Here is a 72,089-nt window from a genome sequence, read left to right as displayed (position 1 = left end):
ATATTTGATCATTGCCCTGAGTTCTCAGATGCACCGATGCTGCCAAGCCACATGTCGTCTATACCAGCCCCAGCTAGCACAATCTAGCTTTAACCGTCTGAGGTTCAGGCATAACTGTAGAGATTATGCCAGCAAGGCCTTATTTAAATTAAAGTAGATGCAGAAATCGCTTTAAATTATGTCATTGCATCGCTTATAGTACAGAATCAAATTTTGTCTGGGCTTCTGGGGTGGTTTGACGGAAGAAATAGAAAAAGAAGCAAACTAGGTATTTTTCTCTAGAGAAATTATGTAGAAATAATGGAAAAGCCCTTACCTACAGTAGACTCATTAGGGCATTTTACATTAACCTTTTATACATATATATGAAGAAATAGGAAGACTTTGGAATTTGAACTGTTACTGCTTTTCTGTGTTTCCATTGCAGAGGCTCCGAAACCAAGAGAAAATATGATGGCACAAAATAACATTTAGAGTTTGCCAGTTTTAGTAGCTCCTTTTATTATGCAGTACATCCAAAAGAGGTTGAAATTTGCCATGAATAATAGCAGCCTAGTTACAGGAATAAAATAAAATTAGTTGAGTGAGCAATATCTCTCTCTCTCTCTCTCCTAAGAATATTCATGAACAAAAATAATTTATCTGTACCATCCTGTTCTGAGCAGGTGGAAATCAGACAAAGAAGCAACATATTATTGTGTAATCATAAAGTACTTCACTTACCACAGATTGTGATAAGCAAATTGCTGGTAATTACACATGCTCTGATCCCACCTGTTGCAGAGAAAGGAGCTTTCCAGACCAGTTACACAGCTTGCTAAAACAGTCTCTTACTGCAAAAGGTAGGGCTGACCTGCTGGCAACACCTTGCTGCCACCAGCATTATCCCTTTCCCATCTGGCATTCTCTTTTCGGGTGGAGAACGAGTAGCAACATTTCTTATACCCTTCTGGTGCAAAGCCATTATGTATGTCCTTTAAAGATGGGAGAAGTTTTTGCCTGTGGAGCGTGGACATGAAAGATTTTTTGAGGTACTCTTAATATGAATATATGTCTTTATAATGCCAGTCCAGGTGGGGTTTTTTTGTGAATATATAACTCAATTAAAATACAGAAGCTATACATGGCAAACGTGAAAGTAAAATTTCAGTGAGATGAAACTCCAATTGAATTATTTGCCTCAAATATTTTGGATTTAAAATAACTCCCCATTTTCAGTAAACAATGTTGAAAATGCTGCAGAAGTGCCCAGACCATACCAGACTATACCTATACTTAAGACATCTTAAGCTACAGTTACTCTACAACAGGTGAGAGTTGGATCAAAATGACAATGAGAAGGTCGTACCTCTGAAAATGTCCTTAGCTTTGCCAGGAACCACTTAGTGAAGGTCAAATATAGATGTTCTTAGATATATTTCAATCAGAAAAAGCATGGAAATAAATTTAGTATTTTTAGTTTCCCTCTTTAAATTTCACAATTAATCTTTCACTTTTTTCTTTTTTGCCTTAGTTCATCCCTGAAAAACTATCAAAATAGGGTATAGTAAAATTTGTAAACCATTTTACAAGAATTAAATTGATAATATTTTTGTGCTTTTTCTCTGTAAATTGCTGACTAAAAATCTTAGTGGCAAAAAGAAATATCACCTGTGACAATGGAATTTTATATTCAGTCATTTCCATTCCTATCAGAAATACCTCAGTCCACAGGTACCTGAAGAAGGAAAACAATGAAATTAAAAAGATACATAACACTGGGCAGTAATTCTCTTTCCTACAGAACTTAACAAGCTGTTTCTCATGTTTTACAAAATATGGAAGTAGACAGTGAGCTGGCAGGGGCTCTTGGTGAAGACTTCAACTCTCTGTTTGAGGGTATGGACAGTCCCCAGAAACTATTCAGGGCGGGGAAAAGAATACATGTTCCCTGAAGTTCACTAAGGCTGAGGCCTTAGATCTCTTGTGCACCACTTTTCAGGGAAAGGAGAACTCTCTTCTATAGGAGAGGTTGTAACTTCAATTAACTGGGAATGTAAGTGCTTGTTAGTCAGATTAATGATGCATTTGAAGGCAAAACTTTGGTAAAAGCTATGTTTGCTTTGCTTCACAGGGATGAAAGGCAAAGCGATGCAAATTTATATTTTACAAACCAAAACTGAGAATAAACAATGCGTGAAGTTTAATTCTAACTTAATCAAAATTAAATTTAACTAATTAAATTAATTAAATTAATTAATTCAATTAAATTAATTTAATTAAATCCTAATTCTGTTGAGAATTTCACTGGTTCTTTCAAAGGAACAACAGATGAACAGATGACCAGCATATTTTTTGTCCTGTTTCATGACAAGACTTCTGTTCTAAATTTTCATATTGGACACATCATACAACTCTTCCAAAATATATGATATTTGCAAATTCTAGTAAAAGTGTGTTACTTGAGTTGCTGTGGGCTTTTTTTGATTTTTTTTTTTGCCTGGTGGTTTTTTTTTTTGGGTTTTTTTTTTTTTTTTTGGTTATAACTTTTGTTTTTGTCTATTACTTTTGAAGGATAGGACATATTTGAGTTACTACTGTACTACTCACAAGAACATTGAAAGAACAAATAGAAGAAGGGAAAATTAATCTAGAGTGGCTGGAAATGTTGCAAGCTTGTTATTCTACATATGTCTCTAGAATGGGAATAAGTGGTGATTAAAATGCCCCCCCTAGACAGTAACTAAGAATGAGAATTATAGTGAGTAAAGGAAGGATGGAGGTGGCACAATTAAAAGAATGCATTTAATAATTATGAATTATGGTGACCAATTATGGTCTCCATCCCAAAAGTGTTGCATTTTCCTTCAGAAGGCTACATTATAATCATGTGATCTAACATTATATTACAATATACACGTAAAAGGGAGCTTCTGAAATTGCTACTAGGTTTTCTCTCTTCTGTTCAGCCTCAATGAAGGTTCTGCTTCCCTCAGTCAAGTTGTTTTGTTCGGACCAAACTATATCTATTACCTGACATGCTTTAGATGTCATCTCTTCACAGAATATGGATGTCCCCATTGGAAGTCGGCAGTGTGAAGGGACTTTTGCTTTTTATTCCTTTATTTAAAAACAAAACAAAACAAAACAAAAAACAAACAAAAAAACCCAAACAAACAACAACAAAAAAAACCCAAACCACATTATCACATTTAAAGTGTATTTCCAATAACATTTCAGAAGTCTTTTTTTGGATGAGATGAACCATGCCCCAGATGTGACTATTGTTTTCTTCTCTAAGGGATTGAAAAGCAAAATGGAAACACTAAAAATGCAGCTAGATTAGATAAACCTCTCTTGAAAATTGTTAACAGACTATTTGAGCATGACAGCACATGTATCATAGATATTTCATGGAGGGGACACAAAAAACATGGATTAAAAGGGAATTACGTCTTTATCATGTAGATATAATGTGCAAATTTTTTTCTATTTTTTTAATCCATTTAGATTTATTTTCCTTGATATGTGTATTTTCTACCCCAATGCTAATGCACTGTCACAATGGTGTTCATCCTGAGGCTAGACTCTAAATAACAGATTGTGGGGTTTTGCAAAAAAGCTGACAGAAGAAAGGAACAATAACCTGGGTATCTATATATAATTCAAATTCTATAATGAAAAGATAACCATTCCAAAGTAAGCTTGGAAAGTGACCTACTGCTGTATATTTTAAGTTCTTAGGAAACTATAGTTGCCATAATACTCTATTGTGTAATCCTTGATGTGAACACTGCTGAATTTTCAGTTAAAATTGACAGAGATTGCTGTGGTCAGACAGACCCCATTGAGTACTGAGATAACAAAAGTATATACAGTCTTCAAATGGAAATTTCAATAGAATATGTCAGGGTTAGGAATCTGAGAAAAGGGAGGAAACAATATTTTTCTATTACAAATAGAGGAATGAAAAATGCATTAAATACACTGCGTATCTAATGTCTTATTGAAAATTACATTGACATCATAGCTTTTTTGGACAAAAGAGAGCAATCAAGTACATTTTGCAGGATAACAGACTGACTAGGATAATTTTATGCTTTCACTACAGGCCTACTTCAGTGCACATCTCAACAGTACATCCTTTACTGATTGAGACCATGTGACATCTACTTTCCACAGACTATAAAAACATTTGACTTCTGTCTGATGTGCTAATAGCTGAAGATCAGCTGAGGAAAAAAAAAATTGGACCTGACTACAGCATATCAGTATGTAATAACTAGAAGTTTTAGCTGGGATGCAGGATACATTTTTCATAGTGCAATGGAAAGATACAAACTTTTATAGAAACATCACATCTTTTAAAAATACTAGTCTTTGAGAAAATGTTTCTCAGAGGCTTCTAGTGGCAAGCATTGTGGAACAGTTTGATTTACCAAAGTGTGCAGGCAGGTAGTGCTGTGTAGAGAGAAACTTTGTGGCACCACAGTGAGAAATAACCACATGTGGATCCATAAGTATTGGGAGATGTGCTCCTCCAGTGTGTAACATTAACAAACTCCTACCTCTGACAATATTTTCTTTCCCTTCCAGTGGTTACATGATTTTTAAAGACAAATCAGATGGGATGCTTAACTTCTGCCATCTACCCTTTGGTTGTAAAGTGTGTTCTTACAGTGCTTATAACAATAAGGGTGGTTGAATGGGTTAGACTTATCTATGAAAACATCTCACAGTAACTTTACTATCAACATTCATGTTGTAATTTTCACAAAAACAAGCATTAACCACATTTTCAGCCTGGAAAACCTGATTTATGCTAGGATTAAAAAAAAAAAAAAAAAAAAAAAGCAGAACTGTTAAGAATAAGTTCATGCTGAGTGGCTTTTCCACTTCGGAAAGTATTACAGTGCCCACCAAATTTAAATTTCAACTGTTTGAATGCAGAAGCCACCCCAGAGCCTTGGCAAATAAAATTACACAAAACCTACACATCATATAATTTCATGTGGTTCTAGGGATTGCTAGCTAGTTGCAGGATAAACTAATGCCTTTAAGTGGAAGCATCTATAAATGACGAGATCCTTATCAGTTTTTGTGGCTACGCTAGACAACATCAGTTTCAATTGTTCTTTTAAAATGCTCCTTGATTGTTAGTGAGTATTAGCAGTACCATGATACATGCTTACAGCTTTTCAAAGTAGAACTTCATGATTAAACATCAAAGAAATCTTGATATGTGTGTAGCACATTAAATTGAATTACCACATTATTTTTTTTAAGTCACCCTAAACATCTCAAAAGTCTGTATAGCCTAACGCCATAATGAGAATAATTTCTCTTCATCCATTAGATGTCAGCTGTTCCTATATATTCACTCAGGCCTGATAACTGTCACTCACCACTATCAGACTTGCTATAGGGAAAACCAAATGACAAATATGCCAAATTATTCAGCAGTTTTTACTAGAGAAAGATTGCACTCTTTTTTGTTTGGTTGTTTGTTTGTTTGGTTGGTTGGTTGGTTGGTTTGGTTTGGTTTTTTGGTTTTGGTGTTTTTTTGTTTTTTTTTGTTTTTTTTTGTTTTTTTGTTTTTTGTTTTTTTTTGTTAGGTACTAATGAATAGTGTTTATACACTCAGTATAAACTCTCTCTATTTGCCATGTACAATAGCCCAGCATGTACATAGCAATAGGAAAACAGCATGTAGTCATGAAAATTGTGATAAAGTGTTTCATGCTGTCTTTGGATGATTGTGGTTAATGAATCTTGCAGTTGAACACAGAAACTGGGGCCGTATCATTCAACCAAATTATCTTCAAGAAAGATGAAAGATGTCTGTGTTTCAGTCCCGCTACATGTAAACACTTGAGAACTTCCTAGGAACACTGCTGGCTGAACATTATCTCTGACATAGCAGTGCACATTGAGACCAAAAATGGATATGCCACTACAGAAGAACACAGTCTTCACTCTCTAGAGATCAGATACTTCCTGCATGCATGCTCAATTTTAACTATATTTAGTGGATGAGTTAACTAATGATCATATGAAACTTTGGCTCATACCACTTTTCTTTTAAAAAACCCAACCCTTTCATATCATCCTGTCATCTATCAAGGATCTGGTTGAACTCTGTATCTTAAAGAATGATAATTTTCAGAAGCCCCATGCTTTCTAGTTGAAAATAAATTTATACAAAGAGGAGAGTCATTGTGCGCTCACTGACACAGAGTGAAGCACACAAGGGTTTGTGAACTAAAATTAATACTGGGTCGATATTTATTAACTGAACTATAGGCAGAACTAATTATGAAAGTTACACTTTACTGAAATGTAACACAGCACTAACACTGAGAGCTTGGAATTTTTAGCTCAAATCTCAAAACTATTACCTCCCTAGAAACTCTGTTGGTCAGAGTTCACTGGGAAATTATATGTTCCCAAAATATGCCACCCAGTATGTCTCACCAAACACTGAGGCTGCAAGGAAAGAGCCACAAGAGGTGTATGTTTGTATAAACATGCTATATGTAAGCAGTTAGGACATTCCTATGAGTTGGCTTGTTTTAGAGCCTTCTACGTCTGCTGGATCTGGAAACTGATCATTTTACTCCCTGCAGCTCATACATGTCACGAAAGAGCATACATGTAGGAACCTCCCTTCCTGTACACTCAGCTGAGAAAATTAAATGAGGGTGAAGCAAATGAACCTTTGGCTGACATGGTGGGGAAAAGGGACCATTGGTGGGTATAGATGGAAAAGATGGTCCTAGAAGTGAGCAAAATTTATGGACACAGTTGACTTTGAGGAGTATTAAATTTTAAAATCTTAAATGCAGCATTTGACTAGTCTTTAATCTAACAGAACAATCCAACCTGTCTGCAATAATTCTGCCTTACCCACAAGGTCAGCATTGAGTGTGTACCTAAAGTGAATTCAACCCTTTGACTTTCTACAAATAAAATAGCTGTTATTAAATAAATCATGAAAACAATTGCTGGTAAGCTTATATATTAGGAAAAATATTATATATGTATTTCTGTTAAGTGTTCTGTAGACTAAACATTTTCACAGTTCAGTCAAGTAATTCAAATAAAAATTCTATATAAGTTTATCAGCATCTGACTAAACTATTGTATTATTTGTTTTTGTTTTTTTTTTTCCTCAGGAGAGTTAAGAGTAACCACTGGAAGAACCAGGGAGGCGAGGTCCCACTAAAAGCTGAGTTTGGTACTTCCCCAAAATTATAACTCGGATGCAACAAGTAATGCAAGGTTTGGGCTTAGAATGTTTTGTACAGAGACAATTTGACATTGACATGGTTCTCCAATCTGTGTATCTAGAAAATACATTATATTCAGGAATTAGGTCAATCTATAATTCACAAAATCACTCAGTTTACAAATATCTCTCCATATACACTTAAGCTTCACTCCTCTTTCTAGGATTCTACTATTAAATAACTTCAATCATAAAAAGTCAAGAATAAAAATTCATGTATGTTTAATGATTAGAACAAAAATTGTGGTTTTCAGTAAATACAGAAAGAATGGTTTTTTCACTGAAAGTCCAAAGGTCTTTTAAGTTACTCATATTTGTATGAGAGTCTCCTCCAAAAATTACAATCAAAATTTGACATTCTATATCAGTATCTGACTAAAACTTCTTCAGTGACTTCTACATGGCATAAAGAATTTATAAAACTTAAAAATGGGGTATAAAAGTTAAAGGATTTGTCAGTTTTTTTATATAAAGGCATGTCTCCTGTAACTTAGAACTCCTGGTTGCGGGTGTCTACAACCCAATAATGCAGTGTAATTAAAAAAAAAATAATAATCTTTCCATGCATCTCTGACTGCAGTTCTGAGTGGATCCTTCATATAATTTTGCTCTTTAGGACTTAATGCAAGATTTTGTCTCTCTTCAGCATTCTGAACTAATCTGGAGGAACAAGGCCTTTATACCATATTTGGCTAAAAAAAAAAAAAAAAGAGTAACAAAAAAAAAAAAAAAAAAAAAAAAAAAAAAAAAAAAAAAAAAGAAGAAGAAGAAGAACAAAAGAGTCCTTGAAATATGTAGGGTACTTATTTGCTCTTCCTTTGTCCCTTTATAAAATTTCCCTTAACTTCTTAAGTGCTGCTGTAGTCTTTCAAATGCTGGTGTAGTCATATTAGCATAATCCCAAAGGTATACAGGAATAAACTAATGCAAGGCAAATCTGTTGCTCAAGATATTTCTAACTGGTGAAAAATTTTGGTGTTAGGCTTTACTTACATCACTGGTAAGTCATTCTAGTCCTCCTTTTCAAATTCAGGAGGAATTTTACACCATTTTGTTCTCATTTATATTGGTACCACAGTGTATTTGGACCCTGTGTGCAAGGAAATAAAGCTTTTCTTTTCAAAAGGTGATTGGTCTGATTCTGATCTATTTTGAGAGATATGAAGCCACTACTATTCCAGCAAACAGTTGATACCTGAACTAGGTCTGAAAGGAAAAAAAAAAAATCAACATTTAAACTTAGTAGCATAAAATAGGTACCCTAAAGACATTAATTTAAATTAATATTTTTATATTAATAGAGTTAAACGGTTTCTTTTGTTGTTAGGCTTAAAGAACCTAGTTACACTAACAGCAAGGATAAGTGGTGCTGACTGGAGACAAAAAGCAACAACAGTCAAACTATAGTTATCCAAGCTTCAGGAAAGTTTCAGCATAGTTTAGTGAATGATGGAAATGGTAAGATAAAGATATAAGTGGCATTCAGGTAAGCCATTTCATCTTTTTGCCCTTTGAAATGCTTTTGAACCATTTTGAAGAGAATCCACTGTCAGTGTAAATTCCTTTTGACTAGGATGCTGCAAAACCAAAAGGTCAGGTTTTTGAATTATTCTCACTATAAATCAGTGCAGGATTAGTCTTTACTGTACTAAATGAGGTGAACATTCCAACATTCTTATCAGATTTGAATAATGCAGATGTTGATGGGATTGAGGGCTTAAAAACATTTAAGTGAATTACTTTTCAAGGATAGCCAGTTTATTTCATCGGTTTGCTGGACACTGACCTTGGACTCTCAATTTAAGCTGCTTATACACTTCTACAGACACATCAGCATTAGATCATTTCTGCTTTGTCTCTAAAGGTTAACAGATTAATTACAGTCTACATACTCAAGTGAGTATTAAGCTACAACTTTACCAGTCTTCTGATGAATCAGAAATAGAAGGCAAAAGGTGAAGTTCCACTGCCTGCCTGCCGACTCTAGAATGCAGCACAGCAGTCCTGCCCTTTGCAGGCTGGACTGAAAAGAACTGCAATCAGATCAGACAATGAGCTTCATGTTAGTAAAGTAGGCTATTTAACACCAAATGTGGTTTACTACTCTCTAACTTGAACTGTGCACTCCTTAGTGGAAGGATTTTATTCCTCCTGTACTACCACGGATAATACGCAGAAAGCCAACTTGGTTGTTTTCTGGATAGCTGGAATTTTCTCTGCTTGTTTTACAGCCATATGTACATTGCACAAGTACAGATGAAGGAAGCAACCTAGGCTAATAAATACTTCTGACCTTATATCACCTTATTTTAAAGGTTTCTTTATCAAAACTTCTGTATCTACAGCAAGAAAAAGGAGATCAGTTTTCTGATTAGGAAATTTGTTCATTTCATTCTTTTCAAAGTCTTCTTACCTGCTTACTTTTTCATATCTTGGCAGTGATACAGTTGACATGATGCACTACTCATATGAGAATGATATTTTGCTGGCTATATCACACTTCCTATATCCCAGAGAAGTCCTCTGGGTTCCTATTTCAGCTCACGCTTTATCAGGTCCTACAGCTGTTTGATTTATTTGCTTTATATTTGACTCCTGTACTTGAGAAGAGTAGCCCAGGAGAACTGAGTCCTTTGTTCATCCACAGAGAAATTTGTTTCAAGCTCACTTGAAGACATAATCTGAGCGATTGGAAGGTGCCCACCATTTATTTAAAGGGTAGGACTATCCAGCATAAGAGTACTGCAGGCTTTGCAGGGATTGCAAAGAAGTCACACAGAATAGCACTTTCTAAAATTCACCGTAACTTTAAGTGATAGATAGGATCCCCTTTCCTTACCTTCTGTCCTTCAGAAAGAGATGGAAAGGAGAAATGGATGTCTGCATTTGGAATCTGCTCTTGTACAAACTGACAACTGATGGGGTTTATGGAGCTTGTTATGTTTCAGCTGTCCTCCTTGACTTCTTGTCATTGTGAGAAAACAGTTTTCCTCGTTCATCAGGAGCTTGGTTCAGTTCACAGAACTTCACCCACTCCAGTCCCCAAGAAAAGAAGGACACAGAACAAAAAACATTTCCGTAAGTGTCACTGAAAATTAGCCAGCATGACAGGAATCTGCTTCATCTAACACCCCCAATGACAAATTTACTTACTTTGCTGGTCCATACTTATCTTCATAAAGCTGGTTTCCCCTTTATAACCATAGAATGGTTTGGGTTGAAAGGGACTTTGAAGATCATCTTGTTCCAACCCCCCTGCCAGGAGTAGGGACACCTTTCACTAGACCAGGTTTCTCAAATACCCATTCAGCCTGGCCTTGAACACTTCATAGAATCATAGAATCAGGAAAGGTGGAAAAGACATCCAAGATCATCAAGTCCAATTTTTTAACTAATACCACTGTGCCCACTAAACTATAATGTGAAATGCCACACCGTGTTTTTGGAACTCTTCCAGGGATGGAGAAGAGAGACCTGAGAAGAGTTGCAAACTCATCACAATTGCTCTGTTCTGACTATAATACTTCAGGCTATACACAATCAATTTAATCTCTCCTGAAATGACAGTCTTCCTGAAAAGTAAAATGTCTGGTTCCCTGCAAAGCTGTTTCAAAATAATTACTCATCTTTAATAATTTATAAGGCAAATTATATATATGTCACGTTTCACCACTGATTTTTAAACCTGCTTGGATTTTCACAGTTAAAATTAGACAGTTCCCCATTTTACACCTTACCTCATAGCCCATAGTTTTATTATGTTGCAGCTGTTTCTGTGTACAATATATTACCAACTTTTTGAATAATATGTTTTGTCTAGAGAAAGCATTCCATGCATTAAGGCTTCAACTCCTTGCTCCAAAGATTGACTAAATCTCAGTATTTTCAATGCCTTCAATATAGCACCGTGATTTTTTCTCCAGTTCTTAAGCACTGAGCATAATTATCAACCCCAGGAATTTAATATCCTCAGTACCACAGACCAAGGTTAGAACTCAGGGAAAAAAAAATTGAATATAGTAAAAAAAAATCTGTACAACATCATAATCAGTTTATTTTTCCAAATAGAAATAGCTTCATAGCTTAACCACAGCTTTGGAAAAGTTACCCAGAAAATTGCATGTCAAGATGATAAATCTGTCAATTTTTAAAGCTGCTTATTGTTGTGGGCATGACACCAAGAGGAAAATAAGGAAAACTTCATCCTTTATACAAGAAACATATCCCACCTGACCTTCAATTACTTTTTTGTGTGGCTGGCTGTGTGCATTCATTTTATTCTTCTGACCATAAAGAAAGAGAAAGGAAAATAATACATGCGCAGTTTCCTGCATGAAAAGTTGTTTGTCTATATAATAGGCAAGACAACACAACCTGAAGAGCCAGCACTCAGTATATAAATACTATTCTAACTGTAAAGCCCTTGTTGCCTGTGTAAAAGCATAGAAGACTTGAAATCCCAGTCATTATTGTGTTTGGGGCAACAGATTTCATTGCTACTGAAAAAGAGTTGCTGTCTTTAAAAATACTGTTAGCTGCACACTAGACTGACAATAGATCAAAGGAAAGGAGATTGGGTCCTGGTGTGTTGTTTCAAGTTCCACTTCCAGGTGGCCTATTCCAGAGCTGCAGACATCAAACTGCAGGTTTAGATGGAGTTTGACAGTCGTATTTTTCTTTTATTTATACCTGACAAGAAAAGTCCAGTTAGAAAGAGTGAATTTTAATGTGCCTGGAGCCAATTTCTTCTACATTATTTACTGGCTCAAAGAGATTAAAAAGTAATTCCATCTCAGAGAGGAAATCTCTTTATTTGCATTAGTAACAACGTTTGGAACTTCTTTCAGTTGGTGGAAACTCCCCTAATTATTACACCTGTTCTTTTCAAAACATTACAAATCCTCTTCCATACCTATTCTAAACACATTTTCCCTTTTTGATTCATCCCTATTTCAAACATTATATTTGCACCTTCCCCCACCCATTTTTAGCCTATTTGCTGCTAAATAGAGATCACCCCAAAGTCATTGAACATTTAAAAAACTGAAGACCAAGTCATGTAAACATGATGCATAAGTAATTCTTCTACAGAGAACAATTTCAAACATATGATGTGTTCAGTGAACATAAATCCTAAACTTTAAAAATATTAATCTTACACTAAAACAGCCATAACTTGTGAAGGACAGACAGATTATTGTCCCTTCAAAATTTAGAACATCCTTGTCAGTCCTCTTTTGCATTTGCATTGGAACCATCCTACCAGATTTTATGCATATGGTTAACTTGAGCTACTTTAATGAATGTTTCCACTGAATTACATAGAATTTGAAACCACTGATGTAATTAGTAAAAAAACCCAAAAACGAAACCAAACCCAACCAACCAACCAACCAAACAAAAAACACACAAAAACCCCCCACAACAACCCTAAGAGAAAATGATTAGAAGAGATAAAATGTCAGGGAAAAAACCACACAACCATTAAAAAAAAAAAGTTTTGAAAAATGCGAAATCACTCTGAACTTGAAGAAATTGAATAACATACCAACTGAAAAATTTATAATATTCCCAGACTTTCTCAGGGAACTGCGATCTGGACAGTACTTGAGTTGTGTAATTCACCAGTCTCACCTACCCCTGCCTTCAATGAATTCACAATGTTTAGATGCTTTTATGTTCTATTATAACTGGTCAAGTTTTTCTAAGCCAGTGGAATCAGTCTCAATGTAACTTTCATTTTTCATAAAGTCAAAGAATAGTTGTGTTGAATGAGAGATTTAAAGATCACGTAGTTCAACCCCTCTCCAATGCACAGGGACATCTTCAGCAGGATCATGTTGTTCAGAGCCTCAAGGTCCAGCCTGACCTTGAATGTTTCCGGAGGTGGGATTTCTACTGCCTCTGTGGACAACCTCTGACAGCGTTTCACCTCCCTCATTGTAAGAAGTTTTTCAGTGGCCACTCAAATTTTAATTTCCAAGGAATTAAAGGAAAAACTTAAGGCATAAAATAGGAGCTTTTAGAAAGTTTAGGAATTATTTTATTATCTGCTAGATACCAGTTATACATAAAGCACATTTGCAATTCTTTCTTTCTCAAATTCCTAACATCCATGTGGCAAAATCAGAGAATATTGATGTGGAAAGGAGATTGAAAAAACATTTTATGGCATCTTTAGCTATGAGTTATTTTCCAGATAGAAAGATGCAAGTGAATCCAGAATAAACTGAAGAGTTAAGATCAAGCAAAATATTTTTTGCATGAAATAAATAGGATTTTCAGATCAGCATTAATTATAAGTCTTAATCAGGACTTCATTTTAGATTTCATGAAGTTAATGAGTGTACCTCTCTTGCTACTAATTATATATTCTGATTATCCGCTTTCATTCTGTTTGTGGGTGTCAGGGAAGTGTGCCTAGCTTCTCTCCCTTGAAATTTTATTTAATATTATTTTACTGATTGACATACGTTAAAACTGTTTTAATTATATTTTTTATACTTAATCCTTCTTGAAGCATGATTCAGACTTTTTTAATTATGAAGTGAAAATTTTTTCTTTTCAGCATACTATCTCAATTTTGGCTCTGGCTCAGATGTCCACACAATTCAAGGAACTATATCGATCCTTTGATTCATTTGAACAGCCATAGAAACTCTATATTAATGCGTACCTAACTTCAGAATCCTGAATATTTACAAATACTGATTAAAAAATAGTCACTAAGTTAGTACTTTGTAGTGGTGCAAGAACTGTGTTATTGAGTTATTAAGTTATTTTTGTAAGATTTATGCTATTTTTGTAATGGTTCAGTCCACTGTACCCCCCTGTGTTCTGTAATAGTATTCCCCCTTATGAGTTAGTTATATAAACAGACATTTTATGCCAATCATACCTTCCCTGCATCTGTCCCTGTCAATTCCCCCTATCTCCTCTTGGTCGCCCTGTCTGTCACTTCGAGACCCTTTCCTGGATTCTGGAAAGATCCAGGAGAGGCGCTGAGTGGTAGGCTGGTGCCCGGGGAATCCCCTCCTCCCCTCTTGTGATTTGTTAATGGTTCAGAAGTTGACACCCCATGTTACACCCCTGTGTTCCCTGGTTGGCTGACCCGCTGTCACCACCCCTGGATCCTCCCCCGTTTATAAGTGGCTGTCAAGCTTTGATCTCTGCTCTCTCCGGGCAGCAGTGGTCTGAGGCGGAGCTCCTCCCCTTAATAGACTACCTTCTACCCTGCCTAAAGAGAGTCGACCCTTTTTCTGTCACCGCAGTTGTAACGCCAACAGGTCCACTCGCCAGTGTGGAGAACCAAGAACCCACCGGGAGGAGGTTACTCGCCCTGCCTGTAACCCCGACCGATCCTTGTAGTGGCAGTGCAGAACTGAGCTAGCCTGTGGTCAACGCCTGCTAGGTGTGAGGGACACTGCGACAGTACTTGTGGTGAAAACATCACAGAAACAATGTATTTTGAATCATGCTGTATTTTGAGTGAAATCATGTGTTTAGGAATCATAGCTTAAAAATTTGGATCAAGTAATGGAGATTCATGCCAATTTCTCATGGTTGTTGTAGTGGCACAGCAAGCTTTTCAGATGGGATATAGTCCCAGAAGCCCCACTAAATCCACTAGAAATGTTGCAGATGAGATGCACTGAGCCTGTTACTTTAGTTAGGAAAAGGGTATTTTAGATGATTTACAAAGATGCATACAAACTTCCGAAGCAGTTTGTGTCAATAGGAACCCAGTAGGGAAATTCTTCATGTTGGGTCATTAATTTCATCTCCCCATAAATGCAGACATATTTTCAATGTTTTGTCTAGTGTTATTTTAGTGAATCATTTGATGCAATATGCATCAATTACTCTGGTAAGATTTTACATTCTGCTACTGACATTAAGACATCTTTTTCTCCCATTGCATATAGTTCATCCTCATCATTATCTTTGGTTCAACACCAATAGAACATTAGCAGATGCTTTTTGTTCAGAATGTAGATCTTTTACAATTTGTAGATACTGGTTTAGAAGCACTATGTTTCCTGACAGATCAAGGTGCCTGCTCCTTACTTCCTCCTTCAGCCTCTTGTGATCCATGATTATTCTCATGGCTGTTGTGACATTCTGAGTTCAGGTGACTCATCGGCTGCCCGGATACAAAAATAACACTTCTTCAGAGGTAGCAGAACAGGTACACTGTAATGAAATCCTCTGCCACAGGCACCAACTCAAATGCCTGTTGTTCTGGGAGCCTGTCTTTCCTTCAGAGATGTCTTTATCTCCAGGTGCAACTCAGACCTTCCAGAGGCTTTCTCAGAGCTCTCCACTCCAATCTGAACAGACGTGGTGGTGTGACAGGTTATCCTTCTGACTTCTCAAGCTATATGAGTAATCTCTACTTATCTCAAGAGAAGGCCTTGACATGGCAACCCACACCTCCTTGCACAGGAGTCTGTGCAGACACAGAAATACACTTGCTCCTGAACTCTTAAGCAACCTTACCTTTTCCATGCCCTCCATCCTAGTCCCATGTGCCACTCTGAACTTTCTGGAGAGTCTTTTCTTCAACATCTTTCCCAGAGCTTCATTTTCTTTCCCAATACAGTCCTACAGTTCAGAGTTGGGTGAAACTTTTCCTTTCAGGATTTCTCAGAACTGTAACTCTGATTCTGAGAGTCCTCCCTGAATTCCCACAATGAAGGGGAAGCCATATACTGGAAAAGCTTAGAAGGGACAAATAGCCCTGCTAGAGTCTTCAAACACATTTCTTTACAGCTTCATTTGGACAAGTTAAAAGTCTTTTTGTATGCTTTATTTGATTCCTTCTGATGTGTAATCACCTACAACTGCTCTTTCCTAAATTTCTTCTCTGCTAATGTTTCTCAGAATTTCCAAAACAGAAAAGAACATTCCAGATGCAGTCTAAGCACCTGTTTCATGGTGATTGCATTTTAAGTAGCATCCAAGAGACATCCCCATTTCATAATGTGTTTTAGAAATCCTTGTATTGCCATCTGAATATGGCAGAGGAGGGAGTGAGCAAAGGCAATCAAATCTACCAGTGAATATCAACTGCGCAAAGATGGGATAGAATATTTTTAAGTACTTGCTGAAATGAAGCATAGAAATACAGAGCTGGCTTTGAGAAATGTCTGACTAGTCCAATCTGTAGAAACCTTTTCCTGTTTTATTGCTGTCAAGTGCAAGAATTTGAGGTCAACAGCATCAGCTACATACAGCTGCATACAACTTCATCTGAAAGGTGCAAGTGGGCTCAAGTGGAATCTATAGAATCATAGAATAGATTGGGTTGGAAAGTCACCTGATCCGTCCCCTCTGCGATGAGCAGGGTGTAATCTCAGTGTGTACTCAAGTGAACACATTCACAGTTCCTGCTTTTGGCAGACTTAAGCGCATATTCTGAAGAGCTGGTAAAGAACTGGTCTTCAGAAATTACAGTGTGGAAAAGTCTTTTCCATTTGGCAAAAGTCATAACAGGCTGGCTCCCAAAACCCTCCTGTTTGCCCAGATAAGCCACCCAAACACACTAGGTTTTTTTTGTATTCTTTAACTGCATCCTTACTTATTTAACCACTTTTTAAACACACTTTCTAAAACAAGCTCAAAGCAGTACTTGAGTTATGCCATTTTCAGAGGTTCATATACTTACTTCATGGAATTCAGTATTTTTTGAGTGAATTATTTGTCCAAGGGAAAATTGTCCTTTTCATTCTTGCGTTACACCACAGGTAACAGGCTTACTAGCAAAAAATATCTCAAGTCTATGCTATGACCTTTATTAGACAAACTACTCTTTATAATAAAAATTCAAACCACTGGAAAAATCAAAATTAAAGCATGAAACAGGACTTAAATAAATGCCATGGAGAAATTTACCACAGAGAAGAATAATTTTGATTATATTGATTTTTCAAATTGCATAAAATTCTTGACTTTCTCCCCTGGGAATCTGCTCTACAAGAAAACAATTACACAGGGAGGGGGCATACAAAGTTTTTGACAATGTTTGGAACTAGTAGAGGTAAACAGGTAATTTACTGTTGTGCATTTAAAGGGGTCATCAAAATCCAGACAGTTGTTCTAATCTGAAATTGCTTACTTGACTTAGGGTACTTCTGTCTGTGGCCAGCACACCTCTGAATGCCGCAGCCAGAGAACATAACAGAGGAGGGTATCAGTGCTCTGAAGTGACAGATACCACATCAGGGGGAAGTTTCAGTGATTCATCACATCACATCTTTGAAAGATACAGGGACCATCAATGCTTACATTGAAGCCAGCAGTTTGCATTCCACCTCTTGTTTAATTTTCCAGAGTTAACAGAAGAGCAGAAACATTTTTCTTACTTCCAGAATACTGAATCCATTCCTTCTCGGTGGTGACTTAGAACATGATTGGGATGCTCACCCAGCAGACTCTGGGTATCATCTCTGGGGCCTACATGCATCAGCTTCTCATTTTAATTATTTTTAAGAGAGGTGAAGAGAAGCAAAGAGGTAACAAAGTGCACTGTGATCCTTTATTTAAGAGAAAATGTGTACGCTTATTACCTTATTAAGTAATTATTACTACTTTACATTACTCTTATCTAGACTCCACAAAATATTTTTTTAATCTGAAAACTCCTTTTCAATTAGTGTTTGAGCAGTTAGTAGCTTTTTCTTAAGCTGTTTTAGCACCTGGGAGGCTAGTGGGAGACAAACCTCTTTGTAAGGAAGCCTTCTTTTCTTCTGATGATTTCTTATTTACTGCAGCTTGATTTGAAATCTGCAAACCAACCCCCAGGTGAGTAATTTCAAAGGAGAAACTTCTATTTCACTGTAATTGGTTTGGCAATAAAATACCAGTCATGACATGAATGGTTTAGGCTTCTGTGACAAAATAGGACTTCTGTTTCTTCATCTGAACAGGCTACATTATTTATGCTGAGGGCAACAGATGGTACAGGATTGCTATAAATTCTTCTCTTTTCATCCATGTTATCAAATGATGGCAGTGAACAGAAAGATGTAAAGTCAGTCATGCTTTATCTGTACACAATATATGTCAGCCACTGTGTCTGCGTCATATGCTGAGAACACATGCAGTGCGAGTTTTAGACAGTAAAGAAATCAATCTTTTGTCTGGGCCAAAAATATATGCATACTGTAGATCCATTGTGGGTGGAATCACTGATAAATCCAGTTACAAGGGTCATTTGGATGACATTGAAACATTGAGACTGTTTAGTTATAACTTAGATCAAACTCAGGTATGGTCTGGTGCATCAGATTTGTACAGTGAGAATATCTTTTCAACCATGTAGCCATACATAGCACAAAGGCCCATTTGCTGGTATCTCTGAGCATAGTATGCCCACCCTTCCCAATTGAAAAAAAAAAAAAAAAAAAAAAAAAAAAAAAATTGGTTGTGGCAACTCAGTAGGAAAGGGGTAAAGGGCCTCAGAAACTCAGAAATGAAGCAGGAATTACTAATGGTTAACCTTGCGGTTATGGCACTCTGAAATTAGGATTAGCAATGGTGCCGTAGAAACAGTCCAAATTAAGAGACATTGTGACAGTCTCTCTCTCGGAGTCCCAGCTCCATTTTTGCCTCGGCTAGCTTGAGAGACAAACCACAGTTGGAAGGATTTTTCCTCAGGGCCCTGAAGATCCCAGAGCAGCTGTGAACCTTTTCCTTTAGAGAGAGCACGTACCCATCGATGGCAAAGGAAGGTCTGCACTTGAACTGGGGGGAAATCAGGGCTTTATTCAGTCTTTCTTCGGTGGTCCTGCCCATGCCTGGGTCAGGAGCCCCTTCCCTGTCCCCCAGCCAAGAGGCAGCTCCACGTGGTTTCCTGGCTTTTATCCAGGAGGAAGGGGCTAAAGGTGGGGACAAGCCACTGCCCAATCAGGGATAAGGTGGGAGTGGAACAGAGTTGGATTACATTTCAGTGTGGGAGGATGGGCAGGGAAAAGGAGAAGGGACAAACCTCGGGATGATACATTTTCCAGGGGAACAGGGGATACAGAAGTGTTGGAGTCCAGGGCTTTCCTTTGGCTGCCCTGGAGGGTCAGAGACCTGGAGAGGGGGGTCTGGGACCCTGGCCCAGAGCTCAGAGGGACATTGGCTTTGATCTCAGTCCGTGGGAAAGGCTTCCTGCACTGTGGGAAGGATTGCAAGCCACAAGAGTGTGAAAGATAGTAGTTTAGCTTATCACAGGGTGAGGAAACAGTAAATTTGGGTTTTTAGCATTGAAGTGAATGGGGGCAAGATGGAGGATTTGGGGTGTTGTCTCCTGCTTCTTCTTTCTTCTTCCCTCACTCCATTTTCAGCAGTGATGGTGGCACAAAGTAGTTTAAAGAGATTGGGTCAAAGTAGGGATGACCTGTTTAGTATAAGTGATAGGTATTGGCAAGTAATGATAAATAAAGAATACGTAGCAATTAGTATAAAAGATAATGACAGCCCCGTTCGGGAGGAGTTGAGGAGTCACCAGATGCCCGAGCAGCTGCACAGACCTTTGTGGGGCACTGAGAAAATTTGTAAGATAAGAAACAATAAACGAAGCGCACAACCTTGAAAAATCAGGACCTGAAGACTCTGTCTCTTTCTTGTGTTTGGCTCAGAGCTTTGCAGAGGGCGAAAAGACTCTAAAACCACCTGAATCTCGGAGAAAAAAAAAAACGAGACAGAAGAAACCATTACAAAACCCAGTATAAAAATGAAATACAATATAAACCCAAATAATACATAACAAGAAGACATCTATTATAAAAATCATTCTCTTGAAAAACTGAGATTTATCCTGTAGAGCAGAAGATATGCAAAGGAAATTATTGTGACTATACTTCTTCACCATGATTGATTTCTGCAGGCAAAGCACAGTGGAAGGTACAGGAATGATTTTTTTAAAGTGAAGAACACTGGTGGTTCAAGCATGGGAAAGTAACTGAAGGTGATGAAGGCTCTAGAACACATAAAAAGTCCTGAAGCAATATAGCTGAGAGCAAAAAGAAATCTACTGGATCATAAACAACCATCAGTACTCAAAGGCACATGGTAAATTAATGCCTTTTATTCTGAGTGTTTGGAAGGAAATTCCTCCAGCCTCACTTGTTTGAAAGAGAATTACTTATTCATTTCTAGACCATGCAAAGATGAATTAGTCTGGAAATGGTGACTTCAGTATCTTTATGAGGAGCCACTGGAATCAGAGAGGCCTTGAGGACAAAAATATCTTGAGGACTCCATATAATACAATAAAAATTTCTTTATGGGCTCTGGAAAGAGGCTGGGTTTATACTGAAGGTAATTAGTGGCACAGCCTGGACCATGACAATGAGAAATTGCTGCAGGTCCCACCAGCTTCACAGAAAACTCATCACTTCTGGAGAGGTGCATCTTGAGAAGAAAACTCTGCTGGCACAAATGTGAAGAGGCATTATTGTACATCGGAAAGCTCCTGAACATTAAACAGAAACATCTGTAAAGATCATAACTGAGTATCTGAAGAAGGGAACATACCGTGTGTTTTGAAGTTCTCTCAGATGTAGCAGGACTCCAAGAAAGAATGCTTTTACAGAAAAAGCACATCTGTCACTGCACCTGTCTTCTGGGAGGTGTGCAATCTATTCACCTAATGCTCTGCACTTAGAACAGTCTGACATGGAGAGTCAAGTGTTGGAAAACACCTGTGTGTCCCCCTTGCCAGCTTCAAGTATCCTGCAAAGGCTACTTTTATAATATATACTTTTATAATAATAGATATAGTTAAAGCAGAGTCCCAAGAAAGGAATAAGCTGGCATTTATGTCAAGTTCCCTTTTTATTTTATAAGAAAAAATGCTCAATTAAACAAACCAAAACAAAACAAAACCAAAACTATGATGGTTTTACTATTGTCTTCAGATCCTTACTCTCCTCAGATCTTTTTTCATTTGCTTTAAAATGCGGTTTCTTTTTCAGTAGCATCTGAATAAATGTTCCTAAGGAAAGGATTCCTCCCTAAGCGTATTGGGAAAATTACATACATGCAAAATGTAATCCATGGAGATTTTATAGGTTTTTCATATATTAATCAAATCACATTATATATAGTCAAAACTGCTGTAAACAGTATTTTCTGAGAAGGACATGCACCACCAACCAAAAAAAAACCCTCAAACAAGATAAGTCAGATGCATCATCTGTGCAACAGTACATGAAGAAATATTCACAAATATTGCTGCCTTTGTTCGCAAAACTTAGCCAGGAATTTGACTGGAACAAAAGTATTTTATATGCAAACAAGCAAGATTAAAAAAGAATGTAAATGACCTTTGTCACATTCACCAATGAATTTCAGAGAACTCATAACCAGCTACATCAAGTAATCCTTAGATACAGGACTGAAGATGTATTTTAGATGCATTGGGTGCAATGTTTAAAGAAAGTAGTATAGTGTTTTTGCTATTGCAGTATATTACACAGACAGGTGGTTTTTATATCCTGCTTGAAATTACCATTTCACTACCTTTGATCCTGAGGTAAACCAATGGGAAGTAAGCAGTGTCACTGACCTGTTTGATTTAATTCTATTCTTCTTTGGTCTCTAAGGTTAATACTAGTTTTATTAACTTTTTACCAAATAACTTTGTCACAGTGTCCCTCACGCCTGGCAGGCGTTGACCACAGGCTAGCTCAGTTCTGCACTGCCACTACGAGGATCGGTCGGGGTTACAGGCAGGGCGAGTAACCTCCTCCCGGTGGGTTCTTGGTTCCCCACACTGGCGGGTGGACCTGTTGGCGTCACGACTGAGGCGACGGAACAAGGGTCAGCTCTCTTGAGCAGGGTAAAAGGTAGTTTATTAAGGGGAGTCCGGCAAGGAGCTCCGCCTCAGACAACTGCTGCCCAGAGAGAGCCCAGATCAAAGCCAAACGGAGACTTATAACCGGGGGAGGATCCAGGGGTGGTGACAACAGGTCAGCCAATAAAGGGAACATGGGGGTGGTAACAGGGGGTGTCAACTTCTGAACAAGGAATGAATCACAAGAGGGGAGGAGGGGATTCCCCAGGCACCAGCCTATCACTCGACGCCTCTCCTGGATCTTTCCAGAAACCAGGAAAGGGTCTCGAAGTGACAGACAGGGCGACCAAGAGGAGAGAAAGGGGATTGACAGGGACAGGTGCAGGGGAGGAATGATTGACACAAAACGTCTGGTTATATAACCAACTCATAGGGGGGAAACCATTACAGAACACAGGGGGGTACAGTGGAATGAACCATTACAAAAATAACTTCTTATAAATCTTACAAAAATAACTTAATAACTTAATAAAACAATTCTTGCACCACCATATAACTTTATTTAATATCATGGTACAGCACTAAAAGCCATTGAAAGAAGCAACACTGGAAATAGTCTTTATGGAGACAGACCAGAGGATTTGCAGAAACCTGCCTACATTTCTTCAAACCAAATCTGGAACATCCTATCACCCAAGGCAGGGAGTTTTATCAGATTTAAACAGAATGAGCTAGGAGTATCTACTCAGGAGTTACTAACATAAAAACATACCCTACTGTTTAATATGTTGTAGTCCTTATACGTGTATTTATTTCTAATGCAGATTGATAAAAATTCTTCCCTGGCACATTAAAATGTAGTAAACTTCAATATTGGCAGAGTTCAAAGCAGAACACTGGTATGATTCTGCCAGCACTTGGTTTTGATACACTGAGCTTTCCAAGAAATTGCAGAAATAATTCACAGTCAGTGCCCTCCCAAAGTAATTTTGCAGCCAAAAGACCTAAAATGCCTATCTACCATTAAAGCATGACATTAGTCATAAACCATATGCAAGCAACTTTTAAAAATTAGGGTTTTTTTTTTAAAATAAATACATGTGATCATAGGGTTTTGCCAAAAAACAGGGCACACAAACCTGGAAGAATGCACAGTGGGTTGCAAACATAAAGGATCACAATCCAATTATACGTGTTAATGTAACAGTCTCAAGGGTTGCTGGAAACTAAAGCAAGTATGGCAAATGGATATCTAAGGATCGTAGAAGATAGAAGAAGTAGCAGATTAAGGAACAGTATCAGAAGAAGGCTCTGTTGTATCAATATTTTTCTAATTTGCCCTGTGAAATGTATTTCTTCAGTCTAATAAAGTTGCACAGGAGTAAAGAGTAGTAATGGTTGCCAAGAACATATGGTATTTGCCAAGTATGCCGTTTTAATCCCTGTAATATGAGCCCGAAGAAGAGAGAAAGCAAGGAAAATCACCAAATAACAGTTAAGTCCTTCCTAGACAGGAGTATAAAGTAGAATTCCTTTTAGCCCAACCAAGCACACAAAGAGCCATTAACTTGCTTTTTCAGTTCTTCACTGTCAAAAGTACTGGGTGACAACTCAGTGGACAGGCAGCTCCATTCAGGTTGACAGCAGCTCATCATGCTTTGCTAAATTATGTTTTTTTTCCTAAAAGCAGTGGAATTTGCCAGTAGCCTGCACAGCTGACGTACCTAGCATGGTATGATCACCATTCTAAGAGTGGAAAGAGCCTGAAAGTGTATTAAGAATGCTCAAGAGTAGTGCCTGAACACCTGCTCCTTATACTGACTTTTATATTTTTACAGTTCTTCACCTACTAAGAAGAGCAGGTAGTTATGATGCTTTATTATGGATTCAGAAGTCTGAGCTTCTCTTTCAGTGATTTTTTTTCCTACTCACTGTGTATATTATAATTACTTTAAAGTGACAACATATTCCAGATAGATTACAATATATTATAGATGCATCCACATATGTATTGACACATATATACAACACTTTAGCATTCTGCCTTCCTGTACATGATCCTGAGGTGCCATTTAAATTGGTTCTGGGCCTTCAGTTTGAGACTGTTTTGGAGTTTTAGCTGTGTTTTTGTTTGTTCTCCCTCCATAATATCCCACTTTGTGGATGCTCTTACCTTTAAGGTAATAGTTTTTTTTTTGTTTGTTGTTTTTTTTTTTTTTTTTTTTTTTAATTGAACCTTTTGAAATTAGTTGAGAGGGGAGGAAGTATGTTACTGCAAAATGGAGGAAAATATACAGTTGTTCTCTGCCTGTGAAGCTCAGTTATATTTGAATCTGCTGTTATGTGCCTGAGTCAAAATAGGTATTTTTCACTGCTTGACTTTAATAATACGATTTTGGGGTCTAGTCTGCCTTCCCCCTGAGAAAGAAATGAACAGGTTCCTGTGGACAGATGTAACAGGTACTTGTGTGATCTTCAAAAGGTAGTTGTTCTCTAGCATCCCTTAGTCACACCACTCTGCCACTGCAATTCTAAAGTGATGCTGATGGGGTGAGGAGGACTGTTCTCCACTAGAACAGTGTCACGGACAGAAATCTTAGTTCCTTTATTAGAAAAAAATATGTTTGGAACTGAAATATGTCAATGGAGATAAACCCTTTCCTCTTTTGTCTTTGAATTTAATGGGTCAAATATTGGACTAAAGTGTCCATGATGAAAGAGGATAAAGTTGTGAGAAGAATCAGAAAATACTGTGCAGTCAGTGACTGGGAATTTCTGGTGTTATCTCACACAGGTACTATGAGTGTGATTTGGGATTCGGATGAAGGCTAATTTGCTGCACCAACTATTCCCAGAAATGTGTGGGTACACCTGTGTTTGGTTGTCCCAATCTCAGCTGAATCAGTAGCTCCCATGCTTTTGTCAGCAACAGTAAAGACCCTGCTTGGACAATCCTCTTCTGATTAAAAGATCATCCTGACCATAAAGTCATGGAACCACATTAACTTGCCAGTTTACCTAGATGATCAGCCCAGGTCCAAAGACAATCAGAACTGTTCTGTGCTTTTAAGCGGTGGTAGCATAATAGTGTGGTTTGTATTTTACTTCCTATTTTGGAAAATGGGTGCATTTTGTCCTACTGTAATTATTAATGACTTTTAGAAAAGTTGATCCTGCAGCTTGTGGTATTGATACAGGCAGCTAAGGGAGCTGCTGGCAGCCACCAGTTTGCCAGCTGTCCTCCTCACTAAACAAACCTGGCAGCCTGGGTAGATCAGGTCTAGAATAAATAAGTTTGTATCCTCCTCATTTGGCTTAGTTTTTAACTTGGCTCAAGCCTCCTGCTCTCTGCTAGCCTCGTGGTCTGTAGGGTGCAAGCAGGGACTAGAGCTCATTGGACGGGAGAACACCAGTGCAGAGATGTTTCCAGACTGTCACGTAATGCCTGTATCCTTCAGGAGCTACCACGCCTCTAAATCCATTTGCATTATTGTCCCTTACTGGCTGTCACTTTCCTGGCATTTCAACCATTTTATGAGTTTCTTCGTGAGGGAAGAAAGTCCTTTGTCTACAGTGCACTTTACACCTGAAGCTCCTTACATAATGCTTCAAATGTCAAGAAGAATATTAGTTGCACTGGAGAGCTGGACCTTTAAAGTGTTTTTCAACTGTGATCTTGACAAATTTAAAGTTTATTAAAGCAAGTTTGTATATGAAAAAAAAACTTAATTTAAGCTAGGCACTGCCTAATGTTTTTCTCTAGTGATGCTTCTCAAATGCCACCTTCTTGTTTATTGCCTCTCAAAAAAAGGAGAGCTATTAACCTGGATTAGCAGTTAAAATGCTGGACTAGCATAGCTGAGAGTTCAAGTGAATAATTTTAAGTCTGCACATGGTTCCTGAGGTAAATTTTTTTCACTGCTTTGGAGGTGAACACACTTCAGGGCAGCCACTTGTGCAAGTGGAGATTGTATTTTTACCCTAATCCTGGCACAGGGAAATAAGGGAAGATCCCGGGGTGAGAGAGTCTTAGCCTTCAGGTGGGCTTCTAGTCAGGATGGCCAGGAGGCAGAGCTTTGACTCTGAATCCAACCCATACAGTGGCTTCTTGAGAATATAGGCCCAAAGTACATTGTTAAGAGGAAATGCAGCGAAAGACAAAATCAAACCCCTGACTTAGTACTTCCTTGGAGAAGTGGAAGAAATGCATTCATGTACAATATGACTCTAAACATGCTTCATAACAGTTCTCTGTGTGCAAAACAACTGAGATAAATGAAAGGTCTTGCTCATTTATTGCACTCATGTTACAGTGGCAGTAATTAACTAAATACATTTTATTTGTAGCAGAAAATGTGGGAGAGAAAGTCAGGCAGATATGTGTGTTTAATTTCATTTTAAAAATGCTTCCAAATGAAGATAAATCAATTGTACATTTTTAAAATAAACTTAAAAACTAAATATTCCCACTTTGAAGAAATAAAGATTTTGACTCAACTTTTGGAACAAGGGTATTTTAAAGAAAAATCATAAGCTGTCAAGAAGGGTATTATTCCTTATTCATAATTCTGTGGTTTTAGAGTTTGAAATAATTTATTCAAAATAATTATTCAAATACACAGTAAGATTAATTTTTGCAAGATACTGTATTGGCAGTGCTCACATTAAATATTTCATCAGATAAAATGCAGTGAAAAAGAATACCTTGTAAATATTTGGGAATACATATATTAATAAAATAATCTTTTAGAAAGAATTATTTGTAAACAGAAAAATATTACAAGTATTGCTCTGTAACTCCTGCTTCAAAGTAATTTAAGGGACACTTGTGAACTTCTCAAAAGAGCAATAGTTTTGCCAAAATGTTGTTCCTTCAGCTACACTCTTGTTTTTAGTTGAGGATGCCAACCTTTTATGTATTAATTTATAAAGCATCTTGATACCGTTGGATATGAAAAACTGTGCATAACTACAAATACTCTGCATTCACCTTTTACTTCAGTGCTATAACATCTCACAGGTTTTGTTGATGACTCTAATCAGGGTTGCTGAGTATTTTGTTAAAGCTTTCAATTTAGAAACTGTCCTGGCAGACAGAGAGGAAGCAAGCACTTCTGTGTCAGTCAGATGATCAAGGCCTCATAGTTTTTAGTACTATAAAGTAGCCAAGTATTTTCTTGCTTACATTTGAATAAGAAACATTCATTTGAACAATAGTTTGTTTGACAGAGGAATGAGGAATGCTCATTTTAATCTACACGAAGGCTATGATGTGAAAATGTATTCCTTTTCATATATTCAGCAGGAATATGTTAATACTCTGTGTGCCCAGGGGAGGAGACAAATGAAGTAGAAGTGATGTTCTGGGATGATGTAGCAGTGAGGCGTATCACAGGAGGTCAGATCTCTTCCTGGCTATGATAGTATTAGTCTGGAAGGGGTCCTGAAATCAAAACTGAGATGCAGTCTGACAGTGCACACTGTGTACTGCATACAAGTTAATGTAGGCCCTTGTCAATTTATATAGTGCTGAACCTCCCTCATTTTGTCCTGGGAAGGGCATTTTGCAATGACAGCTCACATGGTACTACCTGCTTTCCCAAACCCACAAATTAATAGCCATCATATCTATTTTTGTGCACAGTGTCAAGTAGGAGCAAGCAACTGGTTTATTAATCCTGATAGCAAAACTTGGGAAAGTGAAGAGCACTAATGGCTAGGCTGTGAACCTGGACACTGTTGTTATGGATTTTTTTTTAAATTTCATTTTTTTTATCAAACAATCATGGGGCAGATGAAAAGGGTCTCTTGCCTTTTATGTCTAGCCCCACCTTCCTTCCTTCTATATATCCCTGCAATTCTAGGAAATAGTAACTGGAACACTGGGATCCATTTGCCAGGAAACAGCCACAACTGATAGGGTGTAGAAATATCACATCAAAGGAAACGAAGAGCTGTAGCATTTTTGTGTGCTGGTGGCACTGTTCTTGTTCTCAGGACATCCAGTGCAGCAGACTGTAATGGGTAATTCCTAACAACTCCCTCATGTGGGATACAATGGCAGATTAAAATCCCTGTGACTCCACAGTGGTGTAAACCATATCCAAATTCAGCATGCTATTAACCTCTGAAAGAATCCATAACCTGGTGTCCTCCATCACCCAGTCCATTACGTAAATCATGGCAAAATATTCTGAAGACATCATTGGCTGGATCCCAGGCATGGTCTGAAAGACACATTTTGTGTTTCCCATGAGGAGCCAGGTATAATAGTAAGCACATGGATGAAACTGCCTTGGTTTTACAATCAACCCTCCACCTCTCCCTGGAGCTTTGCTACAAGTTTGCTGCAGTGCTGCAACCTTATTTCCTATATAAAAATAACGCCCTGGGGTTTTTTTCAGATACTTAGGTGTGGAAATGAGAAAATGAGGGTAAAATCCGACATGTAGAGAGAAAAAAAAACCAACAAACCCACCTGTTTTCCAATTTCATTATTGTGTTTTAACAATAAACTTTAAATAAAGTGGAAATATCTGAGCCTCTGCATTCATGAGAGTTTGGAGACTGAATTTTCTTCCTTGTTCCAGTGGGTGAAGGAAGTGAATCTCAAGAGTGGGTAATCCAATTTTTTCTATAACTTACTAATGCTAGGATTTGAGACAGCATTTCCCAGTGAGTTGACAGAAGGAAGCTAATATGTACAGGACTGACTGAAGGCACCTTGCTGCTCCTTGTGCTGCTCTGAATACCATGTGAAGGTGTTGAACACTCTATGCAGCACAGAAAGGCTTAACAGAGTTTTCTGGTCTCCATTTTTGGTGCATCTGCCTTAAAATCCGGTACTGGATTTCCAGGTTCTTTTGTCTGGCTGGAGTACTCTTGAGCAGCCTATTCATTGTACTTTTGGGTGAAAACCTTCCAGAGGTGTATCTGTCTGGGCAGTGGCCAAGCCATTTAATCAAATTTGTACATTGCAGCCATCCTCAATGTTAAATAAATCACACTGATTTCAGATGATAGTTCATCTGTAACTATTTGGGGGGAGTTCTCTGAAACAGCTTCTGTGTGTTGGGGTTTCAACAGAAATGAGTTATGACCTACTAGAGATATCAGTCCTGCTAAAATGAATCAACACATTAATAAATGGCAAGGACCTGAGAAAATAGTGTCCTAGAAAAACCCAGTGAAGGATAAAACTTTAGAGATTTTCTCCTTGAATAATGAAAAGAATAACCTATATGGGCTTAATTATTTCCACTCTCTGTCTTTATCAGTTGCCAGAAAAAATTAATTAAATCAGAATAAGGCTTCTTCCTGATATGACAACTACATAGCAGCTTACAATGTTATTTTTAATGGCTTGAATATAGATGACATAACAGAGGCAAAGCTTATTCAGCTGTACCTAGCAGTGTTCTAATGACGCCTGCTAATGCTGGAGCAGCTAGGATCCTTTGCCTTGTAGAAAGGGCATGTATTTTTCCTGTTAAAGCAGTGGCTATGCATGCCATGGGCAAATATAGTTTAAGCAGCATTTATAAAATTTATAAAATTGGGTGATTGGGCTCAATCACTCAAAATTTGCAATGAAAGAGAGGGATAGATGCATTTGGGGTGTCATGGATTCCTGTTTTTCATGTTGCCCTGCTTGATAATACTCAAGTAGAATAAAGTAAAAACTCAAATTCACAATGTAAATTAAAGCAAACACTTCTAACATTTGGCAAATTGTACTGCTGTGAACTGATGGTATCACAAGTTTAAAAACTGGATTTGTCACAACAGTTAGAAGAAAAAGAATTACTTTTTTATTAAAAAAAAAAAATCTGTCTCCTTATTGTCTAGAAAAAACACCTGCAGTGTTTCAGATATTTGATGTGTATTTATCCATGTGACTTACTTTGTTTGCTTTAGCATTCTTTTCATTTATATTAGTGTGTTCACCTTGATATTGTCCTGCTTGTCATAACACTTGGTTGTGTAATAACCAAATTATTTTGCTGATAGCAAAACAGGTGAAAAAGACACTTCCAAGCAGTGGAACAGGATGGTAGAAGAAAACTAGTTTGACATCAGTCATCACATATTTATAATGAAGTAAAATACCTTTGATACATATCCAGATATCTATTGGGAAAAAAAACCAGCAAGCATGCAGTCCCCTAACGATCCATTCCAAACCAACAGGAAAATAAGAAAAGCACCACCTAATTGATGCATTACAAATGTTGGACTGTAATCAAGCGGATTTCAAATATGGATTATCATGTAAGAGTTCATAATCCTTTTGCTAGCTACAATCTTCATTACAAATCTGCAGGATATCTCAAGTCAAGACTGTAAGTGTTGCTTTCCTTGTACATTTTTGTTGGAAGTAATTTTACTACTCCTGTGAACTCCAGGCTACTATAAATAATGTTTTCTAAGCATGCTTTTAATTAGCTAGGAATAAGGGGAAAATATTGGGATCTAGACCATCACCTTGTCAAATACTTTCAGAACTACCTAAGAATCTTTAACACTTTATACCTAATGCCAGGGGAAAATCAATCTCTGTCTGCTGTGGAGGTTTAAGACATCCTCACAATGATTAAGTAGGTATTGCAACTGTATAGGATGCCTACATCAAAATGTATCTGATTGAGAAAATTTTTATTAGTTAAAGCAGGCAATTGGAAGAAGGCAGTGCTAGCTTAATTTTCTTACTGACTTTTCTGCTGAAGAAAATTTCCTCGTAAACCATGGAGTTTTTGCTTATTCTATGCTTGAGGTTCCAGTCATGCCACAGTTTTACTACTATGGCTTTGTTTTCTTCATGTAAACAGAGACAATTACAGATACTCTTGCATATGTGTTAGACAGTGTTTTCAGTAATTATTGTGACAAATTCAGACGTTGCAGGGCTGTGGGAAACAGAAAAACAAAACTGTCAGGAGTCAAAAGGCTAAAGAGCTTTGCTAAGTTGTGTGAAACAGCCCAGTATTCTGCAGTAAAGGAACATTTATTCCCTAAAAGCAAGTTTTTGTTTACAGCTTTGACTGTCATATAAATTGAGCAGGTGCAGCCCTGATAGAGATATTCCTTGCATTGTTTTGGGCTATGTAAAACTCAGATGTAGTTTTTTGATATTTGTTTGTTTGTTTTGCTTTGTTTGCTTGTTTTGTTTTTAACTTGGTGTCTAAGTAGCATGACTGCTTTTTCGTGCACTGTGATGGCATATTAAATACCACGTGGAGTGATTAATGTAAACTTAACTGACAGGGGAATCATTATCCTGATGGACCAACACTCCTCATTAACTGTGTCTTCCCTTTTCTGCACTTCATCTTGAATTACTGAAATTGTACTAAGTAGGCTTAATGCTCATTTGCCAAGAAAATGAAATTACGGTTGCTTGTTGCATGTATTCAACAGCTCTGTGTTTCTGAGTCACTGATACTCACTGGACCATAAGCAATGGTGTGAAACTAGCTTTCTGCAAATGATGAAATGCCTTTGAAGGTTAAGAGCATTTCTCTGAACTTGAGTAAAGCAATTCATATGCTAATTTATGCTTCTCTGGGTGGTAATTTTAAAGAATATTTGTTGGTTAAAAAATGTGGTTTTGAATGAGATGCCAAGAAACATAAAACCATGATTGTACAATATGCATATTTCCTCTGTGGAGAGAACCCCTGCAAAGTCTAAGCATTGACTCGTTCCTCATTGAAGCACTTTCAAATGAGTTTTGAAGCAGGATATGATGAGATTTATGCGAGACTCTCTTAAGTGAGACTTATTTCGGTACCTCCTCTGTACAACTCCAGGCTAAAATGGAAGCCCTAACTCCATAAATTAAAGGATAGGTCCCTGCTGAAACTGCAGGAAGACAACCATTGGGGCCAGTTGGGATTCTACGTATGCACATTCACATCTTGTCTTCTGAGACAAGGTCATTTTTCTTCTTCTGTCCCCCCACCCCACTCCCTCCCAATTAATATGTCACTGGTTTGCATATCTTGTCAGCCTGCATCAGTCACACTGCATTTCATGGGCAGTCCAGTGCTGCTGATGTGACCTGACATAACTTGTCAACTGATTTCTCAGCAGAAAACATAAAGATTTTTATTTCAAATGGATATTGTTTTCATCAATAGATTTCTCTTTTCTCTAATTTTGATAAAACACTCTGAAACAAACCCACCGGAGCTATGTTTTTCCAAAACATTAGTGAAGAAAGCACACAATGACTTTTCTATTACCTAATCTTTTGACTACTTTCCTACTTCCAGAAGACATAAATTTTCAAATCAAGTGTATTAATATTAAGAATGCATTGACTTTTTTATTACCAAGACACTGTATGTAGAAAATATATGGGCAGATCTCTTCCTGATTATAGATTATGCACATATACTTTAGTAAAAGAATTAAAAATTCCCTTTCAGTGTATCATTTTAGATTTTTAGCTATTTATTTTTTGTGGTGTGGTGGTTGTTGGGTGGTTTTTTGTTTTGTTTTGTTTTGTTTTCAAAAAATTTGTGGTGAAATTACGCACCATGGTTAAAGTTGTTTTCTCAATTTACATCTGACATGGTTTTAAATCCAGACAATTTTACTGACATCCTAAAATACAGTCACATATCTGAAGATTGCTCAAGAAGAGTGAATTTGCCACAATAACTTCTAGGTGTTATACCATTTTAATAGTTTAGGATTTTAAACTTCTCTATGAAAGACAAAAGTATTCTTCCTTGCAATAGCTTGATATTAGATCATGATCCGAACAGGCAAACAGAGACAGTATATTTAGTGCACAGGACTCTTTTACATTTTTCCTGGTGTAAAGTCATGTGATATGCTCTAGCAGAGCTCGGGTCTGAGTTTCTGGCCTTGATGACTCCGTTGGTGGTATGCCTTTCTTTCCCCACTGCTTCCCCATACCAGACTATATTCAACTATTGCTTTTGTTTCTGGCTCAGCTTACTTTTGCTTACATCAGAAAGGGGAAATAGGGGATAAATTACTGATTAAATGTGTAAATAGAAAATTAGGAAACATTAGCAAACACCCAAAAGGAAATTTGGGCAGGACAGAACTATTTAATTAGCAATATATGCCACATAAGTAAGAAGATTTGCTATCAGCTGTATTGTAGTAACATTAGGAGATTAGTGTTATGTATGAAACTTCCCATCATATGTAGAAATCATTCAAGGAAATTAATCCTCAGTCTTCTCCATGAGCATCAATATTTATTACTTCTAAGTCTACTCTTTCTGCAGCATAAGCTGCAATAAAAGAAAATATTACTGCTTTTATAGAAACTGTCAGGAACTTTTCAATGATTAAGCATACTTGGAACTTCTTATTCAAAAGTAATGCTAAGAGGGAACTAAAAATAAAATAAAACAAAGATCTAAGTAGGGAAGAATTTAAATACATCAGCTAACCCCAAAGTGTCAGGTTCGGTTTCTATTTGTGCTTGGATGGCAGGTAGAATAAATTAATAAATTAACTAACAGGATTGGCACTGTTCCTGTATCATTGCTCCAACATGCTAGGTTACAAAAATGTCCTGGGATGCATTAACAGGATACATCCTGCAGTAGAAATGGGATTGTTTCACCCCACTGTACTCTACACAATGCTTTTTTTTTTTTTTTTTTTTTTTTTTGTAATGTCTGTCTTTAATTTCACTATTACCTATTCCCATTCACAGAACCATTCCAAATCCTTCCTCATGTGGGTTTAGCAACTATTTGCTTACATTACCTACTCTACTTTTCAACTTCTTCTAAGCCCCGGTGCTGTGAATCCCAAATAAATTTATAAAAAAGTCTTTTTTTCTTTTTGCTAAGAAAGTAAAAGCATAGTAGTTGGTTATGCTAAAGATTTATGTAGTGTTTATAAACTCTTTCTTCTTACAAATTAAGGGAGACAACATTAGCAGTAAAGTAGCTTTTGGCTGGGTAAAGTAAGTTTATCATGAGAATGGGAAGTAACACTAGTAAATTACAGCTTAGATAAAAGAAAGACATGATAATCCAAATAATACAGCAGAGTGTTTGACTCAGAATAAAGGTCCAGGGAAATTAAACAAAAGCTGCCAATGTTGTGTAATTAAGGTAGCTTCAAAATCTTTATTCTTTCTCATGAACAGGGGAAAAGAAGCTTTTTTTTCAGATTCCTTCTCTCAGGATATAGTTATCAAATATATCTTCAGAGATGATTAATACCAGTAGTATTAACTCTGGGGGTCCGACTCCGTTCTGAAATCTCAGTAAGGACATCTGGGAGGAAGATTTGCAAAGGATTTTGCGTGCAGGAAATTTTTGCCATGTTAACTCTGCTTCTGATAATTTCACATGTGTATTTACAAACATAGGTGTATCAACCATTCTGGTTACCAACAGTTTGGACTGTTAGCAATGTGTTTGGCATTGAATAGGATACAATAACCAAGCCATGATTGTATTTCCCCAGCCTTTTTCATTTATCCAATGAAGTGATAGTCACAACACTCAGACTGTGATGCTGAAGTGTTAGGTTTTTTTAATAGTTGCAGGACTAGTGAGAGACATTAGAATCAGAAGGTGTGATGATATAAAGTAGTTAAATATTGTAAAACAATCAGGAATTTAGGATGAATTACAGGACAAGGACACAAGCTTAACATTTTACTTCAGTTTCCCTCCATTTTCCTTGAAAATCTTTTCACAAAAGTAGGTATGTAAATCCTTAGATTAAATATACTTCGTGCATTGTATCTCAGTAATCTGAGGCAAACTTTTGCCATTTTTTGGTGTTTGAAAATCAAAAGGTCATCCAACATTTAATTAGTTCAAATTTCTTCATAGTGACTCAGTGGATAATCTGCTCTATTTCTTAAAAAAAAAAAAAAAAAAAAAAAAAAAAAAAAAAAAAAAAAAAAAGTTTTATTTACTATGAGGAAATATCATAAATGCAATGATCCAGAACATTAATGATTTCAGAGAAATCACACTGTGCAATTTGTGTTGAAGAATCTCTTTATAAAACCAGATAAACTCAAGAGTGAGGACAATGGAGAGAAGTAGAAGTTCCCAATATAATTCCCCTTGTTTTCCTAAAAAACACGTGCTTATTGACTTCAGCATTTCAGTCCTGTGTGGTGCTAACCTTGTACTGGAGCCATACAGGCTCTGTGGACTGTTGGTGTCTCAGAAGGAAAATCTCTTCAGAATAACCATAGCACTTCTGGCTCAACTTAGCCATGCTTCACTTTGTACACATAAAAGGGATTTAATAGGTTTGTGGGGGTTGTTTTTTGTGGTTTTTTTTGTGTTTTTTTTTTTTTTTTTTTTTTTTTTTTTTATGCAAAAGTTCACAAGGCATGCATAGATTTGAATAATTTCAATGATTGCCTTGCTGCCCAGATTGTGATATTATGTTAATAAAACACTGGCTATATTCACCCACATCTGGAAATTGACACTGTCAAACTAATCTTCAGTAAGATCTTAACCTTTTCTTTATGTTAAATTATTGCTTTCACTAGATGGCACTTTGTCTCTCTTCATCACACTGCTAATATAAGAGCTCCTTAGTTCAGACAAATAACCTCTACAGATCTTAGTATTTCAGTTTACAGACATCTAATGACCTAGTACAATCTGAAAACCAAAACTTTTTCAAATGAAAATGGGCATTGTGGGAAAGCTTTGCACTGCAGCCTACATATCCCCTGTAAAGAAATGGAGGACCCCTTAAACAGAGTAACGTAGGAAAAAATAATTGTAGGATTGGATTATTTCGTGTCTCATCTAAAGACTGAGGGAAGTGAGTGTATTATCTCTAAAGGTATTTGGAGAAATGGTATTTCTAACAAGGGTGTAAGACAAGTACTGGAGTATAGCTAACACAATTTAACACTGTCACAGTTTAACCTCAGCTGGCAGCTAAGAACTACACAGCTGCTTACTCATTCCTGCTCAGTGGAATGGGGGGAGAAGGAGAAAGGTTAAAAAGAAAACTTGGGGGTTGAGAGAAAAAGAGTTTAAAATAATACTAATACTAATACTAACTAGCAATAATAATTACATAGTAATGAAAGGGAAAATAACAAAGAGAAAGTTAAAACTCAAGAAAAACAAGTGACACAAATGCAATCCATCAAGTAAGTGATGCCCAGCCTGTTCCTGAGCAGCAGCCCCCAGGCACTTTACCCCTAGTTTATAGACTAAGCATGATGTCATACAATATAAAATAACAGTCCTTTGGCTGAGTCGCCTTCCAGCTTCTTGTGTAATCCCAGCCTCCTTGCTGTCAGGGCAGCGTTAGAAGATGAAAACTCTTTGTCTCAATGTAAACACTGCTTAGTAATAACTAGAACATCAGTGTATTATAATTATCCTCGTCCATAAATCCAAAACTCGGTACTGGAAGAAAATTAGCTACCAGCTACTGGAAGAAAATTAACTATCACTTCCAAAATCAGGACAATATTCAGCAATTACTTTATACCATCTATATTGTGCCCTCATCCTATACTTTCTAAAAGATCCCAGTTAATCACCACCACCTTTTCTGTCTTTTAATTTATACCCACAGATAGCACTCCTATATTCTACAGGACATACCTCTAAAACGTCTGTTGAATTACTCCCTAACTTACAATCATATTTCCTTTCTGGGCAGCCTATTCAGCAGGTCAGAAGGCTTTGCCTCTTCACTGCCAGTTCTTCTGCAGTCATTGCTGCAGTCACCCCTCACGAGTCAGCACAGACCCAGAGCACTGCCCACTGTTCTTCAGCAGCAATGTCTAAAGGCAGCTGGAGAGCATTTGCTTCTGCAAGACAAATGCAATATATTTCAGAGAGGAAAAAAAAAAAAAAAAAAAAAAAAAAAAAAAAAAAAAAAGAAAAAAAAAAGGCAATTAAATTCAGCAAAAATAAAAATAAATTTTAAAATATTCAATCAGAGCTGTTCTTATTCTTGCTTATCCTCCAGGTATTGGCAGCTGGATAACTATTTTGTCCTTCATCATTTCAGCTTTTGTTGTGATGCTGTAAACAACTTTCACAGAGCTTGTTGTGTCAGCAGGGAGAACCTCACTAGTATTTTCAATAAAATGAAGTTACAATATCTATGTAGGAAAAAAAATCATTCATGTTTATAAACCATCCATTCCTCCATTTGAGGGCATTTTTCAAGAAACTGAATAATTTCTTACTAAATGTGGTGTATATTGCTTTCTCAAGGAAAATAATTCCTTAGGATTTCTTGTAGGTTGGCATATAACCACAAACAAACATTTCATCTTATTTTACTTATTCATATGGCAGTGCAGGCAAAAGTTTGCCTGCAGAGCATTGCAGATTATCACAGGTAAATATTTTAGCCAATCCTATTCAATTGTATTCCTTTTTATAACAACTATTTAAAATATCTGTGTTCTTTAAGAGCTTCTTTAGGAACAACAGGAAGGACCCAGAATTAGTATCTGTATTTACCATTTAGAAATTGTACCTCTTCTACTGCTCAAATAAATAATCAGTATAACATAACCACCATAAGAATATTCGTGTTCACGTGAAATAAAATATGATTTCATAATAATCTGTATTCTATCATAATTAACCATGATGGCATAAAACAAACCAACATCCCCATTATTTTTGTCACATTGATTTCCTAGTTGCTTCCATAAAAAGAACAGTAATTGTATTTCAAAATATTATGCTGTTGTATAACTGCTTTATGTTGGAATCTGTCAAGTCAATGAGTAAACTGTTTACCTTCCTGTTTTTTAGTTATTACTGTCTGTATAGATTTGCATATATTATTACATAAAATTCGTGCAGTCGTCCAAAATTTTTCTTCATGAAACACTGCCAAGTTTTACGTGCTAGGGATGAAATTTTCTATGAGAAATGTATATTTGTGTTGGAAACCCAGCAGCTTTTTATCTTAAAATTCAAAACACAATTCTGACCAAATTGGCATTTCAAGCAGCAGATGAAATTTAGTTTGGCGTCATCTCGGTGTCAGGGATGTGTCTTTTGCTATTTCATGACAGTTTACTCCAGTGTTTTTATTTTGAAAACCAGCCTTCAACAGCTGCTTCTTAGTATTTAGGAGCTGAAATGATTTCCCTGCAATTATAATTCCATATTAAATTTCCCTGAGACAGTACTGACAATAAGAATGGACACCAGGGCAGCATTTAGTTTAAGTCCCAAGTGTTTGGCTGGGAAGAGCAGGAATTTGAAGGCAGCAATACTAATGATTTATCCTGAAAACACCACATGATGACATCTGTTGTCAATACTCTGGGGTTTTTAATTGTTTTATGTTTTTCAATCCTAAAGAATTTCATATCATATCACAGTCCTTGCAACACAATTCTGTGCAAAAATGCAAGCATGTAATTAAGGCTTCATTATGATGTGTGGGACCAGTGAATGCAATGAGCACTCATTCTAGCAACTTTTAAATCATCAACATTGCAACCTTACTCTCTTTAATGTAAGGCAAGTGTTCATATGCACAATTTCAGTATAAAATGAATGAAAGCTACATATAGCACTGCAGTGGTTGTCAGGTTGACATCCACCAAGAAGCCAGTTAACATTCACGACATTCTGGAGTGAAGGAACAGCAGATGAGTCTTTCTTAAGGGCTTTAGGACCCATTAAAAGTAAGGTTCAAAGTTAGCCTGAAGAGATTGCTTTTGTGTGTTGTTTCCTGCATGAGAAACTTTTTAAAATTTATTCATGAAATTGATTTCTCAAAACAGTGAATACAGTCTTTGACAGATTTGTCACACAGAATGAACATTTCAGTGGACACTGTAATCTCCTTTGGGCAAAAACTAGGCTGAACATGTCTGAGGATGCAACTGTGGAAGAACACAACTTGCAGAACAACAAAGGAACAGTTGCTGGATCTGTGCTTCATGACTTTGGCTAGTTATGTGGGTTTTTTTAAACTTTAATTTTTTAGACATTATAACACTGTTCTACTGTGTAGCTGAGTGATGGATGACAAAAGAAACCCCTTCTCTTTTGCTTTTTTTTAAATTAAGTATCTGGTAGTTTAATGAAGTGCCTTCCAGTTTCAGTCTTAAGGGAAACTGAATAGCTATTCTCTCTTCACCTTCTCCATATTATTCATATCTCTTTTCATGCCTTTTCCAAAGTGAAGAGTCCAAATCTATGTGGTTTTCCCTAAGTCAGTATGCTTTTCTCCACTGGATATCCTTTGCTTTCTTTCTGTATTTTTTCAAGCTCAAATTAGTTCTTTTAAAATGAACTTTAGGAGCTACTAAACTTTCACAGGGTTTATAGTTACCAGTGTATAAAGGATTTAAGGAGTGACTTTTTTTGTCAGCTTTTTTCCTAGTAAGTCTCAACATCCATCTCTTTTGACTACAGATGCATATTGAGTGACATATTTAGAGAACTATCCGTGAGTCCCAAATCCCCTTCCTGAGTATCAATACTTTATTTAGAGCCATAACTCTATACATTTTGTTAGAGATTTTTTTTCCTCCACATGCAGTCAATTCACAGTTGATTTTATCTGCTGTTTTATCACTAATTCATTCAGTGGTTTGAAATCTTCCTGCTTCACCTCATGGTCAGTCACCTCTGGGTTTGACTATTTTAAACTTGAAGAGCAGAGGTCCCAATGCAGATTTCTATGGGCAGTCTAATGGCTAAATTTGTTTCTGTCCTTCATTTGTTTTTCACCAGACATTAACTGATGAGGAAAACCATCTGTTTTATGCCATAGCAGTGTAGCCTGTTTGATCTTAAATTTTAAAAAATAACTTTGGAAATCAAATACAGTGTACCAACCTATTTTTGCAAATATTTTGACAAGTTACGGAAAACAGGGTCATCTAGTTGGGCTGCTAACAAGGCTTAAGTTGTGGATTAAAGCTTTCTCTGTCACATACCAGAATCATAATCCATGAGTGCTCTCTGCATATCTCCTGCAACACAGTATCTGGGTAAGAGACTAAACCCAGCGCTTCGTGGAGACTCCCTCATACCTTTAATTTATAAAGATGTTAGTAGGAAATCCCACTGAGGCTCAGAGGCTTAGATCACAATAACATGCGCCTGCTTTCCTTTGCTCAACATGAGGAAATCTGTTCACAAGATCTTTGTGGTGCCCCAGCTTTCAGAGGCCATTCCTCTAATCCATATTCCTCACCCATGCCTATCCCTTGGGAAATGAGAGTAGAACTGAACATAATCTGAGGAAGCATGATTGCCTACAGTAGAGAATTTGTCTCTAGGAGACTTCTATGACCAGGGTGTTTTCAGAATTTCCATTTGAACAATCCAATAAGATCTTGGAAATAACTTTTCTAGTCCCTGTTAGCACAGGCCAGAAGTGGACAGTGATGGCGAGATCCAGCTCACAACCCTTAATTACAAACAGGTGTGTCAATTAGGAAAAAGGACTTCCACAGCTGCAAGAAATCAGAGAGGTCCAAGTAAAATTTCACAGCGCTATAAACTTACCTGTCACAAAGCACAGAGAAATTTGGGATAAGGGAAATAAGTAAATAAGTAAGTAAGTAAGTAAGTAAATAAATAAATAAATAAATAAATAGAAGTAGAATAAAAACCCCAATAAAATAATATTTATAAAAATAATCAAATTGTCAAATACGCCCAGGGTGATTTCTAACTTGAATGATCTCTCTGAAATTATAAACTTACTGAATAAAGGTGTTCAGCAATACTTTGGTTCTTTGACTTTGCAGAACCAGTAGTGTAAGCTGTATTTTTTGGAACATGTCATTTCAATAATATTTTTTATTCATAATGAAGATATAAAATATTATAGAAACAGAAATACAAGGAAACTAGCCAAAATATAAGGAAACCAGCAGTTCTAAAAAGGGAATAACATAATCCAATACCCGAGTAAGAAAACGAGGCACTTTATGGAGTTAATGAATTCCAGTACCGGTGCTCTTGACTGTATTGCATAATGGAAATTCTTTATCTTTGTCCTATCCTTCTCTATGGCTCTTTACCCTTTGTAAAAGGCTAATAAGGTTATTGTAACAGTGATAAGTTTGAAGCAGTTAAAAGTTGGGCAAACAGGTTCAGAGCAGAAACTGAGTCTATTACTGCTATTGTTTGCTACTTCTAACGAGATTTTCTAGCATGTCTGTATTTTTTGAATAAACTTTTGTGACACTTTGAAGCATCTTGAAACTATGACATGCTGAGTACAAAAGATAGAAAATAGAATACTGAAAAACACTGAGGTCTATCATTAAAAAGAAATCCTGGCACTACTGAAGTTGTCACAAATTTCTCAGCAAGTTAACTACAGCCAGAAAATCCCAAATTTGTTTTCAAGCTAGGTAGAATTTAATTTTTTGTTCAGCTTTGCAGGACTCAGAGTTGCCATTAAATGTATTCTTCTATTTTTTGAACAAAGCAGATTCTGATTCAGGCTCCTTTATCAAGGAAACAAAATCTAAGGTGTTCTCTTCAAGAAATATTCTGGTATTAGAGACCCTCTGAATTTCTAGGATGTATGAACAGAACAAAAGAAATTTCAGCTGTGTAGTAAGTCTGTACAAGGACATCCAGAAAGCTGCTTTGTGAGAGCAGAGCATGGGTGGTAAATGTCAGCAGACAAACACTTTTTCTGGGCTATGAAAAACACATCAGAACTGACTAGGCCCTGTGCATTTGGTTGGCATCAGATTGAAGAAAAAAAGCCAACATATTAGAGATTGTTTTGATTTACTGTCAAGAAATGCCAATTATGTGAATGACGATTCAGAGTAGAGAGAGTCATGCAGAAGCTTCCCACTATCAACACATTACCAAATAAAATGCAGCATGGAACATGATAAAATTGTTTAGTACCTCCCAGTAAAAATAAATAAATAAATAAATAATTGAACAACAACAACAACCACAACAACAAAAAACCAAAAAAACCCCACCCCACCAAAACAAAACAAAACAAAAAAGAACCCCCACAAAGAACCAACGATAAGCAACACACAAGTTTTGAAAAGCAGAGAAAAAACTGCGGTCAAGAAGATCCAAAAGAACATAGTTTTGCACTTTCCAGTCACAAGCTGAAAACAAAGAAAAATTACCCATATTGAGAAAGATGTGAAATTTCAGAAATGCTACATTATGATTTGTTCTGAATGTTAATTTAATAAGAGATACCAAAAGGAAAGCTAGAACTGAAATTGCTGTTTAAGAGTTTGATAAAGCATGACGATGCTAGGAACTCATTCAACTCATTCATCTAGGAACTCAAAGTTAGGAACTATGCGCTTAAACAGATGAAAAAGGTCTGTTAAAAATACAAAAAAGAAAAAGAGATAAGACAGTTTAGCTAATAATTGATAATTCATAAGGAAGTCTTTCTAAATGCAATTTTCCCATAGCAGGAGTTCCAACTCTAATGAGATTAATATACACAAGAGAAACAAGGTGAATAAATCCTGTTCCCATCTAATAGCTGAATAAACAATGCTCTCTCTTCAACCTTTCATTTTCAGGTCATGCTATTAAACCACCTTTCCTATCTATAGAACATGGTAGAAACTCAAGAATCAACCAAGCTCAGGTGGGGGGCATGTAGAAAAAAAGCCTAGGCAGTGGGGAACATAGGTGACACGGGAACAGATTTAACTCTTGTAATAAAATTCCAGCTTATTATTGGCACAAGAGGAATGCAAGAGCTGAATTAGACAAAAGACTTTATGCACTTAATATTCCAGAGGAAAGGCAGACTGAATACAGTAAACTGAAAATTGAGGCAGGGGCACTGAAGCATCTTGTCTTGTTAGGTAGCCTTGTACTATTTCAGAGATACCATTATTCATATCCATAAAGTGTAATTTCTTTTGTGGCTTCACAGCCTGCCAACAAGTAAAACATGTACAGTCTAATGAGTGTAATATGGTAGTGCCCAGCTTTTCATATTTCTCTGCATGTACCACCACACTCTCCTACATAGTTCAAGAAAGGAAAATCTCTAGGGAAAAAAAACAAAAACAAACAAAAAACCCACCTATTTTTGCTTAATTTGTTATGAGTTCCCAGTGCTCAGGAAGAACCATATCTAAGGCACAGAGTTTATAGACAAGCCCTGTGTTGAGCACTGCCAAATTCAGTTTACTTTTCTTAGTGCCTTATTTCCCATAAAAGGAGTCACAAGAAAACAACATGGTTTTTCTTTGGTAACAACAGTGGTAGTCTCTCTGATACCTGTTCCTTTCCACCCCTTCCTTTTATCTTTTTAATAGAGACCATCTCACACAGCCCTTTGTCTGCTTTTTTGTTACTATTTGTTTGCTGCTGTCCATTGCAGTATCACCAGGCTTGCTGGAAGAGCCCAGGTCAATGTTATTGTTCTGTAAGTAATTGCAATGTCCTCAAGGCTATGCAAAAGAGGATGAAAATTATCTTTCTGCCCCACGACTCCTAATCATAGAAGATAGTTAAGCAGTTATTTTCTCACAAGGGCTCCTGATGCCCTCGTACTGCAACTTTTCCAGTAATTGAGACCTGTTCAAGAGTAGTGTTAAAATGCTTTATTGCACAGGAGTGGTAAAATAGAGCTATTATCTTCATTCTTCAAGTAAGAAGAAAATGGAAATATAACTGAAATGGCTTAAACTCAGATTCCCAGATCTGATGCTGCTGTTATGCTATCTGGATGTGAGTTAGTTTTACCTGAATTAATTAGATCATCTGATCTCAGAGAGACTTTTTTAATACAGAGAGTTGCAATTTGGGAGAGTGCTAGTTGTTCACTCTATTTTCAAACTGAGACTAAGAGGAACTACCTTCCAAATGTCATGTTTATGTCCCTATCAAAAGATATTTTAATGTTTCAAACCAAAGGTAAGTACCCTAGGACTGAATGAAATGAGAACTCTGGATCCATACTGTGATCGTTAAGCTTAGCCTCTGGCTAATCAAAGCTGTGGATTTCTGTAAATACACAGACATACCAATTTTCATGTGCAGAAATGAATGGCCACCTGAGCTTATCAGGAACAAGAGAAATCTCAGTGTCTGGAGGGAGTTCATGGTTTTATAGCAAGCCTCACATGCATAAGTCCTTTTGACTCCTTGTGAAGTGCAGTGACGGATTTCTGCTTCATTTTAAGCATGTGAGTGTAAGCAAAGTTACTGAGCAGTACAGACCAGTTACATCTGTATTGCCAGGCAAATGCTTATTTTGGACAAACTGTGAGGCAGGCTTTCAGGGAAAGCATACTGAAAAGCGAACATATCAGGATGAATGGAGCATACGATGTCAGTAACCTTGAAACACATAAAGATCTTGCAGTGCTCTGCAGGCTAACAATTATAAATTCAAGGAAATCAGAGTCAAATGTACGTGTAAAAGAAGGGGAAAAAAGAGCTAATATGCAATGAATGTGAATACAAGTGCATATTCAGAGTAACAAAAGGTTAAACTAGAACCCAACAGGTCTTTACATCCCCCATTACATTTTCTGATTTACATTTTGCTGGTGGAAGTGATGAAACTTAGGAGCAGAATTCTAGAATGGTAACAAGTAAGCATTCTTCTGACTCAAACAACAGTCTCCCTTTTAGAAGCCATTCCCATGTTCTCCCCTAGCAGTAGCTCATTGCTTGTAATGAGAATATTCTTTTTCTCACTATAGAAAGATTTGTGTAGATACACAAAATGAATCAACTCAGGGTATAAAATAACTGAGGTGTTTGGATGGATCACATAGCAGACTGTTTCAGAGAACTGTTTATATAATTATTTTGGGAACTAAAACTGTCTTCTGAAGTTGCTCTTTGCTATATAGGTATTTTTAAATACCACCATTGCAATGTCTATGGAGGGGAAAGAAGCCAAAAGAGTGCACCAAAATGAATGACTAAGAAGGAGTGGCTACTTCTGTGTCCATACCTGTAGCTGTTTGTTTTTTTTTTTTTTTAACAGCTGTAACTGAACTTGCTTGTATTTATTGCTTGCTTTAAATGCTGTAATATTCTCATTAATAAAAATGCCTAGTTGAAACAACCAAAAAAGCATATGTAAGCTTAATCTACTGGAAACATATCTTTCCTACTATAATTGATTTTTCCCAATAAAATTTGTAATTTTTACTAGAATTTCTGAAAATAGATAACTTTATTAATTACAATATTATATTACATTCATTAAAACAAACTTCTCTGATGCCTTAAATATTTTTTTTGTGGGAGTAAAATGAGAATGGTAGGAAGGAGAAAGAAAGGAAAAATTATCTCTGAATTTTTCTTTTGGTTCACGCTAATAATGCAATGCCATGAAGTTTGTAAGATGTCATTCCATAACACATTTCTCATAGACATTAAAAGCTGTCAGTTGTGGCTGTCCCACAACAGAAGTTCTCTGGTCTGTCTGGGAAGTATGAATAATCAGTATTTCATTCACTGAGTAGCTTGCTTAAATTGTTCTCTGGATTTCAGTGACTGTGAAACAGATTTCCAGATTTGTTGCTGAATGTGATTATATGAATAGTCTTATCACATCAGTTTCCTCTTTTGAAAAAAAATCACAATGAAAGGAACTGTTAAGAAGGCGTCAATTATAAAGGTAATGATTAAGCTACTGTAATACAAATCAACAAATGAAAGGTTGGTTTCAAATTTGACTTTTAAATGCTTGCATTTTAATAAGGTTGAAGAACTTCAATCTGAAAATAAAAAAAGAGAAAATCTGGTTTTTGTGCTAGTGGTTATGTGCAGCATTTTCTTTGTAGCAATATGCAAATTAATTTCCCACTTAAGGTTTCTCTGTGGCAACATAGCATTTTATTTGATTCAGACATTACAAGGCATTACCTGGCATTTCTCCAATAGGTATGTTCCATAAGCAGTGGGGGGCCAAATTACTTTCTGACTCTCTTGTTATCATCAGTCTTTCATTTTATCTGTCAGAAAGAGAATAAGCCCAAAGTATATGCAGTTATTTCATAATAACTGGAGCTAAGAAACTTTATGATTTGCTAAGTAGCTTTATTTTTTTTTTTCCGTAAAAATGTTATAACTGAGATTCTCTTGAGCTTTTTTCAACACATATTTATTTGCATGGTGTTTTAGCTGGGGGACAGAAGAAAAGGGTGGGAAAAGAGTTTGGTTGGTTGTTTTGAGTAGGTTTTTAGTGTTAGTTCTAAAGGGTCTGCATAATTTATTTTCTTCCCCAAGTCAATGAATCCTGATCAATGTATCAGCCTTCAACAAAATTAATGTAGTTCAACAGACTGAATTTTCAGATGCTGACTGATGCCTTATTTTCCTAGAGGTGATGTGGGAAGGTTTCTTGAAAAATAAAAGTCTCTAAAACTCCCTTGGATGGAGAGAACCATAGAATTAGTAGATGTGGCTGTCTTAGTTTTACTTGTTAATGAGATTTCACAGGTATGCATGAGAGAAAACCTTTGGCCTGATGGGTTGTGTAAGGTCTAGGAAAACATCTTTTGTTCCACACTTCGGGAAGAAGGTGAGCCTGCATAATTTGAAAATAGTCAATTATAATTGCAACCAATACTTATTATTGCTACGAGAAGAAATATAAGAAGAAATATAAGTGATTGCAAAATTTAATGTCAGAAGACTGTAATTATAGTAAGAAAACTTCAGAAGGGGAAGCAAGCAATTAGGGACACAAACTGATGGCTGTCAAGAATTTCTGGGATTTGGACATCTGTTTAAAAAAAATGCAAAGATAAGTAGTTTGGGAATTTAAAAAAAGTCCTCATGTCCTCACTGCTTTCAGCCACAGGAGGAGGCTGAACAATCATGCCAGTAGATCAGATTGCTGCAAAGCAGCAAGCCACTTAAAACCCTCACTCTCCTACATTTCAGGCATCTGTTTCTCTATTAAGAAAGTTGGACGTAGTGGCTCTTGAATGACTGAGCAAGAACCTTCTCTTTTCCCCTGCCATTCTTCCATGCAGGTGGATGGAATAGCTCCAGCTCAAATGTGTTACAGACAGAACAGGCTGCCAACTGGCTAGAAAGGGGAGATACATTTGCCAGGCTAATGGAAGAAACCTCCAGGTTGTTGAGAGGCATCCAAGGAATGGGCTGCACATGCTCCACAGGGAGTGGAAGCAGTGCAAGTCAGCAACTTAACTCACCATTGGATTTGTTTAATTATTTAATTCCTGGGTAGGAGACAGACTTACATTGACTTCTCACCATCCCTTAAATTTCTTCGTATTTCATTAACACCCCGTGTGGAGGTAGAGTGGGAGGAGTTTCCCAGACAGGCATAGCAGCCCCCAGTTATTATGCTCTGGGCCCCAGCTCAAGCAAGGTCAGAAGCAGAGAAGCCAAATTATCCCAGCATAAGGATTACTTGCCTGAATGGAAGTAATGATAATGAAAATATTTTAATTTTCTGAGCTGAAGTGAAAAACCACAGATTGATAACTTATCATAATATTTCAAGCTCTGGTGTCTGGCTGCAAAAGTCATAGTCACAATGGCGGTGAAGACCAGAATCTATGGAAATGCTTCTGAAGTTTGATTTTTTGTTTTGTTTTCGTACCGTTTTTTACCTGTTTATTTTTTCCTGCAATTTTTTTTGACAGATAAACATTTGTTTTGCACACTTCTTCAAGAGAAAGTAATGATCATGTCAAGCTACTATTCTCTCCATTTGATATGGACATGGCAACTGAAGCACAGCACTACATCTTTAGACCATTGAACACAAAAATCTTCTGGGGGAAATCCGTTGGAGAATCCCCTATGTTAAAGAAAAACTGAAATCATCACAGAGATGCTCATTGTCCAGTATCGGATGCAATTACCAAGATGCTTTGTAAAACAGGATGAAGCTTCTCATCTGTTTTTGTGAGAACAGATTGCTTTTCCCAATCCTTGGTAACTCAGACTGCTGGCCTGCATCAAAATTTTTTACTGTGTGTATCCAGATAAATTGCATATGTGAAGTAGAGATAACACTGTTATCAGAGGTCAATCTGCACATTAGTGGAATGTGCTCACTCTTGCAGACATGATGAGTTTTATGTTTCACAGTTGCTTTCTGTGACCGTGTGTAGGCTTTATCTAGAATTGTGCCGGTGTTCAGTATTTAAAAATTCTCATCTGTAATGCCAGGATGGAAGAAATATGAAAGAGGCTCTGCTACAATCTATTTGCTTCTGGCACAGCATATGTTAGTGATGTCATGTGAGCATCATATATTAAAACTGCCTTTCTGCTAATCACTTGAAGGCATGTTCCTGTCAGTGAGAGCCGAATCTGGATGCTTCAAGCTGTTCTTTTTCCCCCCTTGCCTATTGACTGCAATGAGTGTCAATGCACAAGCAGGATTGCTACCACCTTCTAACTGAGTTAGAGCTGCTCATTTCAGGTAGGAAGTCCCATTTTAGAAAAGAATCACCCCTTCTTATTTATGGATCAGCACATAGGTAGTCAGAAGAGGCTGGAGAATCCTGCTTGGAAGTGAAAATTCTAAGAAATTTCAAACCCAAGACATCACTAATGGATGAAGAATTAGCTGGGTAAATGTCCTGACTGAAGTGATTTTGTAAAATCCCAGATTTAAGAGATAAAATTCAAATGCAGTAGTTAAATAGCTAACTAATATCTGACCTAACAAGTTCATGTGGAAGGTGGTCAGGCTGAACAATCTTAAACATTTAAGACCTGATTAGAGTACCACCACATTAGAGTGATGAGAGGTTAAAGGGAAAAAAATTTAGTGTAAGGTTTGAGAGCGTATTCTGTAACATGGAGTGATATACACAGAAATATGAGCAACAACAAAAGTATTACAATAAGACAATGGATTTTCTGTCCTCCCATATTTGGCAGGTGACTTTAAGAAGAAGAGGAATGCTTTCAGATGATGGACAATGCAGTTACTCAACAAAACACCATTTCTCCCAAACAGATTAATGAAAAAAATGAGTTAAGCACAAAATTGTCAATTTTCCCTTCATATTAATATTTGTGTTGAGTCAGGGCTAGATTAAAAACATAGTCCATTATTCACTTCAGTTACAAATGATACAGATGATAAATTCAGGAAGTTTGCATCACTGTATGCCAAAAGATGCCCAAACCAATTCCTGAACAAACCTGTTTTGTTGTTGTTGTTGTTCTTTTTCTTTTTTTTTTTTCCTTCCTTTTTTTTTTTTTTTTTTTAAATTTATCTTTCTTTCTTCTCTTAGCAAAATGTAAGGATATTGTGTGTCAGAGACCTGGTTTTTACACTGTAAAGTAAGTCAGAAAAGTGAAGCACAAGTAAATGTTTTGCAGCTTGCAGTCACATTGTGTTAAGAATCACCAAGCAGAAGCATTAAGTTGAAAGCTTCAAATTGGATAAACCAGTGTGACTCACCTGTGAGGACTTTCTAAGTTGTCATGGCACCTGGTTATTCTACCTAGCAACCTTCTACTTCTGTTTAAATTTGCAGAAGTAAGGAAATATTATTTCCATATTTCTCTTTTGTAAGCCTGGCATTCTTTTGCATAAATCAGGAAGGTCCACTTCTGCTTCTTTGCAAAGGTGATTAAACTACCTAAGATGAAATAATAAGTAAAAATAGGTCTCCTAGTGAATCCATAGCAACTAATTCTTCCTTTACCCTCACCTTTGCAGCTAATCCAACCCCTTCTACACTCCACAATTGGTGCACAGCACAAGTATTCACATCTGTTCCAAGGGGATTGGTTCATCTGGTAGAACAGACATTAGAACAGGCACTTTGATGAGGAAGGATAAACATGAGGATGTCTCAGCCACATAGCCAGTGTGACTGACTATAGCTGGAAGTCAATTAGCAGCATTCAAGATCAGGAAATAACCTAATAGGCTTTAAGGTTTCTGTGAAAGACAAGGTTTATGAATAAATATAGATTTAGAGCTCTGATGTACAGATCTACCAATTTGAAATTTGTACTGGATTTCCATTCATGCTTTCTTGACTATTTCTTCTGAAATCAAATTGGGATTTCATTCTTTCTAAATACAGTCTTGCTTACACTTTTGCATGCTTCTGCATAACCCTCTAATACTAACATCTGTAATATACAGGAACTCAGTTTCCTGCTCTTGTTTTTAGTTATGAATAAGATTGGCTGATTTGTTTTATGGTGGTATTTGTTGCAATCTTCCTGCTGCCTTACTGAAAGTTAGCAATTTTCCTCTTTTTGCATCATGATAAATTATGCCACTAGTATAACTAGTATAACTGTTTCGTGATAGCTGAACCTTTGTTCTGGAATCTAGCATATGGCAAACAACAAAAATATATCGGCTTCAAAAAGACATGAAAAGTAATAGTTGCTAGTCTCAATGTAAATAATAATACAGACTTTTTGAAAAGAAGCAAATTTGAAGAAAAAGCTCAAATTTGAAAGCATTTGGAAAAAGCAAACCACAAATACAATCTGCCCCAATTTTTTAAAGAAAAGTTGAATTAACTGCTATGTGCTGTTTGCAGTTGTATCACCAAATACAGAACATCATATCTTCATCCTTTGAAGCAGAATCCCAGTTGTCTAGAAGCCTGGAATTCTGTGCATCGTAGAACTTAACTTGGAATCCTTGCATCTAATCTATGCTGATAATATAATACATGAGTTATAAAAAATATTTTAGTAAAAAGCAACTAGCATTAATAGCACTCCTCACTTGCTAACTGCAGCCTCAAGCAGCTCTCACTGATTCCTTCACTGCTGATCTATCCCAAGAAAACCTCAAGTTATTCTTATCTAAACACAGAGGAATCGTCCAGAAATGATGGCTCAGTCTGAAATCTATGGTCACTGAATAAGCAAAGTGAAAAAATGAAATATGGTAATTATAATAACATTTTTGCTAGCAAACTGTAGTGGGATAGTGTCTTTATTTAGACATTTATAGGGTGATTAAAAAGATTTACTCTAAGTCATATTACAAATTAAAGAGCTAACTCTAAATAAGTGTAATTGACTTTAGAATCCCACATTTCAGGGGTATTTTCCCTCCTGATGAAAGAAGAAACAAATACCAAGAACTTTGTTATGAATTCCAGACAAAGAAATAATATGTGGGTTTTTTACAATACCCATGTGTACTGAAAACAGTAGGAATAACACGTTTAGCAGAAACAACTCTATTGTATTTTCTAATGACAACATGGAAAATATCCCATGACAATTTTTGCTAATTCCTCCTTCATTAGGTAACACAATTTCATCATTTTCAACTACCTCTACAGAGACACAGGAGTTTTGAGAAAGATAGATTTTATTTTTTAGTATATGTTTCTGAACAACATGCAAAGAGTAATTTTGCCTCACTTTGAAGTGTTCTGGCAAATTCTGGCAGGGTATATTTCCAGAAATTTACTTAAAACCTTTGTTATTCATGGGTCTATTTGTCTATGAAAAAGAAGCTTTCCTATATTCATAGGGATTTACTTCTTCATTTTATTGAAGGGAAAACAAGGGAGGAAAAGTAAAATGCAATCGAAGCACACCGAAGTGCAGTATTAACAGAAGACAGGTTACATTCACTGGCTTTGCACTTCTAAGCTCTTTGGAGGAGAATGCAGTGTTACAAAGAGAACCTAAACTCCCCAGTGTTTAAATTGCATGCCTGCTGAGAACTACAGACAGGGTGGCAGCTTCCCCTAGCCAGCTTGCTCAGCAGGGATTATACATTTAGGGACTATCTTCAGCACAGAAAGTCTTTATACATATAAGTCCTATTGAAACAGCCAGCCTAGGATAAAAGTTCTGTTTATGAAATCCTTTGGTTTAAAAAAAAGTGCTTGGACCTTCTCAGAATTCTTTAGAAAGCTGAGTTTGCACTGTGTAATGAAGCCAAGGAAAAAATGAAGCCAAAGAAAAAATGGAAGTCACTTGAGGAGACCAGGATTAGACCCTGTATATGCAGGACTTTTGCCTTGCTTAGAATCTGGCTAAGTTTATTTTTAAATTGTAAAGACTTTTAATTGTAAAGACTGTTTCTTCACCTTGCACTCCCACCTTCTGGGACTTAACCTAAGAGACCAGCTTAAAGCTGAAACCAAGGGCTAAGGAAGCCAGCTCCAGGGAAAAAGGTTTTTCTAATTTATCCTAAAAAAGATGAAGCCTTGCATATGTGTCCTAGGATTACTTTATGATGCTTGTATCCCCAATCGTCTGCTCTGTTTGTGCTGTATATTGAGTTCTGTGCCTTTAAGAGCAAGGAGAAGCGCGGAGTTTCTTTTGAGAAAACTGCCTTAATCCTCCACACTCTTCTCCGGATGGGGTGTTCCGTGGAGGCTTGGAAAGACTGCAGGACAGAGATTTTATTTTTATTATTATTATTATTATTATTATTATTATTATTATTATTATTATTATTATTACTACTATTATTATTATTATTATTATATATATTTTTAGTTAGTTTCAGCTAGCTAGGGCAGAGAAGTTCCCTGGACTGTTTTTTTTTTTCCTTTTCCTTGGAACTGTTTAAACCTGCTCTGGACAGAAAACCCAGGGGAGCACTGGGGGCTGCACCTGCGGCCCACTGGGGCCTGGACCTCGGCATTTTCCAGCAGCGCCGGAGGGACTGGGACTGAGGAGAGACTGAGAGAGAGCCGAGCTACACCCACGGCAAGAACTTTCTCAATTTGCCATCTCATTCCAGAACGAAAGGTTTTATTGTTTCATTTATACTTGTATGCACTTTATTTGTTAAGTAAAATAGTTTTTTCCACTTTTCTCCAAAGAAGTTTTTTACTGGACCGGTTGGAGGGAGGAGCCACTTGGGTTTGCTTCCCGGAGGGATCCTATTCAGGGGTTTTCTCCCAAATTTGTCCCTAAACCAGGATAATATACTAATTCTTCTTTTCTACTTTACTTTATATATTCTAAAGTCCCACATGAAAAAAACTTGTCTTGCTCTGTCTAAAAATGATTGTGCAATCTCTTGTAGGCACATGTTTGAAAGCCTTACTTAAATAAGTCTTTTGAAACCCGTGGTAAGAAATTACAGGCATATCAAAAAATAAATTATTATTACAGTAATATGGATGAACAGATGTGACTGTGTAGAACTTTCCAACAAAAGATCTATTCACTGGAACTGCACAGCTCCTTAGGATTAAAAACTCATTAATTGTCTTGATTTTGCTAGATAGCTTGTAAGCCTGCTATAGACTTTTAGACTAAACATGATTCCAAAATAGCTAGTATAGAAAATATGATCTAACATTCATCTGAGATCTTTCCTACATCTTATCAATTGATATATCTCATGCTTTAAAAAACATACTTTCTGAAACAGACATTGCAAATAACCAAGTTGTTTTGGGTGAGTTTAAAATTACAAGTATGGTTATAGATAGAAGTCAATAGGTAGGACAATAACAAACTACACCAGTCTTTCAATTTTGTTTTCTTTTAATATAATTTGAAAAAAAACCCAATAAGCCATTTGCAGTTTTAGTTTTATATTTTGGTTTCTTTGAGAAAAACAAATAATTATGTTTGAAAAGTTAAGACATGAGAAAAGTTGAGACATTTCAAAGCCAAATGATGTTTAGTATGAAAAAAATCCTTTTAAATGGCTTTTGTTTTGAACAGTATTGTACTTGAAAGTGTGGAAAGGACAATAGAAAACATGTTAACAAGACAAAGATTTCATGTCATGGGTGAGAAAGCATTTTTGAACCACTGGCATTGAAATGCGTGCAGTCGTTCTAATTAAGTTTTGTAGGTCAAGATAAAATTATTCTCATTGCATTTTTCTATTGCCAGACCTAGTTCTCTGGTGTTTATTGCTCCCTCCAAGGTTTATTCCTCCCCCCTGTCTAATACAGGCCTCAAACTATGTAATTTTTCTGACTGCTATGTAGTATGAAGATACCAAAATAGATTTAAATTACCTTTCTCTAATAGTGGTTGTATTCTAAATGGAGCAGCACTACAAGTTGATTAGAAGTATATTTTAACACATTCATTAAAAAATAGTGAAGTCTAGAAGCAATAGCACCACAAATAGTTCTAATAATTCTAACTCTGCCAGACTGTCTCAGATGGAACTGTCAAGAGCTGTCAATTCAAAGCAAACACTGACATGTGAATGCAGAAAGACTTAGGTTTACTTGGTTTAAGGTATCACCACTACTCATTTTTTTCACAGGTCTTGCTGTGAGGCCAGATACACCACAATAACACTAATAACGCCAAGTGAAATCTGTACTGCTTAGAGGTAACGTAGCAGAAGGCTGTGCTGCCATTCAGGAGGATCTGGACAAGTTGGAGAGTGGGGCAAAGAAGTTCAAGAAAGGCAAATGCCAGGTCCTACACTGTTGCACTGCCAAAAGGTGGTCTCCACGCTCGCCTGGGCTAGCTCAGACACCGCGGTGTGGAAAGGTATGGACAGCTGAGAGCGCCAGCTAATCCGATCCTGTGGGGTCTTGGCTCCTACGTGACCTCGGCGGCAAGCACAGGTGATGCAAGGCAACAATGGAGGAGATAGAAAGGCAGACTCTGCTGAGATTTTATTGGAGCCCCAGCACAGGACCTCCACACCTCCAGGTAACCACCCAGACAGAGCCCCCCAGGCTGCTTGCCAGCACCTTTTATTTGGGGGTGGAACAAGGAGAAGAGGCAGGGGGTGAGCAAATCAGGGATCACCAGGGAGGGGTCACAGAGGTGAATGATATTTTCATAAACCAAACATAAAGGATAAGGAGGGACCCCCTCTGGATCTGACCTATCAATCGATGCCCTTGGACAAACTTTCTAGCGCCAGGGGAAGGCCCCGAGATGACAGGCAGACCCCAGAGGAGGGGGGAGTGGGGGATTCACATATAACAGTTGGAGGGGAGAAAAACAGGGAAAGACCATTGGGGGGAACAAACAGGGGTACATAGAACGAACCATAAATTAACAACATGTACAATAAAACCAAAACAAATCCCACACCACTACACTGCACCTGGAGAAGAATAACCCCATGCAGCAAGACAGACTGGGGGCAGAGCTGATGGAAATTAGCTCTTCAGAGAATGGGACCCTTGTCCACCCTTATCCTGGGGTGCGTTAGGAACAGCATTTCCAGCAGTTCACGGGAGGTGATCCTGCCCCTCGGCCCTGGTGAGTGAGGAACATCTGGAGTGCTGTGTCCAGTTCCGGGCTGCTCAGGACAAGAGTGACTTGGAGCTCATGATGTAGGTTCAGTGGAGGGCTACAAGGATGATTAAGGGACTGGAGCATCTCCCCTACAAGGAACTGGGCCTGTTCAGCCTCAGGAAGAGATGACTGAGCAGGGATCTGAAGGCCAGGTGTCAAGAGGATGCTGCCAGTCTCTTTCCAGTGGTGCCCAGCTACAGAATAAGTGGCAATGGGCAAAAAAGTGCAACGCAGAATGTTTCATCTAAATATGAGGAAAAAAGTCTTTACTTTGGGGGTGGCAGAGCACTGGAACAGGCTGCCCAGGGAGACTGTGGAGTCTCTTTCTCTGGAAATATTCAATCCCACCTGGACACAATCCTGTACAACCTGTTCTAGCTGAACATGCTTTAGCAATGGGGTTGTCCTAGATGATTTCCAGAGGTACCTTCCAACAATTCTGTGGTCCTGTGCTGACTAAAACAGTAAAAGCTGCACACTTCCAAGAAGAGAAACTGATCTGACAGACCATAATCCACCAGACCACCAGACAGAATTTTTCCAGTTTCTTTGTTTCCTTCCTTTCTGTACTCTCTCCTAGAGTTGTTGGGGTGGTGGTTTGTTTTTTGTTTTTTGGTTTGGTTTTTTTTTCCAGTATGCATCTCTTTGTCCCCCAACAAATACTTTAAATTATGCTTAACTGGAGAAATAAAGGAGAGTTTAATCTAACTAGATTGCAAACAATTTACAAAAAAAGCATTTTCCCGTCTTCTTTACAGTGGAAGAGAATTGTTGCTTTAACATTTAGCACAGCATTTTTGAGTATATTAAAAGCAACTACAAACCTGTGTTCCAGCTGGGAAAATTGCAATAATTAGCATGCCCATGCACTGATATATTTTAACTGTTTCAGGTCATTTAAAGATGCTGTTATATAGATTTTTTTTTTTACTTTTAGCAAGTGCATTTAAATAAAAAAAGAAAAAGTATGTCTGAAAAAGTAAATAAAATTCATATTTTGTGATGTTTTTGTCTAACAGCAAATTAGTTACAGAGATAAATGGTAAGTGTTTTTTATTTTCCCATTTACACACTCATAAAAATAAGGATTTAGTTGAGTAGCATGCAGTTCCCTTACTGAAAACTGTATCCTAATGTATGTGAAAAAAAGACAAACTGGGGGTTATCATATTCTGATATGATTTTTCATTTTCTGATTTTAATAATTTTGATTTGTAGTCATTGATCTTTTAAGGGCATTGTTTTTATGAATAACAAGTATCTTACTCAGTTCTCTTGATTTAATACAAAGATAACACTTCCAATTAAACCCTATAACAGAAATCCCTTTTCTAGACATGCCAAATGCTGTTGTAATCCAGTCCTTAATGAGGCCTGTACTTCCTTAAGACCACCTAGATTTTTTAATTTTTCAGACTGGAAATCTAAAACCAAACATAATTTCACTTAGCTGGTTTATATCATACCAATAGAACTGAGATTTCAGCACAGGAGTTCATGGTTTCCCCTCATGAATTCAAGTGGACTAAAGGACATTTGTACATAAAGATAGTTTCTTTTTAACTAAAACAAAGCTGTTAATGTTGAAAGAGAAGTTGTCAACTAAACTATGTATTTGTCAAATGAGAACCATTTGAAAGGCAGAATGGTGTAAGAGTTCATTTCACTTATGTGTTGCACACTGTCAGTAAATTAACATTTTCTGTTTGTAGCTGCAGTTGGTGATGATCACTGTCCTACGGTGACTGTGTATCCCCCAATCGTCTATTGGGTGCAAAGGGGAGGGGAAGTGCGGTTTGTTTTTCCCCAGGAAAACTCTGCTCATCGGAGTGACCTTAAAGCGGGGGAGTTGGAACACTGCAAGACGAAAGCAGCTCTGTTTTTTCTTTTTTTTTTTTTTTTTTTTTTTCTCCAGCAGTTAGTTAGTTCGTTTAGTGCTAGCATAGTTAGACACTGTAGAATAGCTGAAGTTTTTTCCCTTTTTTCCCCTTTTTTTTCCCTTTTTTTGCCCTCTCCTCGGAACTGTTCCCATCTCTCTGGACTAAGGACCTGGGGAAGCGCCGGGGGCCTCCACAGGGGACCCACCCCACCAAGACCAGCCCTGCACATCTCCTTTTCTCCCAACGCCAGCAGAGACGGAGCAACGGAACACAGTGACGACCCTCAAGAGGAGACCTTCTCTCTTTAAGTTTGTTATCCCTCCGTAAGCCGCACGAAGCTCTTGTCATCGGGTATTGTGCTGGGAGTGCTTTGCCTGTTTAATAAACAGGTTTTTCCCACTTCTCTCTGAGGAAGTCATTTCCCGAACCGGTTGGGGGAGGGGAGGGGGGCCCCATGGGAGGGTTTCTCCCAAATCTGCCTGAAACCAGAACCATCACAAAGGCAAGGCTTTTTTACCTGATGGCTGTGTCTTGTGCTGCTGATACAGCATTTCAGTTTAACAGCTGTCCAATGCACAGATTCCCAAAGTCATTGTCAAAGTGGTGGAGAAAAAGGTACACTAATATTCTTGTTAATTAACGGTTATATATTTTATATACATTTATACATTTTATTGAGCATTTAACATTAATGTACTCTTATTTGTGGCTTATTTGGATAAGCTTCCAGGTGTTACTTCGTGACTAGTATGTTGCAGTTAAAAAATATGGGTGCAGGTATAGCAAATTATATGTGTGTATAAAATAAAATATTTGTATACATAAAAATTACTAAAATTATAATAAGAATGTCAAGGTAATGCATATATAAATAATAGCAAATGGATAAAAATAAATAAATTTATGTATAAAATAAATGTATAAATGTATAAAAATATATCTGAGTAACAAGAGGGTAAAAAGACAGTATTTAAATATTGTGTATATTATTATAAAAACTAGCTGCAATAAGCGAAAACTGCTTTAGCTTTGTACTTCCCAAAACATTATAATTCTCTTTATTTTCTGGTGGTCATGAATTAAATTAGTATTCAGTGCTCTTGCTGATCCCTTTCTAAGATAATTTATGTCAGGTGAGAAATCTGGAGATTAGATAATTCGTGAATTGTAGTGTATAGAGCATCAGTTTCTACTTTTATTATCATGAATTCTTTATAATGAAAACTTGTTGAAACTGTTTATTTGGACTGTGTTCTATATTTTAGCATAGGTCTACTCTGTGTCATTTAACATTATCAAATGCAAAACTCAGTCTTTTGCAAAGGGAGGAAAATTACCCTGGTGAGTTTAGTTAAATTAGCATAATTTATAATGGTTTCAAGTTCCTTTGAAAATTAGTCATCTATACATGATGTTAACTTTTAACTTCTTACCATTTGGTGAAATATATGAATTCTGTATTCCAGAAATATCAACCGTAATATATATAAAAATAAAATTAATATATAAGCAAATAAAGACGTGACAAGACCTCACATAACTGGGAACAGCATTAGCACATGCTGCCAAACTTTAAAAGCTCATGATTGGTTTATCTTATTTACATCAGTAGTAAACAAATTGCAAACTCACAAAAACAAGTTTGCTCTCTTCCTCTCCTGCTTTAAGCCTTAAGCACAAATGCATCCAGACCCACTACCATGCCCTAGTATACCTTGTCATTGAGTCTTGTTGGACCACATTCACATTTAACGCACTGAATTTTGTTAACACACTGATTTATATCAGTAAAATACATCGTCGCTCCTCTCTTATGAGTGAAGTGCATGACTGCATTTGCAACACACCCTCAGTCTGTAGGTAGCAAAGCATATATGATACAACAGGCCTGTCTTCTCTTTGTTATTATTTGGAGAGCTCTTATAAAACTGGATGGCTTGCTCCAGGGATATAGCCCTCAAATATAATTTTCTTATTTTCTCTTTAGGTGTATTTCTTTTCAGCTTCTCCATGCCTCAGTTACCCTCACAGCACTAACATGTCTGTTCCAGGTTGAGCTCATCTTTTTTATTACAGTAATCATAGGTGCACACAACCTACCACATAAGGTCTTGCTGATGATGTTGTACAACACTTCTGTTTTCCTATCTGCACTTTGCCTCAAGCATCTCAGAAGTATGTTGACCTTTTTTCTCAGGTATATCACATTTATAACTCACAATCATCTTCTGGAAAGTTAGTACACCTATTTCTTTCTGCCGTCTCCTTTTCAACTAAAGACACTGCAGCTTAAAACAGAACTTTTTCCATTATCCTATAACTTGATGCATTAAATCTCTCCATTTTCATTATTCCAGTATTTTTTTCCCATTCATTATTTGTGCAATGTTACAGCAGTCTTCTGTAGCTCAGGGTCATTGGTCTTAATCATTTGTCATCCTTAGAAAGACCCAAGCTAATAGTAAGAAGTTGCATGCTTACAAGTATGCTCTTGGATGAGACAGAGACAGGAAGGAGTTGATTCACTCTGAATTCTTTCTGTTCTAATGAGTTAATTTTTAATTCATTTGGAATAATTTCTCAGGAGCAACCCCAAAAATGAAGCTAAGACAAGAAGGCATCTTTAAAAATACTCTTTGGTGTAAGAACATTCTGTGCTTAAATATAATAACATCAGCCATGTTGAGTAAGTTGATTTTATATCCTGAGTACCAAATAGCTTCCCAGGTAACACAGCGCACCGAATGGATGTTTCTCAGAGGAAAATAAATAAGGAAAATAATCAATATAAGTGGATATATATTTCTGCTATAAATATGAACCTAGATTCTCTTGAAGGACTTGTTATTCATACATGCATTTCACTGCATCTGGTATAACCTGCAATGAAATACCATGAAACTCACATTAGGAAAATTCAGGCATTTTATGAGTAATATACCAGGCGGATGACAAGCCTGAAATTATTCTGTTCCACAGTGATCACAAAAATAAACCAAAACTCAACCAGTGTTGACCTCAAAAAGTTAGAGACAATATAAATATGACAATGATCCAAGGCTATTATGGTTTCCATGGTAAGAAAAACATAAGAAAGGCAGTAACAAGCAGAAAAATAGAAAGGAAGTTCAGACTCCCAGCTGTGATCAGCATTAACCTTTTAGTGAGATTCCATGCGTTTAGACTGAGGTTGAGAAAATTTTCAAGAACTACAGTTTCAAATGGTTTCAGATTCCATGCAAAATATTTAATCCAGTACATTTAATAATTACTAAGAGATATAGCTGAAAAGTTGTTTTGCTGGGTGCTCACCCCATTTCCAAAGCTGAGAAGGAATTTTTATATTTGATTTCTTTTCTCCCTCACGTATACTTTTTTTGTGTATTTACTGCATATAGCTTTACAGTTAGTTTTGCAAGCATATGTTGCAAAACGTAAAGCAGTGATGTATGCATGTTTATGGTTAGCAATTTCAACTTCTTCTGTGTTTCATAATAATGCTCTCATTTGTAGTTGGTGTATTTTTTTTTTTTTTTTCTTAACAATTTGATGGAACCAGGGCGCTAAACTGAAGGATGGTTAGGAATCCAAATGAAGCCAAAAAGCACGAATGCATCAGCTCTCCCTGCGTTATCATACGGGTGCTGTCTCCCAGTTTTTTCTGCCATCTGCATCTTTTCACTCTTGAGTCCTTGAGTCCTTGACCTCCCTTCCAAACAAAGCATCTCAGCCCATCACCCCAAGCATCTGGCCAGCTGCAACTGCATGGACACAGTACCACATCTCTTGGATTGATGCCATTTTTAGCACAGAGAATTCAATATCAAACATATTCGCTAATTCAACCCTGTTTCTCTTTTAAAAACTTTGTATATGTATGTTTCTTACAGAAAGAAATGTAAGAGACTCTTTAAAAATGTCTCTGTCTTTTTCTTACTATCTCATCTAAAATAAGTTTTAAAATATGCCTCTTTTTGGTGGTGAAATAAAAATTTACTTTTTTTGAGCAGAAAAATGGATTATAAACATAACTGAGAGAGAAAAGTAATTATGGAGGGGATTCCAATTTGGCACAAGAAATGCAACATATCCAGGGGACTGTGCCAGTGAGCAGTGAAAGTATTGGTGCCAATGAATCTTGTAATGTTGTCATTAAGCCTACTTGTTATTGTTTATCTTCTGGTTGATCATCATCATTTGTCATCCAATTCCTAGCAAAGCATCACATCGCACTCCCAAGTTGATTTCTCACTGTATGATTACTCAGTGCTGGGATTGCTGAGTGCCTGTCTGCTTACGGCTGGATGCAGGCTGAAAGGTTGGCTGCTGTGCGAAGCTTTAGGTAACTGCCAAAATGTGCAATTACTACCAGTTTAGTCCTCAAAGAGATTTTTGAGATTTCTTTAGATTTTACATTTGCTTGCCCTCAGGAGTCTCCTTATAGGCACCATTTTTTCTTTATTTATAGTGAAGCTTTGGCTCAAGTCAAAAGACGGAAGTGTGCATGCTGGGGAGCCATTCAGAGGAGGCTGCCTCAATGTGATACTCTGTCCAGCGAGATAATCTGGATCTGTATACATGTTCAAATTTTCCTTACCTTTTCAGGTGAAAAAAATCCAGCCTACCCAGGAGGACTCACTGTTGTAAATGAACAGTGGTCTTCTTAACAATTTTTAGAGTAGGGCAGAAGACTGACCCTTAAAAATACATTCCCTGAAAACCCAAAACCTCCACCAGCTTTCAGTCTTCACAATTGGAAGTTGTGCTTGTGAATCCCTTTAGAAATGAAAGAGAAAAGAAGGTCCTTTTCCTCACGTAGCCCCTGGTAGTAAAATGTTCTATAGCTGCTGTGGGCCTGACATTTCTAAGTCTGAAGAGATTTTAGCCGGCTAGCAGTGCTGTTTCCCAAGGGAAAAGTTCTCGAGAAAGCTTCTTCTCAAAACCATCTTGGCAAAACAATTATCCTTTCCCAAAACAATCTTTCTCCATGTGGTGTTTTGGTGTTTCTCTAGTTTCACCAATGGGATTAGAGAGGTGTTGTTCCTATTCACCAATCATGTTAAGTCTTATAAGAACACCTTATAAAAGGTGGTAAAAATTAGACAATAATGCCTTCTATACTTTTTGCCTTCTGGAATATTTGGAGACTTTTGTCTTTCTTTCGTGTCCTACAGTGACAACTGCGAGGTTGGTCACAGAGCCAGAGTCACTCTAGAAATGGAATGGCAATGCATACACACACACACACACACACACACACACACACACACACTTGCACATAAATATATCAGTAAGAAGCCTTATATAACCTCTGCTTCAAAATTCCCTTTTGCATTGTGGTTCGGAAAAAACCCAGAAGATTTTCTGCTAATCCACTGATGCTCAATTGTTATTTTTTAGTAAAAAGATGGCTGGAGCATTTCATCCATACTTACACCCATAAAAAATTGTTCTTTAGTATACATATTAAAGAGACTTCAGCAGAATTCCAGAAAATAAAAATTATTAGAAGAACCACTCTGTGGTTAACAGTAATATTGAATCACCTCTTCACAGGGGTTGCAAAGAACACATCAATTAATTTTTCCCCAGTAAATCAGTGTCAGGCAGAGGAAAATTGCAGGAAGTGGGAATGAATTCACACAGGTAAAACCCATGTTGCAAAGACAATCCATTGACAAGATTAGGATGATTGTAGAAAAATGGGGCAACTTTTGGAGCAAGACATAAAGTGAAATCATGAAGAGAGATGGAAAGTTTCATGGGAAACTGATATTGGAAGTAAATATTAGAGGGCTATTTTAGGAATCATGAATGGATTTGGCAAATTTCTCATGGTTGAATTTGGCAATAATGAAAATTTCATTATGTTCTCAGAATTTTTTTTAAAAAATAAGAATTATTTCTTGACTTCCTAGTTTCTGAGGTTTTAAAATATATTAGAATTTAATTTTCCCAGTCTTTTAATACTATTAGGCACCAGACTTTTTTTTTCCCCCTTACTGCAGATCTGCTGATTTAAAATTATTTCATGAGGAGCTCAAAATTGCAAAAACTGTTAGGAGAAGAAATTTATAAAAAAATATTTTCATATTCTGATTAATTTATTCTTCTGCATTTGTAGGTAAAAATTAGTAATATCGTCTCACCTAATTGCAAGTGTATTAGTTAGTTATCTTGCTTAGATACATTTATTAAAGGTAAATTATGGGCTACAGCATTACTTTCAAAATTGTCCTTGACATAGTATTGTAGCCTGAAGTCTCAGCTTTGCATCACAAGGCTTTTGTTGAGCCAATATTCCATTATGCACACACAAATAATTTTTATGAATGCTAATCTTTACAAGGACATCCAGTTCCTCTAATAATGAATTATACACATTTTATTATCTATTGTGATTTAATTTTGTAACTATCACATTAAGACTGATTCGTCTTGATACCTAAAGGATTGGCATTCTCTAACTGACTTCTTGCCATGTTTACGAACTTCAGAACAAATACATTGTGTAAGGAAATTCTGCAGTTTATATTTATTTTGTTTAATTTGTCATTAAAAAATATAATGCTTAATTTGGAAAAAAAATAATTTCACTGAATTATCTTGTACTAGATTCATTGAATCTTTTAGGATGGAACAAGGATTGTTGAAGTGAAATTTGTCACTTTAGATTGTAATCACAAGGATTGTTTCACTTAAATCTGAATTAAGCCTTAAAACCAAATTTTAATTTAGCATACTGCTAAGTAGAGTACAAACAAGCCATAAGTATCAGGCTGCTTTTATGGAGAAATTCCGTGGAGAACTCTTTCAGACGGAATTACATCCAAGAAAGTTGTTTGACAAGGTGCATTATCTAATGAATTATAAGCCCATAGGATGTTAAGAATGTAGCATAGTTTTTTTGGGTTTTGTTGTTTGTTTTTTTTTTCATAAAGACACACAATCCTCTTAAGTAATGTCTGTTTGCAACTCCATTATCCTTTCTCCAAGGAGCTTGGGGTTTCTTCTCATCATTACTAGCAAGTAAGTGCCCCCAAGGTGCCTTCTGCCTAATGGCAGAGAGATAAAGAGAAAGCAGATCCACAAAATTTCTTTCTCTTTTTCATGTAAAATAGGAAATGTATATACAAGGCTCATCTCATCTATAGATAGATGTGCTTAGGTGGAAGCCAGGAAAAAAGAATGAAGAAAACATTGTCTTCTTGGACATTTAATTAGTTAACAAAGCCTACTAAGTTCCTATAATCAATATATATGTGTTTAGGAATAACTTTTAAAACATAAAAGCTTTATTTTTTGTCTTATTCTTTAGGTTATAAACTTTACTTATTGTACATATTATTATTCCTCTACCAGTATTTGTAACCTGGTTCACTAAGAATCATTTAATATTAGGGAGAAAGTAAGAGACACTCTTCCTGTCACATATTCAGTAGGAAAAGGCTGGATTTCTCAGAAGAAAGTGAAAAGTTCACTCTTAGTTTTAATTGGAGAGACCTATGAGGTCCAAAGGGTTCAAATAAGCTGCACCAAATCCAGTTGAACTTCTAAACCAGTACTACTTCCGAAGATTAAATCATCAGTAAATTCCCATCCTTTTATGTTAGCTGAAGTAAAATAACATATAGATCAATGTATCATAGTGTCTATCTGTCAGTATATTTAAAGAAGAAAAGGAAGGCTTATAAAATAGAATGAAAAATGCCTTTGCCAAGCTCCTGGAGTTTCTCTCCCTCCTTTCCTTTCCTGCAGTGCTTAAGAGAAGAAAAGGATTCTGTAAATCATGGTTATTATCTTTTGAACAGCCTACTGAGTCTAGATACTCCTTGATGTATTATACATTTTTAGCACGTTACATCATAGCGTATATTTAAATGCAGCATTTTATTGTGCTAGACAAAGAAGACATGGCCATTATAACAAATAAAATGCATTTAGTTCTGCTGTGCATTTAGCTTGGGAACAAAGTGTTTTTCCCTCCCTTCTTCTTACACATTTCCTTGCATCTACCAATAGTTTATCTGGCATTTATTATCTCAAGAATTCTCTATGAATCAACAGTTTAATCAACAGTTTAATCAACAGTTTAATATGAATATTTGAATCCTAACATAAATAGTGGTGTGTGTGTATTATTGGGTTTCCAGCACTACTTAAACTGTCATTATTTTCTCTTTGGATCCCATCTGACATATGAGCCATAACTAGGCTTCATATATATGTAGATTTACAAGTCCTAAACTGTTGGCTGTAGAGTGCGCAAGCATGTTGAAATTAATTTATGATCTGTTTTAAGAAAGATAGAATATTTATTCAAGCAGCTGGAATTAAGTTTCTCATTTATAATTGAAACACATCACTAGCAAGACTGTTTAAAATTTCAATGGGCAGCAAAATAATTTTATGAACTACACTCTCTGGTAAGTACTAGACTTTAAGGATTCATCTCACTGTACTGCAGAGGTTTTTAATTTATATGTAGTTCCATCTTTTTACATAGCAACCAGTTATTGTCATTCCTCTGTATCTAAGATATCCCAAATTCTTTCAAATTTTACAGGTAAGTTTTTTACCTGGAATTTTTCACCATGCTAGTGTGACTTGCATTCTAATGGACTAAGAAACAAGTGTCACATTCTCCCTGAAACACAGTTTAGGAATGGTATTCACCAGTTCAGAGTACTTGTGAAAATCAAAGGCAAACAACCATCTCATAGTATCTTTGCCTTTTATTACCAGGATAAATATAACACTGCTGAACTAGTTTCTGGGACACTGGTTGTGGCAGTAATGACAAATGTGAAGTTTCCAAGTGTAATTCTTGGGGATACACCACTCCCCATTCAGATTGCTCATGGAAGTTTCAGGTATTCAGAAGAAGGAGGATTTGAACAGATCTGTTTAATTCTATGGTCTACGAGGCACTTCCTTCTCTTGGGAAACATCCAGAGTAATTTTGTGTCAGAGGAATGGTAAGAATCAGTATTGTCAGGAAATCTTGCAAAATCTTCGAGGCATTGGGATAACAGCTGTTCAACTGCATGCCATAATTCCTATTTCTACAATTTCTTTTTTCTTAGAGTCAGATCCATTTAAAAGCTGATTCTACTGTTCCATCACTGCTGCTTGTGATCTTCCAAAATGCTGTGACTTGCATCATAGTGACAATCACGAAGCCCTCTGTGACTACAGATTTGTTATAACACATTGCATTTATATTTATCCCAAAGGATGACAAAGTGTATTATATATCAGGCACACAGCGATCTCTTCATCTACCAGTGAATCAAACACCACTGGGGTGGAATACAGCAGATGTTTAACAGCATAAAGCAGTGTTGCACAACAGTTTTAAGACTGAAAGTGAAAAATGACTTACCAAAATGATACTACAGAAGGAATTTAGGGAGACAGAATGTAATTAAGCTAACTGCAGTTTATACAAGAAACTGATGGTAACATATTATTCTTGCAAAACAATGCTGTGAGATTTTTAGCAAGCTAAAGAGATAAGTTTTCAGTTTTGTATCTTACCTGCAAAACCAAACTTTCAGTGATGCAATGGCCCTTAATACAATACTAGATCTAGATAACTGTCAGTATTTATAAGATGCAATTAATGCAGAATGGCCAAATAGTGAAAAGAATAAAACTGAATCTCTAAAAAGATGATAATAAAACAGACCCTGATCATTAGAAGAGCCAGACACTAAACAGTGTTAGCAACACAAGTCTGGAAAAATTATTTTAGTCTCAGTGAAGTTATTGTGGATTTAAAATTGTTAATCCTGTGAACTATCCTAGAACAGAGAACAAAATATGACCTCTAACTGGCAGACATGTTCTCAACAGTGAAGCAGAATAGTTGCAGATTCAAATAACCTAACCCTCTGGTCAACATGATAATCTTAGGTAACAGAATTGCCAGGGGACGGGGATGGGGGCGCGCTGGTTATAATTAAGGGATGGAATAACTTCAATAGATGATGCAAATTAGGAGGTCCTGTCAAATAGTCTAGTATAACTGCAGCTGCTGTTACTGGAAAAAATGTAAAGGCAGCCCAGGAGATCTTGTAAGGAGTCAGCCAGGAAGCCAATCATATACCCAGATGCTACACTGGAAACACAATTTTGAGAGCTTTCCATCTGGGATCTTGCATCTGCCAAATTTGTCACATAAGTGGTCACAGCAGTTAGGTTCTGTGCTCCAGATGAGAGGAAAAGGCACCAAAGGGAGCTGTTTACCACCCTGCAATCAACAAGAAAATGCTGTGCCAACTGAAAGTGTAATCATATCTACAGCAATGTGCTAATGAGCTCTGAAAATGTTTAGCAGGATAAGAGAAGTCTCTAGAATATAGAGAAATCTGACACACTCCACATAGACTTCAAATTACATGGTAACATTTATGATTAAAAATCTTCATTAGCCATAAGTTGTCTGTAAAAACAATTAAATCAAGCCAATAGAACTATGCTGAATTGCTTAGCTTGATTACATATATGTCGTTCATTCTTCACAGGTAGCTCAGCCATTAGTAAAAGCATTCATTCTTCCAACTCTTGCCTGAGAGAGGCGAAATATAAGTTAATTTTTATAGTTAAATATTAGGAGGTGGGTTGGTCGCTAAAAAAAAACCCCAAAACCAAGCAACCAAACCCCATCTCCTTCATTAGACAGCAAAACCCCCAAACAATCAAAAATACCAAACAAATCCCTGAAACCCACATAACAAAGCACAACAAAAAAGAGACATTTCAACCACTTGATAATTTTGGGTTAAAAGTCATGAGTGCTTCACTCAAAAATTTTCTCCTAAGAGGTCTGGAATGCATCAAGTAAAACTGCCTTGTGTTCTGAGGTGACCCTTCTCTTTCTCAGTTTTTTCCCTAAATTACAAACTGAGGTAAGGCCTGTCTTGCAATGCTTCCATGCAGGACCAAGTAGAGTAAACATGACTAAATAGCTTAGAATCTATAAACAGATGAAAAAAAATTAAACAAAAACCTTAATGCAGAAACAGGGAGCCCTATGGATATTACAAACCAAAAGAACAGATTATAATTGCTAGTAGTCTGGAAATCCATTCTGAACAAAAGTGATAGACAATCTAGTATATTTCTAAATAGCATAATTATAAAATACAAATTATATGTAAGTGTCGTAGGGAGTATCCTCTTCACAAAGGTGGTCAGTAAAATGAATTTCATGGGCAAGTGAATAGGTTGAACCTGTTTTACAATTTAACAATGAGCCAAAAACAAACTGAAAAGCTTTCTCTTTGGCGATGTCTTAATTATTTGTTAGTTCTCTTTAAGGAAGAGAAATATTGCCTGAAGATATGGAGGTTCTCTTGAACTGACCCTAGTAAACCATGAGGCACACTCTGATACAGCTGATGCATGTTAATAAGGGAGCCATATGAATTCCATTTGTTATTCTTGATAACGCATAGCCTTGGGAAGATAGCAAATTGAGGAAGCTACAGAGTGACAAATCATCCCACTCCTTCTGGCTGTTTGCTCCAGTAGTTCATTAATTTATATAGCAGATGTGGGAAATATCAATATATCATCAATATTAATGTAGTACCACTATGTGTGTAAAATATTTATCTGGGAGAGCTGGTGACGGTGTGCTCTATGTCAGTGTCCTTTCTGTCAGTCATCTGAGCCTGAGAAAATTTTTCCTTAAATAACAATATATTTGCCTTCTCTTTCCCCTAACCTCATGGTCTACTTATGCATTGCTTACAGATCTTGCATGAGTACAGCACACCTTTACAGAATAAAACCCCTTCAAAAGTAACGAGGTTAATCATGCAGTACAACTGGCATAACTGCATGAGTGATTTCTGAATGTGGAATGCAATGAAGTCTCTTGTGGCTCCCTGGATGAGGGACTGAAACCTGAAATGGAGCTTGACGGATGTCATTAAGGGGCGATACTATCCAACCCATTTCTTTGGACAGTTTATCCAAATACTTTTTTAGTTTCCATGGAGACTATTAAATAAATGAGGATGAATTACAATATGTTCTAATGTAGTTATTGCTTAAAATTTCAGCTAATGAAGCAGGGCAATAATACAAGGTAGGCTTCTCATTAACACAGCGAATTGCCTGTGGAACTACCATGCTTATTTCCTACACGGATTTTCTTTGGAAGAATATCAAGTAATAGCTAAAGAGGACAGTAACAAATAAAATAAATAAAATCCAAGCTTTTGCTTATGTAATAGCTGATTAAGGAAGAATATCTAACTAAGATGACTGTACATCTTCTTGAATGCTCTTGAACGTCCATTTCTTTTAGACAGGACTTGTTTTGCTGCATTCTATGAGTAAACGAGACAGTCTCTGATAAAATTCAGAGTGGTTAAATTGTTTTAAGAAAGCAGCACAATTCCACACTCCTTTGCTGCGAACAAACAGGAATATTCCTCCATCTCTGATACCTCAAAAAGTCCTACTGCTTTGAATTCTTTCTCTTCCGCCTCCATGACCTTTCAAAACATAATGATCTGTACATTAAAATGATGCACAGAAAGAAGGGTTTTACTCTTTGTTGTGTCATGCAAAGTGGTGACTCATGAAATATTCATTTGCCAGTTGCTAACAGACCTTTTTCAAGCACCAACAGATTGCAATAGGTCCATTACCTCAAAAAAATCCTTCATAGGAGCCATGAAGCACCACTCAGAAGAAGAGGAGTAAACTCTCAGTCAGAAATGGTTTAAATGTAGTTGTAAAAAGATGCATGATACTAGATGCCATGATTTTGAAAAAAACTCATAGGCAGTAGAAGATAACAAATAGATCTTCAATCTATAGCATAAATTTAAATGGTATGTGAATGGAAGGTGTCATAAATACCACAAACTTGAAGAAAAAATCATCTTGTAATAGTGCAACAGGGAGGAGAGGTTAAAACAGAACAAGCTTGGTCTAGTAAAATGAATGCATTCATAAGAAAACACCCAAAGAGCTAGAGAAGATTCTGAACATTATAGAGAAGCTGTAATAAACACTGCTCCTCAGAGTCTGCATTACCCTACATCAGAGGCCCAGAGAGGACCACTGTTTTGGATGTTACAGAAGAAATAAAGGAAAACAGGAGGGAATATACTCAGTGGTAGTTGTGTATGAATGTATTTGTTGGTTAATTTTTATCATATTTTTTCCTCTAAGTAGGAGCTTATTTAACTTCGGATCTGTATATATGGTGGAAAGGCTGCATTTTCCCCAAAGAAAATCAGTGATTATTCTGGAATGACACCAAGATAATATTTTTGATGTATTAAGGGTTTTTCCTCAAGAAAAGTAAAAAAACAGACAGTAAACTTTTGTGTGAATTTTATTTTGCCTTTTGGGAGGTGTTTTCTTAGATGAGCATTTGACTTCAAGTTATTATGTTGAGACATTTTAGTTGAAATTACAACTTCATTGAGATTGATAGTCCAGGTTCTCTCTATATCTTTTTTTAAGAAAAAGAGCCCCAAAAACCCCCCAAAAAACAAAGCCATGACCAGCAGCTTTGGACTATTTTGCAAATTAAATGAACCATATACTCAGAGGCTGAGGAAGTAAAAATAATATATTCAACCTACAAATGCTTAAATCAAAATTAAAAATAGAACATAATTGCTGATGGAATCGGTAACCTGGTTACCTACAGAGAAAGGAACATAGAGTAACAGAGAGGGGGCTGGGTTGAGAGGGCAGTGAAGAAGAACTTAATCTAGTACAGCTGTCAAAACCGTCAATGTCATAATAGTATTTAGGCAGAGCTGTTAAATGAAAATGGATTCAAATCTTAATAGAAAACTTTTTAAAAAAATAGTATTGCTATGTTCAGGTTTCTCTTCAAGGACTGCTTTCACTTGAACATCCTGTGCCTAATATAGCTTAGAATTTTATCTGGTTACCATATTGCAGCCACATAGAATGACATAGCATGTTAAGGACAGGTGTTGAAAGCTGATCCTGTATTCCTAATGGGACAAAGTTCAATGTCTGTGTGACCTACACAGCTTTATTTGTGAACTGCAAGATCCTTAAAAGCATTTTCTGAATATGGAAAAATTCAAAGCTTCAAATATGGATACAGCCAGGTCCTGACAATCTGAAGATGGAGGAGTATAGGAAGTACAAAATCATCAGACTGTTATCTGAAATTTTCACATGCCAATGATGACGGCAGTTTGAGATTGCTCAGTTCATAGACTGTATACTTTAAATGGTGATGCAGGCGTCTGATTAGATAGACACATCTCAGAGACTGATTAAACCATATGGGTTTTATGTATGTGGACTCTAGAGCTGGTGTCAGTGTTTTTGAGATTAGCTGCAGAGAAAGGAAGAAGGAACCTATTTTGAGATGCTCTCTTTATTTGGTAGTGTAACTTGTACAAGAAAGTGCTGTCATTCAACAGATTCAGGCAACAAATCAAGCAAACCATTGTGTAAAAACTTGTTTTCAAATTATTTTAAACACAATGTGTTCCCTGTTTTAGTTAATTTTAATTATTTCTTAAAGTTTTTCCTTTTTTAGCCAGCACAAGTTCAGTAAAAGATTCAGTCTTACACCCTAAAAGCAATTCCATATATGTGTGCCAGCACAGACAGCCAGACAGAACAACCAGAAGTCCATGACTGAAATGCAAGGAATAAATTTATTTCCATTATCCCGCTAACTTCACGTCACATTGACTCTTTTTGCATTTTACTTAAGGAAATCATGCTCAACAGTTGGGGAGTAGGAACAATAGAAATCATTCTTGCAAGAAGATTTTTAAGCTAATAGGAAAACTAATAAGACAATCGGTTTTATTCTGTATTCTGGCTGTGAAGAACTCCCAGTATTTAATATGAAGTTCTTTTGACAATGAATTGTACAGGTACAGTTTAAAGGGGTAGAATAGGCATGCTAATGTGGTGGTGCAAGAGGTCTAGAGCATTCAGCTCCACAGGAACTTAGAAAAAGATTCCTG

The sequence above is a fragment of the Hirundo rustica genome, chromosome 6 (assembly GCF_015227805.2).
Source record: "Hirundo rustica isolate bHirRus1 chromosome 6, bHirRus1.pri.v3, whole genome shotgun sequence".
Taxonomy (NCBI): domain Eukaryota; kingdom Metazoa; phylum Chordata; class Aves; order Passeriformes; family Hirundinidae; genus Hirundo; species Hirundo rustica.
This window is presented reverse-complemented; position numbering follows the sequence as displayed.